Here is a 72089-nt window from a genome sequence, read left to right on the forward strand (position 1 = left end):
TCTGTGAAACATGGGACATTGAGTGAAACTTGCTTAAAAAACAAATTAAAGCAGTAAAGAAGCACATCGAACAATGTTCAATATTGACAAAAGCTGACAAAGCCCTAATGTTTATTAATGTAACACTCTCTTTATGAATCATTGACAACATTTATTCGCAACCACATTCCTGATTTTAAAGGGTGAAGTATGTCACAGATGCACACGTAGCAATATATCAGTGTGACCATTAACGCCTTTCTTAAGGAAATTGCTTAACAGTCAACTGAAATGAGAGTGTATTTCGAATCACTCGATGTTACCAGATGATGAATCTTTTAAATAATTATAAATGTCTGTTACGCATCATGCTCAAAATATGTAACTGCAGTCATGATTATCTTCTTGATGTGAGGGCGTTTATTAAGGAAATGTTTAATGCTCAACTGCACCGAGAGCGTATTTCGAGGCACTTAATTTCACCAGATGAGACCGATTTTAAATAATTAAAATGGCTGCTAACCATCATTCTCAGAAGCTGAAACAGCAGCCGCGATTATTCTACTGTCGTAGGCGCGTTTACATGAGCTGCACAGAAGCATACAGTCACTCATTTCCTGAATCCTCGACGGTGAAAGTGACAGTGATCTTGAATGAGATTTTCAGTCTGCAGCGGAGTGTGTGCTGATATGAAACTTCCTGGCAGATCAAAACTGTGTGCCGGACCGAGACTCGAATTCGGGACCTTTGCCTTTCGCGGGCAAGTGCTCTACCCAGGAGACGAGGTACTGCCAGAAGTAAAGCTGAGGACAGAGCGTGTGTCGCGCTTGGGTAGCTCAGACGGTAGAGCACTTGTCTGCGAAAAGAAAAAAATCCCCAGTTTGAGTCTCGGTCTAGTACACTGCTTTAATCTGTCAGGAAGTTTTCATAGCGATTTTCATAAAAAAACTTGTATAAACTGGGACACTATGTGGGCAACACATTTAACGTTTACCGTAAATGTGACAACGTAGATTTTCCCGGCGTATCAAATACTGATGATTTTCACGGGTTTGCAGCCGGGTTCCATCGTCCTGACGACAACATCGTCCTGACTGGAACATCTTACCTTCTACTGAGCTTTGATGTTGTTTCACTTTTTACTCAGGTACCTTGGGAGGAGTCTTTAATGCTAATTGGTCAGCTGTTGGATGACAGAACTAGTGAGCTATGTCGCCATGTATTGACATCGACGTATTTTTTATTTAATGAAGCAATTTTTAAACAAACTAACGGTGTGGCTATGGGGAGTTCCCTATTGTCGCCAATCTCTTTACGGAAGATTTTGAGCATATGGCACTTAGGACACCTTCTCTTAAACCAACATGTTTTTTGAGATACGTGGATGATATTTTCATCGTTAGGCCACATGGAATGGAATCTCTTCATCGATTTTTAGGTCATATTAACTGCCTTCATCCACGAATCAAATTTACGATGGAAATTGAAAAAGATGGCAAATTACCATTTTTGGATGACTTCGTACATAAGAAAGAAAATGGGACTTTGGGACACAGTGTATATCGAAAACCTACGCATCCGGACCGTTACCTCCATGCCACAAGTTGTCATTCACAACATCAACGCTAGGGAGTTTTACGCATACTGGTCAAGAGGGCTTATGCTGTTTCCGATTCCGATAACTTGAAACAGGAGTTGGATCACCCTACGGTTGTTTTCAGGCAGAATGGGTGTTCTGATCACCAAATTACTCGTGCTTTTTAATTTGGACCCCCACGAGAACCAAAGGTGAACACTTCCAAATCAGTTGCTTTTTTACCCTTCGTGGGAAGTATTTCTTCGAAAATTTCAAGAATCCTCAGGAAATAATTGTTAAAAGCGTCCTTAGGCCTTTGGCCAAAACTAGATCCCTTCTTGGATCGGTTAAAGATGATTTGGGACTGAGGAAGCCTGGGGTATACAAGATTCCCTGGCACTGCGGAAAGGCCTACATTGGACAGACTGTTCGTACAGTTCAAGATCGGTGTGTGGAACATCAACAGCATACACTTCTGCTTCAGCCGGAAAAATCAGCCATTGCTGAACACTGTCTTAATGAAGGGCACAATATGTCGTTCAAAGACACGCAATTTATTGCCTCGGCTTCCAGTTACTGGGATTGTGTATTGAAAGAATCAATTGAAATACGTCTGTCTGCTGATATTATTAACAGAGATAAAGGTTTTCCTTTATGTAAGACGTGGAATCCTATTTCATCACAGATAAAACAACAATGGTCCGGTTTCCGACCGACTGCATTTTAATTTTTCGATTCCTCGCTTTTGACGGTTTTCACCACTGGCGCCACTGCAATTCTTCGCCTGACAGAGGGCAGCTCTTCTTGTGCTCACACACGCGCAACTGCCAGTACCCGTGGTATAAAGGAGCCGCCGAATCTGAGGTCTCTTCCTCTCCCAAGGTGGCTTCCGCCAGCTCCCCATCCCTGATGATGCCTCCTCCCCTCCATCTACGCCTCCTTCCAACTTTGATCCTCCCTTCCTCTTCCTTTGTTTGCTCCTTTGGGCATCCTCCCTCCCTCCTCTCCCCCATCCCTCCCTTCTCCATTTCTCCCCAGTCCTCCCCCGGGCTTCCCCTCCTCTGTCCCTCTACTCCTCCTACCATCCCCTCATCCATTGGCATCTTTGTTCTCCCCTCACCCCCCGTCACCCTTCGTCACTTCTTGGCAGGTACCCGTACTCGCACACACTACGTGGACATTCACGCGCCGGAGATCATCGCCATTAGTGTCTCGTGTGTGCCGTCGGGTTTAGTGTTCAGTGTTCACCGTCACACTCCATCGTTTACCTGTGGCATCGACATCTTCAGTGTTAATGCATCGTGTCAACAGTTTGTAGTGTGGATTGTCATCGAGTGTGAACGTCTTCATGTTTTTTATGTCTATGTGTGTACTGTTTTTTCCACACCGTTTTGTTCCAACTCATGTTTTCTCTGTTTTACAATTGTAATAGCCTGCATCTCGTGGTCGTGCGGTAGCGTTCTCGCTTCCCACGCCCGGGTTCCCGGGTTCGATTCCCAGTGGGGTCAGGGATTTTCTCTGCCTCGTGATGGCTGGGTGTTGTGTGATGTCCTTAGGTTAGTTAGGTTTAAGTAGTTCTAAGTTCTAGGGGACTGATGACCATAGATGTTAAGTCCCATAGTGCTCAGAGCCATTTGAACCATCTGAACAATTGTATTATCTTGGGCTGAAGAGCGGCGTATTGTGCTGCTGCCAGCCTACCTGTTTTTATATGGGTATTAAAATCACAATAAAGAAAATAAATGAGGTCTCTTTAGTTCCGGCGTGATTGTGCACTCAATCTCACCTGAAGATGGCGACCAGATGGTCCGCTGAAATATCGTGTTGTTGTCAGGACGATAGAACCCGGCTGCAAACCCGTGAAAATCATCAGTATTTACCGTAAATGTTGGTAATAACATTGCTTTTGTTGAGACCAGACGAAAATACTTTCTTCTCGGACAAATATGGGTTATAAGGTAAAGTAATAAAGGATTTACTAAACTCTGACACACTTGTTTGGCACAGGAGTACTACCACTGACTAGAAAGCATTACTTGACGCATGAGTTAACAAAGTATTCTCTTGCACACCATGTTTCAGATTTAAATAAACAACTCCATCAGAAACTTTAACTATCAGGTTGGTCCTGTACTACGATGTTGACTCAGATGAGTTCGCGAACTGGGGCAGAGCTGTTGCTAACTGTACGCTATATTGACCTCAGTGTGAGGGCGCTGCTACACTTGGTCTTCCTCCCATACATCGCTGCGGATGTCAGTGCGTCCTCGCTGATGTTTTTGGTATCGATTTGTATTGCCAACTTCGCTATGTCAACACGATCTCTCTACAATACCACAACTTTGATGCCATGACACTAGTATAATTACGTTTCTGTACTTTGGAAGTTATGCATCGAGCGTAAGTCCTGAGATGGCTAACTCTCAAACAACAATCTGGTAGTGAGAAATCTTTAACAGTCTTTCTTTTGTTCTATGATCAAATCATCTCTCCTTCGAAACTTCCTGGCAGATTAAAACAGTTTACCGGACGAATCGAGCACAGATCTCCTGAGTTTTTGAGAACATTGTCAACGCTAATACCTAGAAAATGGTAGCAGAACGTGAACCGGAAAATGTTTCAAATTGAGACTCGCCAGCTAAATCAAAAAGTGAGATACCTCCAGGTGAAAGCACAAAACTACACATCAAATAAAGATATCAACTGAATAAAACATAGCTGCAGACACAGCGTTACCCGAACAAAACTCGAAGATCGTTCACACAAAAGAAACCACGAACTCTCGGATATGGACTAACACCAACAGACTGTGAAGGATGACAAACTGCGAAGACCGCAAGAAAAGATTCACAGGAAGAAATATGAGAGCTAGCACAGAAACAAATGCGAACTCGAAAACTACCAAAAAAGGTGGTTCAAGAGATAAAAAACTAATAGAATCAAAGAAAGGCGACGTAAGACTGAAGCATGGGGAGCTAGACATGGCTCTGCATTAACCACTTCCTATTAAACAATGGAAATAGCTTATCTTCAATTGTCGTACTCACAGTTTTTGTGGTCCGAATTTTAGGGGATTAATTATTCAAATAACACAATCATATTACTTATTATAAGAAAAATGTGAGATTATAAAACAGCAACACTTGACATAAGTAACATCTAGTCCACACCCAAATTAATGGCTTTGCAAAATTATTTACGCGAAGGAGACAAGACACCATTCTTTTGCAAGAAATCACGACCGCAGACATAAAAGAAATACCAAACGGGTTCGAAGCAGGAATTAACATAGAACAAAAGAAAGCAACAGACCAACTTTTTAACGAAGGAATTACATTCTAAACGACAGTCACGCTGATAAAAGGGGAATGAATAGCAGTACCAGAATTGAAGTTTCCAATAACGGTACGTTTACAAGAGGTGGTGTTGATAACATCTGAGCACCGTCAGCACCGATAATACCAGACAGGGAGGACACTTTCTCCTAGAAGACGTAGTTCCACTTTTATTATTCCCACGGGGACAAAAGATTTCAGCGGGGTGCTACAGTAAGACAAATTTCAAACGATATGTGGCACTATACCTAGAACATCAGCCAGTGAACCTAGGAAAAACAAAAGCACGAACTGTACAAAGTAATAGCAACACCTACGTTAACATACGGAAATGAGACCTGTACAGTAATTAAGAGAGAGGAAAGAAGGATACAGTCAACTGAAATGAAATTTTTAAGAAAAGTTAACGGATATAATCTGAGAGATCCAAGTAAAGAATTCCAAAATAAGGAAAGAATTAAATACGTTCTGCATGAATGAAAGAATAGAAAATGGGGTAACGAAATGGAAGAAATGCATTGAAAGAATGTAGGCAGACTTGTAATAAACTATACTCTTAGACCTGTAGGAAAGAGAGATACAGGAGAACAAAGGAAAAGGTTGCTTTTGTGAAGACGGAACAGGCTGTAAGCCTATTCCTTGAAGTGAAGATTAAGTAGAAGAATTTCATATAATTATTGAGCGAATATAAAAATTTAAAATTCTGTAATAATTCACTTATAAAGAGGTATACACTTATGTTAAAGATTTAACGCAATAAGTGAAGTATTAAAAATGGAAACCATGTTTATGTTATGAAGCAGCCTAACTCATAGCACCCACGTTACCTAGACCGTACTCGTCCAGTATTTGAGAATGAGTCCACTTAGCGTTTTCCAACACAAATTTTGGAGATAATTTCAAACGTTCTAAGAACTTCTTCCCTACCTGACACGCTTCTTCCCTCCCCCCCCCCCCTCCTCCCCCTTTCCCACACACATACACGAAATTACCAAAGACAACGATTTATCGCGTACTGAATTTTTGCTTTTTTATACAGTAAATTTCAGCGTGAGGCATGACGTTTCAACTTATTACTTCCTTGTTAGTAAACTCTATTAGCAACACAATTTGCTGACGGTATTAACATTTACCTACTGAATGCACAAACAAAATTACCTTTGTACAACACATAGTCCAGCAAATACAACGGCATAAACATTGATCTATGACTGAATAATCCTGTAATAGAAATTATATCCATGGGTAATTAGAAGAATGTAATATAATGAAAGCTGTGTCACATTAAATTTTCTTTTATTCTCTATAGTTGTGCATGTAATATAAGCATATGTATGTCTCCTTTTCGCTAATTTCTGTACAATAGAATATGTGTAAAAAGAGTGTTTGAGTCGGAATGTAATGTTTATAAATTTGTCTTAGTACAAATGTAAAGGAAATATAATATATACACATGTATTCTCGGTTACCAAATTTCTGTATAATATATGTGTAAAAAAAGAGTGTTTGAGTCACATTGGAGAAATGTATTGTTTATAAATTTCTCTTGAGGCAGAAGCTACAGATGAAAACGGATTGCTGAAGCTGAAACTGAGACGTTGGAGCGTGAAGTTGGACATACGGATATACAGCTTTATTGGTGCAAATGAGGCAGTTTTCTTTTGTGGTGATAGTCGTAAGGTGTAACGTGGAGAAGGGAACTATAGTATGGAAGCAGTGGAAGCAATTTGGGAGCGCAAAAGAATACTCGGGCAATGCCGGGTTTGTGAGCTATTAGCTATATAAATTTTTTTGTGATTTTACATGTATACCTATTTCATACATTTTAAATATTAATGAGTGTATGCGTGTACGGAATTAAGAACCCATCGTAGACAACAGCTGCCTATAGATTTCGCGGAGGCTATTTTGTTTAGTATTGATCTGTTTGGACAGAACAACAGCTGGCCTGGGGATAGCATTTTGGATGTTGATCATTCACAGCGACAGCCAGCAGTCCATCAGGCACTCCTTCGTATCTGTGTTAGTGAAAAAGCAGTTCTAAGGAGCACTTGAGAGGCATTCAAGCACACTATAACAATAATCCAGTGATATTCGAGAAGTCAGTCGTCCACATTCCCATTATAACCATGTTAATTAGAAACCAATAAACCAATATAAATAACTCTGCTGTTGTGTTCAGTTCCATATGGCCCGAAATGGTTATAAATTTCGTTCCTTATTGACAAACTCCCTATTGGCTTCTGTCTCGGATTCTTCGTCCGACGTTCATCTAATGATTTTACTGACGTTTCTCCAGCACGAGTGGCTGGCATTGTCAAAGCTTCACCCTCTTTGTCATTGGAGAATTGGAGCCGAGCTCGCGGCCGTAGACTATGTGTACCTGGCGCGCCAACGTCTGGGGGCATCTCCGCGGTCATTTCCGGTGCGGTTCCCCTCTTGCTACCTGCGACGGTCGTTCGCTGCAGTTTAGGAAGCCAGGATCCGTTTGCCTTAAGGCTTTCCTCTTTCTTGTTGAAACTGTTCGCGTGTTTTTGTATTCCTACAGCTTCTCTGAACAAGCGCGTGTGATAGTGCTTCTCTACAGCCAGAAACTCCGTGTCGGCGAATTTTATCACTTGGTCGGTCTCAGTCAGTGCGTGCTCTGCCACGGCCAATTTCTACACCTGCCCAAACCTGTAATGTCGCATATGTTCTTTGATCCTAGTGTTGACTGATCGTCCAGTCATTCCGACAAACTTTTCCGCATGTGCATGGTATAGGCTATATTCCCGACATTGCAAATGGGCCCCTTTTCTCCTTTGCCGATCTAAGACACTCTTTGATCTTCCTTGTCGGTTTGAAAATCGTCTTTACGCCGATTCGGTCCGTCACTCTGGGAATGTATGGCAGAATGGCCGTACCCGACATTTCTTTTTCTGATTCCTTACTTAGTCGATTGTTTGGCTCTGTTAAACCCCTAATATAATTTATGGAGTACTCATTGCTCCTCAGAACACTTTCCAGGTGTTGCGTTTCGTGTCTGAGGTGCTGCTGCTCACATATTCGTACTGCTCGCGTTACGAGCGTATTAATAATGCCTCATTTCTGGCTCGGGTGGTGGTTTGATAGTTTATGCAGGCATCGGTCCGTGTGTGTCGGTTTTCTATACACGCTGTGTCCCAGGTTTTCGCCATTCCTTCTGACCAGCACATCTTGAAATGGCAGTTTTTTGTCCTTTTCTATTTCCATGGTAAATTTTATGTTTGTATGGAAACTGTACAAGTGTCTTAGGAAGTCAGCGAGCTGTTCTTCACCATGGCTCCAGTTGACCACCGACATTGGAGGGTGAAGCTTAGACAATGCCAGCCACTTGTGCTGGCGAAACGTCAGTAAAATCATTAGATGAACGTCGGCCGAAGAACCCGAGACAGAAGCCAATAGGCAGTTTGTCAACAAGCGGCAACGAAAGCCTTAACAATTTCGTTCCTTATTATCTGAATATTAAAATAACTTCATCAAATTTAATGACTTTGTCTGAAAATGCAAGGACATTATGTGATTAAAAAAGTTTTAAAATATTTTAAGTCATCTGGTCACAAACCAAGAGTGACATACGTAATGGTCGGGCCAGACATTAATATGATCACTCGAAAGTCAGATACCTTCTGGTTGTACCATTCTGTACTGTAGTAATGATTTCATTGTTCATACTTACTCTCAACATTCAACAAGTCAACAAAGGTGCTGCGTTTTCAACAATCCACTTGTCATTACGACTTGTCAACTGTTCGAATTATCCATTGTTTCAGCTCAGTTTTTGTTCTCTAGGTATGTCATCAATCTGAATTGCGACATCATGGCGATTGCATCATTGACTGACGCTGAGTTTGAAAAATTAGTAAATAGCTCGACAGATTAAAGATTAAAGATGATGTCACTAATGCACCTCAAAGCGAGTGTTCTGCTGACATTATCGACAGTCCACAGCCTGTTGAAAGTGGTGTACAAACTTCTATTTGTGAAAACAGGAACACAGAATGGCGGTTGGAACCACCAACACAACACGGCCGCCTACCTGCTTCGAACGTCACCAGGAGTAAACCGGGAGTTACCAGCAATGCAAGCAGCAGAATAAGTGATGTACACTTCAGAATGAAGTAACAGAGATGTCATATAGAAAGGGGCAACGAGTTCATGATAAACAATGGACAAACACTGATGATTCACTTTTTCACGCATACTTAGGACTCCTATTCCTTGCGAGTGCATATCAATCACATCGGGAATCTACAAAACGTGTGTTGGATAAGAATACTGGGTGGTACATAATTCGAGCAGTCTTACATCTAGAAACATTGTGTAAAATATCGCGCATCTTGCGACTTGATAAGAAATACAGAAAAGAGAAAAGATGACGTACTGATAAACTCGTCGCAATCCGCAGTAGGCCTATCTGGGAGAAGTGCTTAGAAGTCGTTCGTAAACTGTTTACCTCAGGGATAATGTGACCATCGACGAGCAGCTGGTAGCATTTAGAGGCCCTTGTCCATTTAAGCAGTACGTCCCAAGCATACTAGCAAAATATTGCATCAACATATTGACTCTGACAGGAAATCTGAATACGTACTGAAAGCCCAAATTTATACAGGAGACGAGAGTGGAGTGACATCAGAAAAACAAACCAGGGAATGAGAGTACCTCAGCTTTACGAAGTCAGGACGTAACATGTGACAATTTTTTTACGTCATACAATTTGTGACAGCTGCTACAGAATAGGAAATTGCCAAAGCTAGGAACCATACGTGAAAGTAAGTCATAGATTACACAAAATATGATCAACAAGAAGGATATTGGCTCTTCATTTTACGTCACAAATGTCACTGCAATGGTCAATTACATTCGTAAGAGAAAGAATGTTGTACTAATGAGCACTCTCCACCATGGTGCGGTAATAAGTGACACGGCTACTAAGAAGCAAAAAATAATTTTTTATTATAATTCAACCAAAATGGCAGTAGACACACTCTGTCAGCTGAAAGGTTGCAACACCACAATCCGTAGGTACAGTGCAACTTTATTTAAGAAGTGTTTACTCGTTACTAGTTAAGTTCTTTGGATGCGCTTAAATACTGGAATTTTATTAAATATGTTTGTTTGTGGATGAGGAACTGCAATGTAATAACTGGTTCATACTTATGGATTTTGTATTGTGTAATATAAAAGACATAGTGATTCCCCCTGCTACAGAAGTGGTTTGGCGCGCAAAGAAAAGGTGGAAGTGGCGGTCGGGCTGCGCGGGAAGTGACAGAGCACAATAGGTAAACAGCGGGCAGCAGTTGTGGAGTCAACACTGCAGGTGCCGAGGAAGGAGTTCGGTATCCTCATCTATGATGGAACGGCCTCGGATGTGGTTACTGCTATAAAAGAATGCTCTCGCATTGGGAATGGCTCTAAAATTAATATTTACGTCGCCAAGAAGAAATGAAATAGAGCAATGGTCCGCCAGATGAGAGAGCAGGTAGCCGCCACGTGATCGCCACCGCTATTGTGCCACTACTCCAACAACTTCAGGACGTTAGAACTGTATATCATCATTAACCAGTGTGTTTTTGTGTGTTGAATTTTGCAGTAATAATCCAAGTGTTGCAAAAGCTGGTATTTGAAGCGCGAAATTTTCTCCTTCAATTAACCAAACAGGGTCCAATCTTCAAAGTATTGAAGTCAGAGTATCCTGTTTGTGAAAGAATAATATTAATCTATTTTATTTTACGCTGAATTTACGAAAAGCTCCAATTTACGTTGAATAGCTTCACGAGTAATATAAGGGGCACATAATATTTATCAGATGAAACGTTTCTAATTTACCATGAAATATTTGTTTAGAGAAGTGCAAAATGGTTAGTACTAATGAATCTATAAGTGATTGGTTAAAATCACTTGCTTCACAAGCGATTAAAGAGATAGAAAAATTTGAAACTTTTTGAATATTTGCTTTAATTTGAACTTACTTACCAATCCAGATAAAAATATTGCTAGTGTATATTGTTTTCAAGCTTTGAGAGCTAAATGGTCATAAGTAGGGTCGTAGTTAAGGATTCTTTATAATGCGAGGATTTTCGGTGAATGTGCTTATTTGTGGATAAAGGAGTGCTGAGTTAGTAGGATTCCACTATAATATTTAATAATCTGAAACATTGGAAAAGCGAAGTGCAAAAGAAATGCGAGAATCGTGAATTTTATTGCATTTGTGATATGTATAAGTGTGTTAATCTAAATTGAACTCTGGTCAGATTCTAGTCAGTCTCCTTTTAGTCTCTGAGAACATTTTGTGTGCAAAATTATTTAAAAACTGAAGTGGTGATTGTATTCAGCAGGGATAAAGTTTCTATATTGTTTATGTGAATGCTAGTCTTCGCAAATAAGTTCTTCTGCTACCCACTGTGTAGTCTCGTCTGGTTATTGTAGTTGTTCATTGCACTTTTCTGAGAAAGAATCTATGAAAGTCACTTTTGCAAGAGTATATGCAAAACCTTTGAAAATAAAGTTTTCACAGTATTATGCCTAGTTACGCTGGCGACCATTTAATTAGTTCAATAATATTAAACCAGTTACTGTAATTTCTTATCAAATTTTAGTCTTTCTGTTGTCTACCAACTGCCACCATTTCCAATTTCATGTTCGATACCTTCTTTCTGTTAGGTAACACATGGACAAATCCAAAAATCCTCCCATAGGGTAACACTATACTGTGCTAATTTAAACCACTTTTGGTAATTATTAATCCTCAGTAGTCTTATAAGGTACATATACATGCAAACAAAAAAATCAATAAATGGCTGCATATGTACACTCCTGGAAATGGAAAAAAGAACACATTGACACCGGTGTGTCAGACCCACCATACTTGCTCCGGACACTGCGAGAGGGCCGTACAAGCAATGATCACACGCACGGCACAGCGGACACACCAGGAACCGCGGTGTTGGCCGTCGAATGGCGCTAGCTGCGCAGCATTTGTGCACCGCCGCCGTCAGTGTCAGCCAGTTTGCCGTGGCATACGGAGCTCCATCGCAGTCTTTAACACTGGTAGCATGCCGCGACAGCGTGGACGTGAACCGAAATATGTGCAGTTGACGGACTTTGAGCGAGGGCGTATAGTGGGCATGCGGGAGGCCGGGTGGACGTACCGCCGAATTGCTCAACACTTGGGGCGTGAGGTCTCCACAGTACATAGATGTTGTCGCCAGTGGTCGGCGGAAGGTGCACGTGCCCGTCGACCTGGGACCGGATCGCTGCGACGCACGGATGCACGCCAAGACCGTAGGATCCTACGCAGTGCCGTAGGGGACCGCACCGCCACTTCCCAGCAAATTAGGGACACTGTTGCTCCTGGGGTATCGGCGAGGACCATTCGCAACCGTCTCCATGAAGCTGGGCTACGGTCCTGCACACCGTTAGGCCGTCTTCCGCTCACGCCCCAACATCGTGCAGCCCGCCTCCAGTGGTGTCGCGACAGGCGTGAATGGAGGGACGAATGGAGACGTGTCGTCTTCAGCGATGAGAGTCGCTTCTGCCTTGGTGCCAATGAGGGTTGTATGCGTGTTTGGCGCCGTGCAGGTGAGCGCCACAATCAGGACTGCATACGACCGAGGCACACAGGGCCAACACCCGGCATCATGGTGTGGGGAGCGATCTCCTACACTGGCCATACACCTCTGGTGATCGTCGAGGGGACACTGAATAGTGCACGGTACATCCAAACCGTCATCGAACACATCGTTCTACCATTCCTAGACCGGCAATGGAACTTGCTGTTCCAACAGGACAATGCGCGTCCGCATGTATCCCGTGCCACCCAACGTGCTCTAGAAGGTGTAAGTCAACTACCCTGGCCAGCAAGATCTCCGGATCTGTCCCCCATTGAGCATGTTTGGGACTGGATGAAGCGTCGTCTCACGCGGTCTGCACGTACAGCACGAACGTTGGTCCAACTGAGGCGCCAGGTGTAAATGGCATGGCAAGACGTTCCACAGGACTACATCCAACATCTCTACGATCGTCTCCATGGGAGAATAGCAGCCTGCATTGGTGCGAAAGGTGGATATACACTGTACTAGTGCCGACATTGTGCATGCTCTGTTGCCCGTGCCTATGTGCCTGTGGTTCTGTCAGTGTGATCATGTGATGTATCTGACCCCAGGAATGTATCAATAAAGTTTCCCCTTCCTGGGACAATGAATTCACGGTGTTCATATTTCAATTTCCAGGAGTGTATTTTATACCTCGACTGTCCCTAACTGGAAAGGAAGAAAATTGACTACAAGGAGAATAATTCTGGAGGAACAACAAACATGTGGTCACGTGGTATGGAAGGTGTAATATATTTGTAGGCAAAACACGGACCTGCTTGTGACAAACCGTGGTGAGTAAGAAGGAATGAAAGTGTTATGGGCAGAAGGACAGATGGCTGCTGAGAGTGACTTTTTGATGGAAATGGCTCTTGTACCTAATCTACCCTGCATGAATGTTAAACTAGTAAATTTTCTTTGGTGATGCTGTGTGTATTATCATCATTATCATTATCGCTATGATGCCACCTTTCACGAACACCCAGTGCTCGGCAGGGGACGGCATATGTATGTCTCCTTTTATTTAATTTCTGTACAATATAAAAGATATTGTAATGTCGATGGCTTACAACTGTACGAAGAATACGTGTGAATAGGAGTTTCTTTCGGCATTTTATTGTGCCGGGTCATATTGACCCATACAGTACATCTGCATAGTAACAGTGAACAGAACCGCAGAGTTAACGTTTTAGATGTTTTGCGGTAAGATTTTACACTTTAAAGTCAAATATTTAACACATTAACCAATTTTTAACGAACCAGACGTTCGAAGCTATTTCATAGATGATAGTTTGGCAGTTTAATAAATGGATTATGGGTTACTAATTGAGTACTACCCCTCGCATACCCACTGGATGGCCACGTAGAAACTTCCTCCTCATGAATCAGTACCACCCAGGATTGGAAAAACTGAATCATGTTCTCTGCCAGGATTGTGACTACTGTTCTTCGTGCCCTGAAATGAGGAATATCCTCCCCACTGGCCTCCCTACTCATCCCATAGTGACAATCGACCAGTCACAGAACCTACACATCATCCTACAAGTAATAGAACCCAGTAAGTTGTCCCCGATGGTGAGTGTTCATCGGAGGTGACGGTATCATCTGGAGTTCCACAGGGAAGTGTGGTAGGTCCGCTGTTGTTTTCTATCTACATAAATGATCTTTTGGATAGGGTGGATAGCAATGTGGCGCTGTTTGCTGATGATGCTGTGTTGTACGGGAGGGTGTCGTCGTTGAGTGACTGTAGGAGGATATAAGATGAGTTGGACAGGATTTGTGATTGGTGTAAAGAATGGCAGCTAACTCTAAATATAGATAAATGTAAATTAATGCAGATGAAAAGGAAAAAGAATCCTGTAATGTTTGAATACTCCATTAGTAGTGTAGCGCTTGACACAGTCACGTCGATTAAATATTCGGGCGTAATATGGCAGAGCGATATGAAGTGGGACAAGCACGTAATGGCAGTTTGTGGGAGAGGCGGATAGTCGTCTTCGGTTCATTGGTAGAATTTTGGGAAGATGTGGTTCATCTGTAAAGGAGACCGCTTATAAAACACTAATACGACCTATTATTGAGTACTGGTCGAGCGTTTGGGATCCCTATCAGGTCGGATTGAGGGAGGACATAGAAGCAATTCAGAGGCGGGCTGCTAGAATTGTTACTGGTAGGTTTGATCATCACGCGAGTGTTATGGAAATGCTTCTGGAACTCGGGTGGGAGTCTGTAGAGGAAAGGAGGTGATCTTTTCGTGAATCACTACTGAGGAAATTTAGAGAAACAGCATTTTAGGCTGACGGCAGTGCAGTTTTAATGCCGCCGAGTTATATTTCGCGGAAAGACCACAAAGATAAGATGAGAGAGATTATGGCTCGTACAGAGCCATATAGGAAGTAATTTTTTCCTCGTTCTGTTTTGGAGTGGAACAGGGAGAGAAGATGCTAGTTGTGGTACGAGGTACCCTCCGCCACGCACCGTATGGTGGATTGCGGAGTGTGTATGTAGATGTAGATGTAGAAGGTTGTATAATGAGCACTCTCCACCAGGGTGCGGAAATAAGTGACAGGTCTGATAAGAAGCCAAAAAATAATTTTCTGTTATAGTTCAACCAAAATGCCTGTAGACACACTCTAGCAGTTAACAAGTACATATACATGGGAACGAAAATTCAATAAATGTGTCCATGATAGTTTTTAAAACTATTCCTGATTTTGCTGCTTATAATGCATATGTATTTTATACTTCCACTGAACCTAACTGGAATGGAAGAAAATTGACTAGAAGGAGAATATCTCTGGAGCAACAACAAACATGTTGTTCGGAAAGTGTAATATACATGTAGGCAAAACAGGCACCTACTTGTGTCCTAACTGTGGTGAGTAAGAAGGAAAGAAAGTGACAGGGACAGAGAGACAGATGGTTGTTGAGAGTGACTTTTTGATGGAAACGTCTCTTGCTCCTAATCTACCCTGCGTTAATATTAAACTAATAACTTCTCTGTAAATAAGTTATACACAAATCCTACCAGTCACTTTTTTGAATAATAATGCTTTATTCCATAAACCGGTTTTCTAACTTTTTCAGGTTCATCTTCAGATGGTTTCGGGAGCGTCCGGGAAGTTACATCATTACTGGTAGTAGCATAATGCTGGGTGCTGGTTTGTGACAGTATAGGCGGGTTTTTTCAGATTCTAAAATATCCGTAATGGATAAGCATAATCTAATAACTTTTCTTTGGAGAAGTTGTGTGTATTATTGTTATTATCGCTATGATCATTAAAAACTTCCTGTAATATAACAATAATGTCGATGGCTTATAACTGTACGAAAAATACGTGTGAATAGAAGTTTCTTTCGGCATTTTATTATGCCGGGTCATATAGATCCGAACAGTAGATTTGCATAGTTAAAGTGAACAGAATAGCAGGGATAAGGTGTCACATCTACTACGGTAAGATTTTTAATTCTAAAGTCAAATATTTAATGAATTTTATCCGCAGTGGATGCTGTCGAACTCCGTGACTGTTCCTTTATGGAGTTGTAGGAAAATATCCGCTACCAGTCACAATAAAAGATTGTTTATTCGTCACACGACCGGTTTCGGGCTTGCGCCCATCTTATGGTGTTTATACATTCATGTACATGTTTGTCCTGTTGGAGATCACTGAATAAATACAAAAAAATTATTTGCTGGTGACTACACAAATACAAATGGGACAATTGTAGGTGGTAAGGCAGCATCTGACGAAAATATGACTGTACTTACAAAAAGAAGAAGCACCATTATTACAGCTATGCTGTGGTGATAGTTTTGCCACTTAGTTGCACACTTATGGTCATTTTCACGTCCACATATCAGTTTTAACAAGTATAGCTCCATATTACACTATTACGACGTGCACTCGTAAAATACACTATGTTTACATACAAACATGTGGGCTGTGGTCAAAGAACTTAGATGTAGCAGATGTAAGTGAGATATTGACACAGAAACTTGTAGGTTCCGGTCAAAGAACTTAGCCACAGGAAGTGGAAAGGTGTTGCATATTTAGAAATTTAAAAAGCCAATATAGATTGCGACGTTTCTTGACACACTTTATGAAATTTTTTTGATTCACATTTTTGACGGAAAACTTAGATCTAGTAAGTACAATTTTGTTATATATATGAAATTACTTAAATCTATTACAAATTAAAAAACTGACAGGTAGAACTGTTTTGAGCCACACTATTGTCAGAGAACTCAGATCTAGGAGGTACAATAATGTTACACACATGAAATTTTTGAAAGCTATTACACGTTATAGAACGTTTCTGCGTGAGTTAAAAAAATGGCTCTGAGCACTATGGGACTTAACATCTATGGTCATCAGTCCCCTAGAACTTAGAACTACTTAAACCTACCTAACCTAAGGACATCACACAACACCCAGCCATCACGAGGCAGAGGAATTCCCTGACCCCGCCTGGAATCGAACCCGGGAACCCCGGGCGGGGGAAGCGAGAACGCTACCGCACGACCACGAGATGCGGGCACTGCGTGAGTAACAACTGTGCATCCGCTACATCTAAGTTCTTTGACCACAGCCCACATGTTTGTATGTAAACATAGTGTATTTTACGAGTGCACATCGTAATAGTTTAATATGTAGCTATACTTATTAAAACTGATATGTGGACGTGAAAATGACCATAAGTGTGTAACTAAGTGGCAAAACTTTCACCACAGCATAACTGTAATAATGGTGCTTCATCTTTTTGTAAGTACAGATATATTTTTGTCAAATGCTACCTTACCACTTACAATTGTCCCACTTGTATTTGTGTAGTCACCAGAAAACAATTTTTTTGTATTTATTCAGTGGTCACCAACAGTACAAACATGCACATGAATGTATAAACACCATGAGATGGGCGCAAGCCCGAAACCGGTCGTGTGACGAATAAACAACCTTTTATTGTGACTGGTAGCGGATATTTTTCTACAACTCCTCAAATATTTAACACCTAACTCATTTATTAACGAACCAGATGCTCGAAGCAGCTTCATAGATGAGAGTTTGACAGTTTAATAAATGGGGTTACGGGTTACTACCTGAGTACTAAATTGGTAGTGTAAGCTTTGCAATAGTACGTAGCTAAGGAACACCTCCTCGAATGTACAGCTGGGAGTCGGCGATTATATTCCACGACATTACGACGAATGTTGTAACAGTCCCCGTCAGAAAAAAATGACAAGATTTTGCGGACATCATCCAGTTTGAACGCTGTGGAACGGCCGAGCCCTCTGCCTGTGGGTGCGAGTTCTGGACACCGTGGGGATCGATGATGGGTGGGGCTGCGTGGCCTGCTCTCATGGGCTGCGGGATGAAGGGTGGGGTGGGGGTGGGGGGGGGGGGGAGAGGACTGGGAGAGCCGCTCTCGAGTCCCTGGACGGGCATTCCTGGCTCGGTCTGCGTGCCGTCTCCTGCCGCGCACGCTGTGTTCGTGCAGGAGTGGCCGCATACCAGGATGTCGAGCCGAGAGAGGGCCACACATACCGAGACACGATATCGGAGGTGCAAACAGTCGCCTGACCATCCAAATTTAGGTTCTTGGTCGCTTCCCTAAGTCCTCTGAGTCAAATGATGGGACAATTCTTTGAAAGGACGCTGCGGTCAGCGATAAACACTCACGAATGCGAGTTTAACCTCTGACTCTGTTTACGTTGGTTTCGATGAGAGGTTAACCGTACTCTTGCCTCCTATGTTTTCGATAGTCTGTAACATTAAAAAGGGGTATCACGGTAGTGAAGTCTCGATTCGTCAAAGAATCGAACCCCAATGTAAGAAGCAGCTTGAAACGTCTTATGAGGTAATGTGATAAATACTTGACGTAAGCACGTAACCGAGAGAAAATTTAGAAAAACTTTGAAATTGTGCTTAAAATTTGTTGGGTGTCTAGAAATATAGGATGAGTATCCCCTGGGTAACGTCCACACTATTTTAAGGAGAAAAGTTTCTCTTGCATCTCGATGTTTATCACGTCAGGTTTCCTAAGCTATGCGCCGTACAATGATATTGTCACGTAGAAGAAGGTGTAATTAGATGAATGACGAACACCAACTTCTCTTAACGAGGTTTATTCAGCACTTGCACATACAAGAACGCGGAGCAAACTGCCTCCGGCCAGAACACATACAGTATATATACAGTTACATAACATTACAGTACAATGATTCTTGACATTTGTGGATATTTCTAGAATGAACTTGAACCGAATATAGAAACTAAAATTATACAGTCCAAGTTAGTTGTGAACTCACGACCCTCCGTACAACAGTTTAGTATCATAACCACTACGCCGCAGTGCTACTCGTCTTCTTCTGTGACAATATAATTTTACAAGTACATTCAGTCAAATCTGTAGATACTGTCTGCAAAGTGTCTTGTGAGTTTATTTATTAGTAGAGAAGTAATAAATTAAAAGATCATGTGTAATGCTGAAGTTTTATTGCATAAAGATCGAAAATCTAGTGACCAATAAGCTTTTAGGAGAGGTGTCTGCAACAAAAAGTTTCGTAAAGTTTTTAAATCGTGTGTAAGGTTCTCAGTCTCAAATACTGGGTTACTAAATTCGGGTTACGCTTCCTCACGATAAACACACAGTTTCTGACCCTAATACTTCTCTCATTCCGCAAAACATTTAACGTAAATTTGTACCTCTTAATCATTAGATCAGACAGTAAAGTTCGGCTAATAATTATGCGAAATATTGATCATCAGTTTTTTATTGCCCCTGGTAGCCTGCAACCTGCAACTGGTATTGGGTTTCAGATTCTGGAAAGGTCGCTTAGTCGTGTAGATATGCACTAAACACAAAAGACATATTTGTCAACATTGTCAATAATTGTAATTTTTACCGCATATGTAAAAATTACGGAGTGAATTGTAATTCTCTTATGTCTCGATTATACGGTAACGTTGTTTTGACTTAAATAAATCGGAAAGCACTAAATGAGACCGGAGCGAGAGAACGTTGTAGTATCGCTCATGTTATTCAGTCGGTATGTAGAGCGAGCTGTAATAATGGTAATATTTGGAAACGAAGTGTTGGGTGAAGAAAACTTCAGGATTTCCTGAAGACCTTGTGCTTCCGTGAAATAGGTGAAAGTGTTTAGAAGATCAGTTGAGCGGATTTGATAGTGTCTTGAAAAGAGGTTGTAGGACGAACCTGAACAAAGGCAAAAGAAAGGAAACAGAATATAACTGAATTACATCAGGTGATGCCGAGAGATTTAGATTAAGGAAAGAGACACAATGTAGTTGATGAGTTTTGCCCAAGCAAAATAACTGACGCTGGGCATCGTAGGAAGCATATGAAATGCATATTGCACTTGTAAGAAAGATATTTGAGAAAACGATAAATTTCGTAGCACTGGATGTAAATTTAAGTATCAGAAGACATTTATCAATTTACTTCTCTGCGGTGTAACATTGTACGGAAGTGAAAGTAGGACGATATGCAGTTCAGCCAAGTCAATAACAAAACCTTTTGAAATGTACTGCTGAAGATTAGATGTGTAAATCGGATAACGAATGATAAGTTATTGAACAGAACTGTAGAGAAAAGAAATTTATGATACAAATTGACTAAAAGATGGGATTGCTGATAGGATATATCCAGAAATATCAAAGAATTGTCAGTGTTGTAATGGAAGGAAGTGTCGTTGGTAAAAATAGTGAAAGAGGATGTAGGATGCAGAAGTTACGCACTCACAAGAAAGTTTACAATGTAACCCAATCTGAAGATCTGCATCAAATCAGTCTCTTGATCAAAAACCACAAGAGCGCTACAGAAGGATTAAAAATATGTTGTAAAATTAGTTGTCTAACAATTGTAAAAAATGACCGAAATTGAAAAACGAATGTAATGTTAGATTAAAAATACAAGGGCAGTTAGCCGGCCGGAGTGGCCGTGCAGTTGTAGGCGCTACAGTCTGGAACTGAGCGACCGCTACGGTCGCAGGTTCGAATCCTGCCTCAGCGGATGTGTGTAATGTCCTTAGGTTAGTTAGGTTTAAGTAGTTCTGAATTCTAGGGGACTAATGACCTCAGACGTTAAGTCCCATAGTGCTCATTTTTTTGAACAAGGGCTGTTACTGTGAAAAGGAAGGGTCCTGGGGCGCCTAAGGAAAATCTAGAAAGGGCGAGCAGTGAGCGCATAACTGAGAGCACCCTAAAGATTAGCGGACAGCGGGTAGATTATTTCATGCTTTCGTGGACACTGTTTAGTACACTGCAAGGTGTGAAATGTATAACTGTGGACGGTAGTCTTCATTTGTGTGTCAGAAACCTTGAATAGTGTGAAAGAAGGCTACATACCATGTTGGTGGACAGGGAGAAGGACGTAAATCTGCATAAGTTTGCTATGTGTAAACAGTGGCAATAGTGGGGCTGTATAGCCAACAGAACAAAGAACATCACATAGACATATTAGAGTTTTAAACATAGCTGTTATTCAGTAACCGTACACTAGTTTCAACATAGGATTACACAGCCAACAATTGCAACATAACTGCTAGGGGTGCCTTCATCAGAATGAAATTATGATACATCCTATGAAATAATACATAGAAAATTAGGTATGACAACACATTAAACAAAGATGAGAATTTTCGTGATGTACAATGATGACTTACGGAGTAAGCTTTGTACATCATGAAAATTGTCGTCTTGGTTAACGTGTTTTTTTTTCATACCTAATTATCTATGCATTATTTTATAGGATTTGTCACACTTTCATTCTAATGAAGACATCCCTAGCAGATGTCGAAACCTAACTCAGTGTATCTGCCGGTTATGTGCAACCGGTTCACTCTGTAATCATATGTTGCGACATCGACATAACTTCATTCGAGGCGTAATCAGTCACTCCAAAAAGTTTCAATACTGAGTTGATAAAAATAATAGAACAGTTAAGATGGTGATTTTAATGCTTCAGGTGTTCTACATAGTCTCACTCCACTTGAGTACAACGCTCAGAACGTTCGTACAATCATAGATAACAGCCTGAAAAGTCTATTTTTGGATGTATAAGTCGGGCGCCGCTGTGGCTTAAATGTTGGCCATATCGTCAAAGCGTTAACCGTTAGTGTGAATATATGCACTTTGTCGTTAAGTTGTAGGTTCGTGTTGATATAGTAAAATCTCGTCAACCGGGACGATATTTTTCGCAAAAGAATTTTCCGCATTTCACATTTCGAGCAAGTCGCGGAACGCGTCCATGTGCTGGTCAGTGGAGATCAGTTCGAAGCGTGACTATCACTGAAGACAACTAGACTCCAGTTACTGAGATTCCGGGCTGGAGATGTGTCCAGACACATCTCGGACAGTGGTGGTATCCAGCTTGGCTGTCACCCGCAATTCAGTCCGACAACCAGAAGTAACGGTCCCATTTCATTTCGTTGCATAGTTTGCCAGCGATATTCTACGCCAAGTTTTAGTGCCCTTCGTGACAAGCCATCTTAGGCTTAAGTTTCAGCAAGATAGTGCTCGATCCCGTAAAACGAAAGTTTCTACTGCTTCACTTCGTGCTTGCCAAACGCTACCTTGGTCACCAAGTTCGTCGGATCTATTCCTAATCGAGAACGTTATGGGCAGGGTCCTCCATATAGCTCAGGATTTTGATGACGTAACGCTGTGTTGGATAGAATATGGTACGACATTCGCCAAGAGGACATCCAATAACTATCAGTCAATACCAAGCCGATTAACTGCTTGCACAAGGGCCAGTCGTATACCAACAAGTTATTTTATGGTAGGAAATCAGTAACCACAACGCTGTTACAGCTTCAGCGTTTAAAAACTTAAAGGCAATGCTAAGAAAATATGAGAAAATAATTTTGCTTAGTCTTTTAGTGACACTAAAACTATTGCATACTGACTGAGCAGTCTACATTAATATACAGCTGTACGGACCAAGATGTGGAGCACAAATGCAGAAAATTGAATAGGTTTGGAAACAGTATGCCGAGCAAGGTTGAGAGAAATGGAAAAGACCCATTGAGGTTCATTAGCCGTATTACGAAGTTTCTACACGATCAAAAAGAGCTTTACCATAGATTTAAGCTCAGTCAAAACCTTGTGAACAAACAGAATGTGAACAAAGCAAAATTCAGTGCAAAAAGAGCAACCATTCCGTAAATTCAACAATCAATTTCTGCCTAATGGCACTATCAACTTTGAATCTACTTAATGTCAGTAAACAGATTAACAGCGTCTGTTGGGATGACGGACATAAGGCCGAAATACTGAATTCTTCCTTTAAGCATTATTTCACTGCGAAAGATCGCAATAAGGTTCCTTTCTGCAAACACCACACAAACCCCGAAATGACAAATATTGAGATAAATGTATGCGAAAAGGAAAATCACCTAAAATCTGGACTGATGAGATACCTGTACGACGGTGAACAGATTTTGGCAAAGAATTTGCTCGTCTTGTAGCAGCATTTTACGATAATTTGTTGGACCAACGAAGGGCGCCAAGCGATTCGAAAAAAGAGGGTCATTCCTGTTTTAATGTGATTCCCGTTTTTAGGAAGTGTCTTCGGACAGATGCATAAAATTAGGTCATATACCGCTGACGTCAATATAAAATTGTATTATTGCCTGTATAGAAAATGTAAATATATATCTTAAAAATCAACATGTATTACGCAAAAAACAGTTTCCTCTGTTCGTCCATGAGATACAGAGCGCTCTGGACAAGGGCGGTTAGGCTGTCGCAGTGTTTCTCGACCTCAAAGGAGCATGTAATACAGTCCCCCTGTGTAAATTATCGAACAAAGTGCAGGCATAGGAAGTGTCGATCCAGCACTGTTACCGTATTGAGGACTTTATACCGAATACAACCAAACATGAAAACTACAGATTTAAAAGAAACCTTGGGCGAACGGCAGAGGAGTGGCGTAGGGCCATTACTGTTTCAAATGATCTATTCAGTCGGAAACACCGCGAAGCTTTTCATGCCCGATTCTGTCGCCTACAGTAAAGATACAACGTCAGAAGAGACCTCATTGTAGGAAAAGCATATTCCGTTTTGAGATCCGAGGAATACAAAGGAAATTTAATTCAACAAGAAAGGCGTCAGTTACGAAACACTGGTTTGATAGATTCTTGACTACTGCTTGTCGGCTTGGGATCCTAAACCGGATTAACACAGCGTTCGGCAGAAGTCGTGTATGAGTTTCTGTAGTGTAGAGCATTGTTCTTTGGAAACGTATTTGAATATTCCTGTGGACGTTGTGAAGTACATGTCTGAGGAATTTCGAAGCACTAAGCTTGAAAAATTGTGTCTTTAAAATGAACGCCATTCACAGTCTCTCGAAAACCGGCACTTCTCATTACGTTGTTCATAAGTATGGGAACAGTTGGTGCCGAAAACTCCCGAATCTCGCTCTGTATATTGTTTTAGAGCTTTTCGACGATTGATGGTTGGTGACGTATACACTTTCCTTGAGTTTTTCCCAAAGGAAAATATGTTTCTGAGTTGTCATCAATGCTGTCGACCGTTGAATGGTTTCGTAAGCTGGAAACGGTCTTTGTCTACTTGCTCTTGGGCTGAATATCTTTGCAAAAAGCGCACTGCCATACGTGAAATCGTAATCAAATGACTATGAGTACTATGGGACTTAACATCTATGGTCATCAGTCCCCTAGAATTTAGAACTACTTAAACCTAACTAACCTAAGGACATCACACAACACCCAATCATCACGAAATCGTAATCACACGAGAACAGTTGCGTACAATGAAGCGCCGACTGTATACTCTCTGAGTGAGGATGATGGAACCTTAATTTTCGAAATAAAGTTCTATTATTTTCGTGTTTGTTTAGGACTCAGTGTCTCCGTGGTGTAACTCTCAAATGTACTTCACGGTCCTGAAAGAGAAAATATTAAATTAACATAGCACAAAATTAGTTATGGAGGTTTGCAACCTAGGTGCGACGTCTGCGCCACCTTGTAGAAGAGGTAGAGAAAAGCTGTGTGTTTCGTCGTAGAAACAAAAGGTACGAAACAACTCTGTGGGTATAACAAACGTCTTTTTTCAAAATTAGTCACCAGGAAACCTGAGCACAGGTATCACATTGTTTCACGAGCCAAAGGATTTTCTATTCCCAGAGTTCCTGTGGCTGTCACATGAGCCACTTCTCCATTGTGGCCTTCAGTTCGTCGTACGAGTTGAAGCGCGTTCCCTTTGAGATATTAGGTTTAGCGGACCAAACAAGTGGAAGTGGCAGGAGGACATGTCCGTGACAAAGAACAGGTGCTCAAGCTGCTCCCAACTGTACTTGGGCATGTAGTTTCTGTGACGTAAGATTTGTTTGGAAGAATACCTGCAACTGAGCCTCGTAGTGGAGTCAGATAATTAACCGCTCCCGCTGTAGATAGTTAACTATTTACAATTGAGGTGCTTGATTACTCTCTACTTTGGGTGACTGTGGAGACTTGTGGATGAGCGTTATCTTGGGTCAGAATCACTCCCTCCGCGAGCAGCCCTGGTCGTTTGCTCTTTATGGACTTGCGTAGGCTAAAGAATGTCTCACAGTACACGTCAGTGTTAATGGTTTTTTCATGCTCAAGGAGTTCGTTGAGTATCGGACCCCAGACGTCGAAATACACGATGGGCAACACCTTGCGAGCTGAGGCCACAGCTTTCTATTTTTTTGGAACAGATGACGACTCATGCTTCGCGTACCTAGATGTCTCACTACGTTATCCCAAAGCGGCATATCCAAATTTCAACTGGTTTGGTTGTTACGACGATTCCTACCTTTTAATTCGAACACTCCTTACAGATGCTTGTCGAACTCCAGCTGCAGACGGCACAAGAGAGACTTTCTTCAAGAAAGTGAAATTTACAGTTAATGTTTCGAGGGCGTACGTCCCAAGAGTAGAGGGAGCCAGCATATTGCTTCCATCCCAATACACCTCTCGTGACGATCATGAGGCGAAAATCAGAAAATCAGAGCTAATACGGAGGCTAATCGACAGCTGTTCTTCTCAAGCAATTTTTATGATCGTAATAGGAAAGGGTGCAGTAACAGTGGCTCCAGACGTTTCTCTCCACCACACTCCGTGGGCTGGCATCTGGAGCATAGCTTACACGTCGATAGAAAGTGACTGGAAAATGAAGTAATTAAATTCTCCTATCTCATCAGCCAATGTACATTTCGAACCACATTTCCAAGCTCAATGCTGCAGCTGGCTATTGCGGGACTTCATTATGGTGTTAACAGACATACTCATTTACGAGTCATTATAGTGCCCTGTGAGAGAACATGTCCAAAAAGGGTTAGGACATGGAGATATTTTTCAGTTTACTATGCTCATGATAGTGGTCTGCTTTCTTGGTTACTACATACTAGAGTAGTGAGCCAATTTGATACCTCCTCGAGCACGATAGAACGAATATGACCATCTCTGCACGTTCTGTCGGGTCAACATGCGTCGCAGAGTCTGCTTAGGTGTCGTGGCTGTGGCGGAACGAAGACATTACCATTCCATGTCGGTGGCAGCTGAAGTACTCTCGCAATCTCGGCAGTCAGTCAGATACTGAAGCCCAAGTGACGTAAGACTGATAATCTGAATGTCAGCGTGGGCATAGCGGTGGAGCAATTAATCTTATGTCTGTAAATCTCACAGTGACGACTTTCATTTGAGTCCCCACAAGCCTGTCAGATATGATGGTCAAGTTCTGCAGACTGCTACCTTCAGAGAGTTAGTCTGTGCAATCAATCTATCTGTTCTATTTGTCCGCGTATCCGCCATCGTTTGACGATTTGTGAGTTACGACAGGCGTCTGCTGGAGCGAAGCGAGTTCCAGCCTGTACGGGGTGTAGCCGGCACTCTGAGCAGCGATCTGACGACATTTACAGTCTGCAGCCTGCTGGTTTGGACAGATTTTGAAACTAAATTAAGCATGATCAAGAAGTCACCCGACTGCGCTCATAAAGATGATCGTCGCCTGTGTTCGATGCGTCGGCGTATTAAATGCATAACTAAAAGTTAATGCTTTAGCCGACCCAGATTCTAGTAGACAAAAATTGTAAGTTTTTAAAAGAAATGTTTACTTTTTTAAGATCATCAGTCAAATTATTGCAACTTCTTCAGTGTAAAGTATAGTTATTAGCCTTTACACCACTTGTTGCGCTCCCTGTTGTGCTAACTAAAGATTTATAAAACAGTTTGGTACAGTATGAGCTTTGGATGATCAGTTAAAGTTTAATATGTCTTTCTATAAACGCATTTAATGTTTCTGCTACAGAGCTACAATGGTTTTAATACCTCAATGTTTTGAGCTATTTGTTTGAAGAGTTACTGTTAGTCACGTGCTGACTGGAGAAGACAGCCTATATTAAACTGAAGGCTCTCTTCTGCTTGGGTGATCACTCTGCGGTCGGCATTATTAATTTAGTGTCAGTACTGTTCCATGTTCGCTTACTTTAACAAGCTGTTTCTTGTGACTGTTTCACATTGTAAACATATCTCTGTTCTGATTGTGTTGCCGGCTGCATCCAGTCATTTGAACAGTTTTGCCCATGGGCGATGGCGGAAGCTGAACTGACTTTCAGACTGCCAAGTTGAAAGTCTTTTACAACTGATAAGTTAACATTGTGCAAGGATTCATATTAACGTCGTGTAAATGATTAAATCTTAATTACTTTTGCTGTCACTTGTGAAAAATTGAAATAAAAGTTTGAGAATGATTTTAATAAAAAAATTTCTGTCGCTTAAGGCCTTCCGCTCAGCCAAGTCGTCGCCAGCAGTTTCTAGTACCTTGCTCATGCAAAAGAATTTTGTTGCTCACCCATTCCCTTCCTGCGATTTTCCATCCCCTCCCCTCTTCCTGTCCTTTTCCCATCTGATTTACCGGGAGATATGAGAAGGATTTCCACCTCTTAACGGTGAATGAATGGTGACCATATTACTATATAACTGAGATTAGCTCCAGATGCTACTTCCTGGTTCACTCTAGTAGCTACCCATACCTCATTTGCCGATGTTCCAGGCGTGTACGTGTTTAAGTTACTGGTCCTGCAAACCGAAGGTGATTAAACATCGTTCATATCTCTATAGGAGGTACATTTACATAAAATGTTGTTCTTCTACTGTACAGCAGGGAAACAAGTTTTATTCTTCTCCCCACGTAACTTTTAATGACTCTGTGAATTCTAGCCATTAACAACCAATTAAAATCTTTTTCTTTTTGTTCTCAGTATATTATGCAATTTGCTTTGAAGAATTTCAGTTATTCTTCAATATGTTGTGTAAGTAGGCTGTTTAGGTTTTCTTATTGGTAACGCCACATAGCGCTCGGTATGAAAAAATCACTGGCTGTGCCGTGTGCAGTCTGTGTTTAGTCTGCATTGTTGTCTGCCATTGTAGTGTTGGGCAGCGGCAGCTGGATGCTAACAGCGCGTAGCGTTGCGCAGTTGGAGGTGAGCCGCCAGCAGTGGTTGACGTGGGGAGAGAGATGGCGGAGATTTGAAATTTGTAAGAATTGGTGTCATGAACTGATATATATATTATGACTATTAAGGTAAATACATTGTTAGTTCTCTATTAAAATCTTTCATTTGCTAACTGTGCCTATCAGTAGTTAGTGCCTACCGTAGTTTGAATCTTTTATTTAGTTGGCAGTAGTGGCGCTCGCTGTATTGTAGTAGTTCGAGTAACGAAGATTTTTGGTGAGGTAAGTGATTTGTGAAAGGTATAGGTCAATGTTAGTCAGGGCCATTCTTTTGTAGGGATTTTTAAAAGTCAGATTGGGTTGCGCTAAAAAATATTGTGTGTCAGTTTAAGCACAGTCTTGTACAATTTTTCTAAGGGGACGTTTCATATGTCGACCCTTAGCCAAGGATACCTCACTGGAATCTTCTGATTTTTTCCTTGTAGTTTGTGTAATTAGTGTAGCTTTTGTTTATTGCTAGCGCGTAATCTTAGAGTGAATTTCCTTTGTAGTTGTAGTCTTTCATTGTTGTACAGTACAACAGTTGTGGCATGCATGTAGAGTTGCACCAAGTATTTCGCAGCTGCGCTTGCAATTAACTAGATATTATTTTCAGTGCTATGTTAATGTGTTCTCTTATTTTTGCTCTTCAAATTGTGCTTTTCTGTGTTATCGTGTGAAATATTGTGACAATAATGGCGTGTGAAAAACGTAATACTAGGCTACAAAGTAAACTGAGAAATGACAGTGAAGACGGAAGCAATGTGTTAGCGCCACCATGTAATGAATTCACAAATGTTCAAAGTAGTAATTTGGTAATAGTGCATAGGGAAATGGAGCGGGCTGCAAATAATGGTGTAGGAAGTGAAACAGTTAGTGAACAGGGAAGCATTATCGATCGATTGGTCGGCAACAGCTCGCGTCAGGAATCCGATATGACAGGACACAATCTTGCAAATACTGTACATTCAGGTTTTGCGTCGTCATCGTTTTCTCAAATAAGCCGAGACACATTTTCTGCTTGTCAAACTGTGAATGTTGCCGGTGCAAATGCACTGCCGAAAAGCATAGATGATCAGATTCCATACACTAATACATTATTATTGCAATTAATGCAACAAATGAAACAAAACCAGAGACAAACACAGCAACAGTTAGACACAATGGAACAAAATCTTCAAAAGTTAGACACAATGGAACATAATCTTCAAACGTTAGACACAATGGAACAAAATCAGAGACAAACACAGCAACAGTTGGACACAATGGAACATAATCTTCAAAAGTTAGACACAATGGAACAAAATCAGAGACAAACACAGCAACAGTTGGACACAATGGAACATAGTCTTCAGAAGTTAGACACAATAGAACAAAATCAGAGACAAACACAGCAACAGTTGGACACAATGGAACATAATCTTCGGAAGTTAGACACCACACTTGAACAAACACGTGAAGATTTAACTACTGAGTTACATAATATTGAGTCGAAATGTCAAAAAATCTGTAATGACGTAAAAACACAAATTTGTGAGCATTTTCAACCTATTTTTTCGCGGCATGAAAACTCATTACAGAATCACGAAGCAGCCATAAAAGAATTGCAAACTGTTGTTCGTGAAAATCACGACACCTTGCAAGCTAAAATGGACTCAGTTGCATCCACCGATTCGGTTACGCAACTTGCAAGAACTCAGGAAAACTTAAAGGACACAGTAGATTCGATTTCAACACAAATGGACACTCTGAAATTTGGTTCAGAAAAACACACTGAGGAAATGTGTTCACTATCGGAGAAAGTAGCCGAACTTTCGGATCAGTTCACTAATTTATCTACGAAGGTAGATGATAATTTGAATGACACAAAACCGGTAGTCTTTAATGACACAGAAGAGTGCGAACAAATTAGGAAATTCAAACAAAGTCTGAATCAAATTAGTACGCAACACCAAAGAGAAATCCGGGAAGTACAAGATCAGCTGACACAGGTAATACAACAATTACGTGTTTCAGAGGACACTCGCGCTCCAATACGGAAAGAGGGACATAGAAATACGGAACAGCCACAAAATAACAACACAGGGCACTTCGGAAATTATGAAAGAAATTGGCAAGGTACACCGAATTCTGAGATGGAACCGCCGACACGACGTAACAATGACCGATATGCTACCCGCCGAGACGATGATTTTGACTATAAGCTGTTCATTACTGCACGTAAATTCAAAACATTTAAGAATTCTGGCAACGACATTCATCCACAAGCGTGGCTCCATCAATTCTCTCATTGTTTTCCTCCCAACTGGTCACTAGAGCACAGATTAGAATTTATGTGTGGCTACTTAGAGAATGAACCAGCTGTAAGAATGCGATCGGTCATTCACGATTGTCACAGTGAAGGAGAATTTTACCATGCCTTACTCTCAGCATATTGGTCCCAAGCCACACAAGACCGAGTAAAACATGGCATCATGATGATGAAACATTTCGAACAATCTGAATTTTCCAGTCTTGTGAAATATTTTGAAGACAGTACCTGTCAAACCCATACAGCCCGTCAGAACTCATCCGCATTTGCTTAATCAAATTGCCTGAACATTTACGGCATATTATTTTGGCAGGCCGTTGCAAAGACGACATTGAAGCTTTTCAGGGACTCTTACAAGAATTAGAAATTGACACTGACAATCGCGGAACGCGAAAACAGGAACACAACAATTACAGGTCACATCCGTCACAATTCCGCGATGAAAGAAATAATAACTGGACACGACAAGGCTATTCTCACAATACAAATCGTGACCAAAACAGACACCACCCGTATGACAACCGTTGGCAGAGTAGTAATAATCACAGGGAAAGGTCACCTCTCCGCGGTAATGACTATCACAGAGACAATCAGAGAAACAGACAATATGGGAACCAAAATAATTACTATCAAGGGAGACAGAATAACTTTAGACGCAACGGTCCAGCGCGCAGTTACGATTCAGAGAGAAATTCTCCACCACGTGACCGACAAGAAAGAAACTACAGGAACTACCGACATGATGACAGACGATATGATCGTAAAGACAGACCGGAATTTCATCAGAACTGGCGGGATTCAAACAGAGCTGGGCCCTCTCGGCAAGGTGAATTTGTAGAAGTTAGGTCTCCTAATCCCAATAACGGCGCGCGCCAACAAAGAAACCGACAGTGACTCGCACCGCAGGCAGCCACCTGCGCCGGCGGGCTCAGAGAAAAATAACAAGAGACACTAACCTTGAGAAAAGATTTAGCATTCCTTACAGACGTATAAAACTAGATAATTGCTTTTCAGTTGACAGTCTGCGTACTAGGAAGAGTAAAGGATTGTACTACATTTCACATGTAAAACCGTTTATTGAAATATAATCTGCTTTTTAACTTTGTCTTTGCCATAAAACATTTCACTTCACATTTCTAGTATGCTTTGTCACACTGAGAAACTGTTAACATGCAACAATGTTTGAAGTTTACTATCCAGTCTAGAACCTACGGAACATATTTAAACAGAAATTACGAATGCATTGTTATAGTGAACAGACGTCACAGTGTTATTGTGCGTGTACATTCTTGCTTGTTAGTTGCACGATTACGTAACGACCATAAGGTTCACATACTTAGAACATTTACCAGTATTGCTAATGGGATTTCAATGCAACATTTTGGTTTACTTGAAAATACATTCTGGATTTAAAGTACTTTCTGTGAGATACCAGATGATACAGTGGTTAGTTTATGTGACACCTAAACGATTTTATCACGACGCTACTAATGAGTGACAATTTACAACGTTGCTTTTGCAGTTTATCTGTTTTATATCTGCACAGTTTTTCTGAATTTTTCTGGAAAGTAAAACATGTTTTAGTAGTAACGTTTGTGGTATAGCTACAATGAGACAGCCTTTTCTGTAGCACAACAATACGTACAGTACAGTACTTACTTCATCACGGCAATAAGCGTAATAACTAAGATATCTATACGCAAAGCATTTCAATTTCGTTTATCATGAGGTAAGTACATTGACTTCTGCAGAACTTAGCTTTCGGAGGACAACAACTGCGACACTTCCACAGAGATTGTCTTACAGCAAGACGCACATTTAGCGCTACAGGACACGCATTAAACTATTTATTTTTCAACATATTTGAATTACAAAGAAAGTTTTCCGTGATACATTTCATTCCATTGCTGTAAACTGTAACACCTGAGGATATAATTACATTATCCTCAGGGGGGTACACACTTACTTTGTGTACCATGTGTTTGGAAAGCACAAGGAGCCCTAGCTAATATGGTATTTGCTTATACAACTTTACACATCGATACCATATTTCTCTAACACATTAATTACACAGCTATCTGATTATTTAACAGGGAGAGACAAACATTCATTTTACTACATCAGTGAGAGATGTTTACGTAATTACACAGTTGGATAACTTCACACTTATGAAATTGTATTTTGTTTGTACTTTGTGAACTGTTCAAACTTTTTCGGAACCATTGTGATACTATGAGAGCTTTGAATGACGTATTTGGTATGGGGTCATGATTTTTAAAGTACGTTTGAGGCAGATGACACTTTTGACATGAGCAGAGAATTTTTTTTAGGTTTTGAAATTATTGGAGGAAGCTACGACGATTTTGAGAATTTGAGGTGTTATGATGTTATTATTACGACGACGATGTGAATTATGCTGCTGAGGTATGTTTAAGCTGATGCTATATGAGTTATTTGATTATGCTACGTATCTGTTATGATGAAAAATTGAAGAAGTGTCTACGAATATGTATATGTCTAATAAGGTAAGGAATAATGAGTAGTGGTTAGGGACTCTGGTTTGTGAAAAAGGATGTTGGAAACCAAGAATCGTACTTTAAAGAGTTATGAAATGTATGTAAATGCTTGAATGTATTACAATGCCGACTAACATTTTTTGGACACTGTTATATCAATAGGATTTTGTTTCTACAGATGAATAACGCAAATTCTTGACCTGTGAAATTATTTATATGAGACTGCCACTGTAGCGGAAACTGCTGTCGTAAATATTTCGTTAAGAAAGTTAAGTGACCACCTGTACGTAATGCGTCGTGGGCACCCAGCTGCGCGACAACCACCTGACAAAAGAAAGTCATTAGTGTGTGCCTTTCAGAGGCACAGGTGAAAAAAAAGGAGGCCATTATCCTCGCTATTGACATTCCTTTGTAGAAAGCACCGCAAATACGACACTCTCATTACTTGGAAACATTCTTACATCTGCACACCTGACAATGACAAGCGTCTTTCTACGAGAGTTGAGAGAATTTGTACTAACTTATGAAATGTCACATGACTATTGAATGATATTTTTATGCTTTGCCTTTCATTGCTTGTTTCATTTGATATCTGTTTTCCAGCTGTGTTACAACATTGGTTTTATAAAATAAAATTAAATGCATTTGCTAATGTGAAAACTTTCTGTCAACAGATAAGTTAAATAATAATTTTATGATCCACATTCTTCAAAAAAAAAAAAAAAAAAAAAAAAAAAAAAAAAAAAAAAAAAAAAAAAAAAAAAAAAAAAAAAAGGAGCACTTGGAAAGGAAAGAGCAATAAGAAGCGACTAATAACAGTAATTGTATATATATTTTTCTTTTCAAATACTTGGTAATTTGTTGTAGCATTAGTTTTTGTGATGCACCACTTTAATTATATAGACATTAAGATGTGAATCGACATCTCCCTTTTCTGCATTGTTGTCTTTACTGTAATATTTTTTCTGCTTGAGCTTTGTCATGTTTAGTTATAAGCTGTTGCATTTGCTTCTACTGTGTGCCAGGCATAGTGCTACTGAATTTCACTTTGTATTACTCTGTTAAGCTAGTTTTATTACTGATTTATTTTTCTTGTTTGCTGCGCATTGCCTTATATTAGTTGTAATATTGCTGCCTTTTTTTGCCAATTTCCATTTTTTTTATCATTGCTATTTGTATTAATTGTTTTGTGCTGCTGCATTGCCTCGTCCCTTAGTTAAGCATCTGAGCTCAGTAGATTTAAGTTAGCTTAAGAGGGGGTAGACTATATAAGAAACTAACTATGATGAATTGGAAGAAAAGCATTGAGAAGCTTTAAGAAAATGGTTTGGCCAAAAAAGTAGTGTACAGTGGAGAAAAACTATTTTTGAAAGAGGATGTGAACAGAATACAGAAAGCAGGTTTAGATAGGACTTTTTGGGAATAATGATGTACTAAGGGAGATCTCTATGCAAAATACTGCAGTAAAACAAACCCTGTCCTTTCCTTTCCTATTATCCCTCTATGTGTTTATGTACCCTTGTGTATTTGTCTTTTTCCTGTCTTTATGTGTTTAGCTAATAAGATTTACGTTGTAGAATTTTTCAAATACAATGTTATTTTCTTTGTAAATATGTTCAGATATTATTTATTGTGTTTTGTTTTAATGCTCATGTGTGAAGTTGATGTTTCAAAAGTTATTCTGATCTTTTATGTATGTACTTATGTCATAATTTTTGCAACACTGATGAATTTGTTATTTCGATTCTTTTGTAAAGCCTGTAATACTCCAAATGTTCTCTGTATTGTTATGTTCTTTAAAGATGTATTTTGTACCTTTGTTATTGCATTCTTATGTTATAAAAATTGTAACTGACACCAGTTCATCAAATTAAGTAACTTGTAAATTACATTTCACTGCACACGTTTCTGTTGGTCATAGTATATGGACAATATGTGAGAAGTAGGGACTGATAGTGTTTGCACATGTGTTAATAACTCAGCAAGGGACTGGTTAACAGCATTGCTGGTTCTAAGGACAATTCCAAAAACTTTGTGAGTGGACAAGTGGTGGGTTATGGACTTGCTATGTTATCCACAAGACTCTTCAATGGTGATTGTGCACCTGCACAGTCAAACAGATGGCTGCTGGTATCTCTACAAGGACTACAGTGGGTCTACACCTTGGACGACCCACCGGTACCATTATTTCTACAAGGACTGCAATGGGTCTGCACCTCTGGTGGCCCACCAATACCGTAATCTCTACCAGGACTACAAGGGGTCTACTCTGTGTTGACCTACCTACCAATATTCTTCAAAACTTCGACTGACTCTGCCATGGGTTTGCTCTGTTGTGGCCCATTACCTGTCTGCATGTCAAGAGTCAGCACTGTCTTTGCGTTGGAAGGACAACGCTACTTCTTCAAGACTGCATGGAAATCCACTACTTCCAAGTGCAATTTCTTTTATTGCTCAGACTTTGAGAAAAACACTGCAATTTTACTGTGATGAACGATCAGGACTGTCTTTATGGACTGTGAGAAAATTTTAGCTTCTGACCAACATTGTATCAATAAGTGTGTGTATTTGATATCTTTGTTATAGTAATTATGAAAAATTTTATCAAATCATTATTGGCCACTGCCCAAAACAATTTGTAAAAATTTTTTGTGGGGAGCAGGGGGGCTATGTAAGTAGGCTGTTTAGGTTTTCTTATTGGTAACGCCGCTTAGCGCTTGGTATGAAAAATCACTGGCTGTGCTGTGCGCAGTGTGTGTTTAGTTTGCATTGTTGTCCGCCATTGTAGTGTCGGGCAGCGGCAGCTGGATGCTAACAGCGCGTAGCTTTGCGCAGTTGGAGGTGAGCCGCCAGCAGTGGTGGACGTGGGGAGAGAGATGGCGGAGATTTGAAATTTGTAAGAATTGGTGTCATGAACTGATATATATATTATGACTATTAAGGTAAATACATTGTTAGTTCTCTATTAAAATCTTTCATTTGCTAACTGTGCCTATCAGTAGTTAGTGCCTTCCCTATTTTGAATCTTTTATTTAGTTGGCAGTAGTGGCGCTCGCTGTATTGTAGTAGTTCGAGTAACGAAGATTTTTGGTGAGGTAAGTGATTTGTGAAAGGTATAGGTTAATGTTAGTCAGGGCCATTCTTTTGTAGGGATTTTTAAAAGTCAGATTGGGTTGCGCTAAAAAATATTGTGTGTCAGTTTAAGCACAGTCTTGTATAATTGTTCTAAGGGGACGTTTCAGTTGCAAAAGTGACAACCTTTGCAACCTGTTAATGGCGTGTGAAACTAATTTCAGTTGTTTATTAGGTATGCAAAACTGCAATTTTATTTATTTACTTATTTAGCGTTTTTCATTAAATCATTTACAGTTGTTTATTTGAAGATTCAAATAACGTGGAACACAGGGTGGTGCAAAATAGATGTTAGAAAGATTTTGTTTATTGCAACGTAAGGTGGGGTGACAGAATCTTGCTCTCATATGTATGCTATAGCAGATAACTCGAAATTTAAAAGAGAAGGATTTCAAAGTGGCTTCCTTCTGCAGTAATGATTGAATAGTGTCTGGAATGGAATTCCTCGATGACTTTCTGAAGAACGTTGTTTTACACTGGATGAATATCTATGGAAATTGCAGTACCAACGTCGTGCAGTGTTGCAGATGCATCTATGAAGACTTTGTTCTTCAGATAGTCCCATTGTCAGTAATGACATAGGTAGAGATCAGGACCATAAGGGGGACACTACACCACCTACAGCTGAGGGGTCCAGGGCAAGGATCTGATCTTCGAACGTCTCGCGACAAAGATCGAAGACATACGTAGTGCGTTGTGGGCGTGCGCCACTGTGCATGAACCAGCAATTTCGTAGCATTCGTCCGTATCGTGTAGCCGGTACAAATTGATACTATAGTACCTGTCCGTATTTGTATGTTGCTACAGGTCCGTCAATACAACCGGGCCCAATAACGCTTTGTGCACTGATTGCGAACCAAACAGTGACCATTGGTTGATGACGTGGATCTGCAACCAGGATGTGTGGATTACCAGCAGCCTAGTGGCCCCTGTTCTTTCCGTTGACGTACTCATGAAAATGAAACTGAGCGACATCACCAAACCAGACCTTGTCGGTATCAACTGTTCCACTTTCAGAGGCCTCAGGACCACCTTTCCAAAAGAGTGCTGCCGCTCCACACCCATACCCTTCAAAGGCTGGCACTGTCGAATTTAGTGAGGGAAAAGGTTGAGTTTCTCTTTCATCATCCTCTGGAGAGGCATTCCTGAGCTGTTGTGCTGCATGTTTCTTTAGTATGGCGGGCTCCTCCCTGAATAAGTTACGCACTCGTTCCACGTTATTCAGGGTTACTGCTGAGGCTGATCTTCCTGAGTGGCCTTTCGTTGAGTCATGGTAGTGATCCGGTTTTTTCAGAATGAGTAAACCTGTTCCATAATAACACGGGAGAACTGCCGTAAGTCAGTAACGTCCTGCCACGATATTTCGGCACAAAGTCTTTTGGCCATCTTCAGGTGAGCACCGCTGTAGTAGTACTGGCGAGTACGTGCTGAACTCTGCTATTTAAAGCCCTATGAAAGTGGCATTGCGCATGCGCGACACAGTGTACGCATACACAACGACTCCGTGCGCTGCGCCTAGCGCCCTCCGCGGTGAAAGCTTGGCGTTTCGATATCAGATCGATCTTCATCTTTATGCAGATAACTGCGTCGGGTACGGAGTTTCTCTATTAGCGGATTCCAAGCGGCGTTTAACTGAAAACCACTATCTCGGTTAATAAGAGTGTCTCTGTCAGACAATCTTATTTCCACCGATTCATTAATAATCGAACTCCAAAAGTTTAATGTATGAGCCACAATTTTTGTATCATTGTAATTCATGGAGTGGCCTGTGGAGATACAATGTTCGGCGATTGCAGACTTGGTGGGTTGAAGAAGGCGAGTATGCCGCTGGTGTTCCACAATGCGTTCCTGCACAGTTCGTATTGTTTGCCCTATGTACGATTTGCCGCAATCACATGGAATCTTATAAACACCTGATTTACGCAGACCCAGGTCATCCTTAACGGATCCCATCACTGATGATATTTTGAGAGGAGGGCGAAAGATGACTCTTACTTGATACTTCTTCAATATTCTGCCTATCTGCGAAGAAATATTACCAATAAATGGTAGATAAGCCGTCGACCTGAAGACCTCTACTTCTTCCTTGTTCCTTCGTTTATAGGTCTGCATTGCTCTATTCACTTGCTTAGATGAAAAGCCATTCATCAGGAATACTTTTTTCAGGTGTTCCAATTCAGTGTGAAGACTGTCGGCATCAGAGATGGTATCGGCACGATGAATTAAAGTTTTAAGAACGCCCACTGTTTGTGCTGGATGGTGGCAACTACTGGCTTGTAGATACAGATCTGTATGCGTAGGTTTTCTGTACACGGAATGACCAAGTGTACAATCATTCTTACGCCGCACCAAGACATCTAAAAATGGCAAACAACCATCTTTTTTCAATCTCCTTAGTAAACTTTATATTTTCTTGTATGGAGTTCATGTGATGTAAAAATTCTTGGAGACGGTCCAGACCGTGAGGCCACACTATAAAAGTGTCGTCAACGTAACGCCAAAACACTGTCGGTTTGAAAGTGGCAGAATCGAGTGCTCTCTCCTCAAAATCTTCCATGAAAAGATTGGTCACCAGGGGAGACAATGGGCTCCCCGTGGTTTCTCTTTTTACTAAGGTGCCTCTTGTAGACTCATTACACCTTATCGGCAATATGTTCGATGCAGAAATTACAACGTTGTTTGAGCATACTCTCTCCTCTACATATTTTATGTTTAACAATGAATTTTATGAACAATCTGACGGTGTCGCCATGGGGAGCCCATTGTCTCCCCTGGTGGCCAATCTTTTCATGGAAGATTTTGAGGAGAGAGCACTCGATTCTGCCACTTTCAAACCGACAGTGTTTTGGCGTTACGTTGACGACACTTTTATAGTGTGGCCTCACGGTCTGGACCGTCTCCAAGAATTTTTACATCACATGAACTCCATACAAGAAAATATAAAGTTTACTAAGGAGATTGAAAAAAGATGGTTGTTTGCCATTTTTAGATGTCTTGGTGCGGCGTAAGAATGATTGTACACTTGGTCATTCCGTGTACAGAAAACCTACGCATACAGATCTGTATCTACAAGCCAGTAGTTGCCACCATCCAGCACAAACAGTGGGCGTTCTTAAAACTTTAATTCATCGTGCCCATACCATCTCTGATGCCGACAGTCTTCACACTGAATTGGAACACCTGAAAAAAGTATTCCTGATGAGTGGCTTTTCATCTAAGCAAGTGAATAGAGCAATGCAGACCTATAAACGAAGGAACGAGGAAGAAGTAGAGGTCTTCAGGTCGACGGCTTATCTACCATTTATTGGTAATATTTCTTCGCAGATAGGCAGAATATTGAAGAAGTATCAAGTAAGAGTCATCTTTCGCCCTCCTCTCAAAATATCATCACTGATGGGATCCGTTAAGGATGACCTAGGTCTGCGTAAATCAGGTGTTTATACGATTCCATGTGATTGCGGCAAATCGTACATAGGGCAAACAATACGAACTGTGCAGGAACGCATTGTGGAACACCAGCGGCATACTCGCCTTCTTCAACCCACCAAGTCTGCAATCACCGAACATTGTATCTCCACTGGCCACTCCATGAATTACAATGATACAAAAATTGTGGCTCATACATTAAACTTTTGGAGTTCGATTATTAATGAATCGGTGGAAATAAGATTGTCTGACAGAGACACTCTTATTAATCGAGATAGTGGTTTTCAGTTAAACGCCGCTTGGAATCCGCTAATAGAGAAACTCCGTACCCGACGCAGTTATCTGCATAAAGATGAAGATCGATCTGATATCGAAACGCCAAGCTTTCACCGCGGAGGGCGCTAGGCGCAGCGCACGGAGTCGTTGTGTATGCGTACACTGTGTCGCGCATGCGCAATGCCACTTTCATAGGGCTTTAAATAGCAGAGTTCAGCACGTACTCGCCAGTACTACTACAGCGGTGCTCACCTGAAGATGGCCAAAAGACTTTGTGCTGAAATATCGTGACAGGACGTTACTGACTTACGGCAGTTCTCCCGTGTTATTATGGAAGAATCAGTACGCCGGGAAAGTTTTAAACATCACATGAGTATACCTGTTAAAAACAGGTAAAACATTACATACAACCTGTGTCACAGGATGCTAAAATTTTTGTCATCGGAGTTTGACCTAAGTTCTGAACAGTAGTCTCACCTTTCTTTTAGTGTTCAACCCTGAGGTTGGTTTGCAGCAGAGCGCCATTCCTCTCTTCTGTCTGCTTTCCTCTTCATTTCCACATATGTGTTACATCCAACGTCATTCATGATCTGTTGCATGTATGATATCCTTGGTCGCCCCCGCCGATTCCTTCCCTCAATAACTCCTTCTGCTATTGTTCCAATGATATTGTTGTGTCGTAGGATGTGCCCTACAAGTTTGTAGTCTCACCGAGATACTGTTATTGGACCAATGTGTTATTGTATGCACGACTCACCACAACGACATGTCCAGAATTTGTGTCAAATGTCTCAACGAACAACAGAAGCTGTTCCAGTGTGAGTTCTTCCATTATGAAACTTAAACTGAGTTAGCTACAGAATTTTCAGAGCTACAATACAGCAATACCAAAGGAGAACCATTTGCGGCATGCAGTTAAACCACAGCAGACGGATTGGAACCTCCCCATTCCTAATCGACCTGCTGGAACGCGATATATCTGACCGTGATCGCGTATGCATAATGACACCGAAGGAATATAACACCGGTTAGTTGGAGGAAAGTGTAGCACAGACTCTTCTAAGGAAGAATCTATTCTAAATTTAAGCTAAGTAATGAAGATAATTTTGAAATGGTGGAGTATAGTGTAATCGCTCAGGAGCCGCACAGGGGGGAAATAGGGGTAACGCGTAATATTTACTATAAAATCAGTGAGAACACAAAGAAAACACCGTTTAGCTAAAACGAACGGATAATTAAACGGTCGCCAGCCTGCTAGGGCAATGAATCTCCAGAATCTTGAGGAAGGTAAAAGCAAAGAAATTTAAGCAAGTAATCACTGGCGTGGCGACAGAAGGTTGTCATGCTTTTTCCACAGCACAACGGTTCACGAGAAAATCAGTCAATCATAAAGCACTTACTTACTTTGAAATACTAACTTTTGAAAGTAACGTTAAGTGAAATTACTGGTTAAATAAACGACTGGTCCAACTTTAACTTCGTTGGGTAAAAATTATAATCTTTCAGTAACCTCAGTCAGACGTAATGCAAATTTTAGAAAAAGACAAGCAATTTACATTTGATTATTGAAAGATTGAACTGAATTTACTTGAAGCAAATGAGCAATTAGTTTTAGTTTTAAAATAACAATAAAATGCATACCAAGTCAGCAGAAATCACTCGCTAAGGTAAATACAGAATAAATGAAATTGCGCACTCTTAATTTGTGCACTATCTTTAGTTATTAGTTTTGGCAGTGAAATTTTACTTTACTATAGCTGGCGTCTGTTACGCAATACAAGTATGAACAGCTTCTGTGGCAGTAAGTTTAGCCTCAAATTGTTCTTTAGAAAGACACAAACTGGCAGTAAACAGTTAATCACTTTTCATATTCCTACCACACTCGGTGGTTGCATGGAAAGTAAAGGGACCCTGCTTGGCAATTATGTCTGGGGGCAGCGACAACACAGGTAGCCTACAAATTTTAACTGTTGCATGTTATTATTCAATTAATTCATACTTTACGAAAGAAAATCAACTGCGTAAAGCCTCTACCGTACTATGTTTGTCGGTTAACACTCTTACGATGTTGTAGCTGTACGAACGACGAAGAACGTAGCCGACGACAATGCTGATCTTCCGTTGTTGCCGCTGCTGTTGTTCGATGGGAACCCTAAGTCGTCTCCAGAGCCAGGGATAATTAGGGGATATGCAGTTCTTAGAACTGCAGCTTCCTACGCCTATCCACTCCTACCATGCTCTCAATACTCGCGGATCAACAAATCAGGCGCGTCTACACTGGTGCGAGAATTGGCTGCACACCGCGCAGGAGCGCCCAACAAAATACTACCGCACTGTTTCATCACTCAAGCTACTCTGCTTTCTCTCTGCTCGCAACGCGATAGAGACTATCCATACGCAAATATAAACGACGGCTCAGCTCCTATCCCTTTTTGTCGTTGCTATCTATACATTTCATTAAAGTTCCCTTGGCTACTAACCAGCAATTTACAACATTTTCGTTATAATTACAATCAATTATGTACAGTCAAAATTAAATACACTAGTACATCGATTACGTATTAAATATAGTTTCTATAATACAGCTTAAAGGTTCATAATCAACAGTACAGTACAAGTTATCAATCCCCTCCCAAAAGTTCCCTGTGGGGACGACATCGGCCGAAGACGGATGAATCTTCCAAAATCAGTACGCCACTACCTCTGCCGGCCACAATACAGCCGATGTCATCCCTGGACGTACAAAATTCGGAACAAAATCGGTGAAATCTGGATCTGTTTTCTTCGGTCGACTTTCTCACAGACGATTTATGGACTGGGAGAAACAGAAAAGTTCAAAAAAGAAGGAGTTTGTGGTGTCCTGAGGATGAAAAATATCGTAATCAGCATGTGCCTCGAAATCTCACAGCTTTATTGGAAACCACAAGCAGGCAAAGTCCTTATCGGAAAAATGGGTCTAAGCATTATGGGACTTAACATCTGAGGTCATCTATCCCCTAGGCGTAGAACTACCTAAACCTAACTAACCTAAGGACATCACACACATCCATTCCCGAGGCAGGATTCGAACCTGCGACTGTAGCAGCAACGCTGTGCCAGATTGAAGCGCCTAGAACCGTTCGGCCACATCGGCAGCCCTTATGGGAAATTTTAGGGACAAATTACGTCCTCAAAAATTATTTGTTCAGTTATATTTCAAACTTACTGTAGTGGCTCTTTGTTGGGTTTTGGTAGCTGGGCATTAACACTCTACAAATTGTTGTTACAGCCTAGTGGTATTTTTAAACCACCACGGTGGTGATTCTGTTATACGAGGTAGTTTTCAAATGTGATGCATATGTTTCGACTTTTCAGCATTTTAGGTGCTCTGTGTATCTTATTCTAAACTTTATGCCTGTATTTCGCACATACGCTGAATGACAGGCGTTGCAGTTTAATTGACATACGTCCGTTTTGCAGATTTTTTTTTTTTTTTTGTGCAGAGTGTTTGTAGTCTTGCTGTGCACTGTCACCGCGAATCATCTTGAGAACGTACTAGAACATTTCTCTCTTCATTTCATACGAGGGCTTGCAGAAAACTAGTGCCTCTAAATATTTTATGCGAAAACTCAAAGCTTTTTAAATGAAAGAAACGTAATTAACATTTCTGTGCTCTCTTCTTTCTGCGAGTTTTATACGCTGTGCAACGTCTCCTGCATTCACGTTTCCATTTGCTTCTCTCTTGCCAGTCCTCTTCTTTCGTAGCTCTGCATCGCACGCTGCGCTCCACTGTTCTAACAAAGCCGGGGTCTTCCACTTTTCTGTGCCGTGCAGGTCTTGAGCGTGCATTATTTTAAAAGGCCATCTCTCCTCTAGCATTCCTCTAAGATAACCATACCACGGTACCTGTTTATTTTCAGTTGTGCGTACAATATCCTTGGTAACTTAGATCTTTTCCCGCGTCGCCTGATTTCTTATTTTGTCTGCAGTTGTTACTTCACAACTTGTCCCAAAAACTCTATTTCAGGTGCCTTTTTTTCTTCGCAATGGCCCTGAAGGCGTTCCATAGTTCAGCACCACACAGCGCAACATTCTCATTACTGTTTCGTACTTTCTCCTTTTCAATTTTTTTTGTCGTAGTTTCGTAGTTTTATTCCTGATAATGGAGTGCAACTGTTTACGTGCCACCTTTCTCTTTCCTGTTTTGTGCTTTATTTCCTCTTTGTTCCACATTTATCCGAAATGACTGTCCCTAAATATTTATATGAACGACTACACTTTCGTGACAAGACACCCTCCTTTACCTCCTACAACCAAGTATTCAAACTTTGTATAGTTAATTTTCATGCCCCACTGCTCATATATTTTTATAAGCTTTCTTAACATTTAAGATACTTCCTCTTCTTTCTCGGCGAAAATCACCTGATAGTCGACGAAATTTAGGAATAACTCCAATCCCAAGATTTTACACTTCTTTTTCTAATTTTTGAGTGCTTGTTGTAGAATATTTTAAAGGTGATAGGTGCTAAGCAGTATCGTGGCTCAGTCGTTCGGAAACCTGAAGCCTCGCTGAAGTAACTTCCCAACCTCAATACGACAAGTATTATCTGAATACAACTTTCTAAAAGCTTGTACATATCCCTTGCGAATGTTCTGATTATGCATTGATTGCCATATACTAGAAAGGGTACTGCAAGTGAACAAGAACCCTGTGTATCTCAGACCTGTGTTCCACTCTTGTCAGTCACCTGTCTAATGCTTCAGACCTTCCCACCCAGTAGCCAATCTGTTCTTATAATTTCTCAGTTTCTCTCTCAGTTCTAGTTTTAAAGATCTTGCCACATAGTCTCGGTACAGAACTGAGAACTGTGATGTCTTAATAATTTGCGCAGTCGTCGTGGTTTCTCTTTTTCAATATGTTTGCCATGAACTTTTCTTTAAACTCGACAGGGATTTCCTCTCCTCTAAGACAAAGGCTAAATAGCTTTGAGAGGTGTTCAAATAATGTTTCTCCCTGCGTTCATTTTCATACAAGTAGCTCAAGGTCCTGGTGCTTTGCCATTTTTGAATTGCTTAATTGTTTTCTGTACCTCCGCTATTGTATCCCCTGGATTTCTGTGTCATGTTCGTTGCCTGCAAAGGAGCATATATCCTGACACTCGGATCGGTCTTCTTGAAACAATTCTTCACAGTATGTCTCCCATCTCTCTAGGATTATCAACTGTAAGTTTACACTACATCTACCATTTGTTGTTAGCTATTTCATCACCTCCCGTGCTTCCCTGGACTTTGACTTTCTTACGTAGTTATTAATTTGTTTACATTTAAAGTCCCACATAGCTTTTTTGCTCTAAGTACTGCTTTGTTTGCGTCTTTGCCCACTTCTGTCATTTCTTGTTGCTCATAAGCCGTTTGTTTTTAGGCCTCGTTATCCCACTAATCACTATTAAACTTGTCAGATGTGTTCTCAACTACATACTTCGAGACTTTCAAAGCAAGCTTCATAAATAGCTATCACAACTGTCTTATACGCTACTTCCACTGACGTATCATTTGTCCGATATAGCTTGTATAAGAGGGCAATTGAAGGATAGTGCATTAAACTTAACTTATACTGCGGGTGGTCCAGTTTCTCGCCATTCTCACTGTAACTGTTTAACCACCGAATTTTTCTCAAATTAATACTAATTTAATTAGCATTTATTTTAGTTTATTTATTTTCACGTCTAATTCCGTAGGACCAAGTTGAGGAGCAAATCTAAGATCATGGAACGTGTCACAACACGAAATTACAACATAAAAGTAATAACAGACAAAATAAACGTTTAGTAATCCAGAAAATTCAAACCATAAGTTTAAGTAAACGGAATAAAAACAATACAACAAAGGGGTCACCTTAGTTTTTCAACAAACTCCTCGAAAGAACATAAGGAGTGACACATGAGGAAACTCATCACTTTCAATTTGAAAGCTCGTCGATTACTGATTTTTGAGTTCTGGTGGTAGTTTATTGAAAATGGATGAGGTAATATACAATATACTGCACACTTTCTTGTACAAGAGTTAAGGAATAACGATCGAAATGCAGATTGGATTTCTGCCAAGTATTAATTGAGTGAAAGCTGCTAACTTCTGGTTGCAAGACGATCCTGTTAAGAAGAAACGACAGTAAAGAATACATATATTGTGAGGCCAATGTCGGAATACTCGGACTAGTAAACAGGGGTCGACAAGAGGTTCGCGAACTTATCACCATTTATTGCCCGAACTGCCCATTTCTCAACCAAAAATAACCTTTGAGAATGGGAACAGTTACCCAAAAATTTAATGCCATATTATAAAAGCTAATGAGAATAAGCAAAGTAGATGAATTGTAGTGCCGAACGATCACTTGCTTCAGATACTGTTCGAATAATAAAAATGGCATCGTTAAGTCTCTGAACGAGATTCTGAACGTGGGCTTTCCAAGACTTGCTATCTATCTGAACACCTAGATATTTGAACTGTTCATTTTCACTGACTATATGCCCATTCTGTGAGATTAAAAAGTCGGCTTTTTATTGAATTGTGTGTTTGAAACTGTAAACAGTCAGTCGTACTGTGATTTAGCAATAGTTTATTTTTTACAAGCCATGAACTTATGTCATGAACTGCACTATTTGAAACGGAGTCAATGTTGCACACAACATATTTTATTACCAAGCTAGTGTCACCAGCAAACAGAAATATTTTAGAATTACCTGTGTGTGATCTTTATTCTTCATGTCTACATATTTGCAGCTCTCTAGCGATAGAAGGCTCAGAATTGTAGAGCGGTGTGTAACGTAACTATGTCGCTGAATCTGAATCAGCGTGTTGTAATCGAATTTAGGATCCTAAGGGTTTTCCACACATGGAGCACGATCTTCTAAAGCATGACAATGCAAGACCGCAACGAGCACTGCGACATCAGCTACAATGCGACGCCTATGGTTCAGTGTCATCGGTCATCCTCCATGCAATCCCGACTTGGTCCCGTCCAATTTTTATCTGTTTATCTGTTTCCAAACCCTAAAGAACTCCATCAAGGGTCTCATTTTGATACTGATGAACCGGTCCAGGCAGAGACTCCGTCAACAACCAGTTTCACGCAGGAAGGGAATGGGTTCGTCGCTAGGGTGATTATGTGGAGGCACGAAGTAGAAAGATGTAGAATGTCAATAAAGTCTGTTTTATTTAAAACGCTTTAATTCGATTCACACACGGAGGCATTACCTTTCAGCAAACCCTCGTATGTTCGTGAAATTTGTCTGGTTATTCCAGGAACGAGGAAAAAAGGGAACAGTACTCAAAAACGGTTCAAATGGCTCTGAGCACTGTGTGACTTAACTTATGAGGTCATTAGTCGCCTAGAACTTAGAAATAATTAAACCTAACTAAGCTAAGGACATCACACACACCCATGACCGAGGGAGGATTCGAACCTGCGACCGTAGCGGTCGCCCGGCTCCTGACTGCAGCGCCTAGAACCGCACGACTACTCCGGCCGGTCGAAACACTAATCACCGCGTTCATTTTGAGACAGTTGTAGCTCATTCACATGCATTCGAAGTTTTGTAAATATAATGGGCTATCAAAAAGTTTGTGTTCGAAGGCCGCAGAGTACACAATCGCTATGATAATCAGTCACAATCGCCGTGAGCTTTGAAGCAATCGTCGCATCGGCACACCAGGATTAAGACACGCATCGGAGTAACAGCCTACTGCACATCTTCATGCGACAGGAATCGTCGACCCTTCAAGACTTTATTTGAGGTGCTGAGGGCGTGATAATACTATGGGGAAATTATAGGCCAAGTAATCGAGTGTCTCCTATCTCTTGTTAGTAATGGATAATGCTCCCACATCGACCGGCGTTTATTGTCGAATCACGACTAGTACGTAACTGCCCGCATCTCGTGAACGTGCGGTAGCGTTCCCGGTTCCCCCGCCCGGGTTCCCGGGTTCGATTCCCGGCAGGGTCAGGGATTTTCTCTGCCTCGTGATGGCTGGGTGTTGTGTGCTGTCCTTAGGTTAGTTAAGTCTAATTAGTTCTAAGTTCTAGGGGACTGATGACCACAGATTTCAAGTCCCATAGTGCTCAGAACCATTTGAACCACCTTTTTAGTACGTAACTTGGTGCCGTGGTTTTCGACAGAGATGATGCCGCATACACATACTTCGTTCTCTGACGGATGTCTACCGGTGACAGTTCTTTGGCGGCCAAGAAAAGGATAGCTGCATTTGGTGATGTTTTGGAGCATTAGGTATTAACGTCGCCATTTTCAGGTTTCCACATTTACCGCACGCGCATTACGAAGACGTGAATACCACATTATACGAGTGTAAGACAATTACTATGCGCGATTTAGTTATATCTTTGTTTATTTTGGTGGTAGTGTCGTTTTACGTTGATGACGCATGCTTTGTTTATTTATTGATGTTGATGTTGTTGTTGTTGTGGTCTTCAGTCCTGAGTCTGGTTTGATGCAGCTCTCCATGCTACTCTAACCTTTGCAAGCTTCTTCATATCCCAGTACCTACTGCAGCCTACATCTTTCTGAATATGCTTAGTGTATTCATCTCTTGGTCTTCCTCTACAATTTGTACCCTCCACGCTGCCCCCAATACTAAATTGGTGATCCCTTGATGTCTCAGAACATGTCCTACCAAACGATCCCTTCTTCTAGTCATATTGTGCCACAAACTCCTCTTCTGCCCAATTCTGTTCAGTACCTCCTCATTAGTTATGTGATCTACCCATCTAATCTTCAGCATCTTCACATTTCGAAAGCTTCTATTCTCTTCTTGTCTAAACTATTTATCGTCCACGTTTCACTTCCATACATCGCTACACTCCATACAAATACTTTCAGAAATGACTTCCCGACACATAAATCTAAACTCGATGTTAACAAATTTTTCTTCTTCAGAAACGTTTTCCTTGCCATTGCCAGTCTACATTTTATATCCTCTCTACTCCGACCATCATCAGTTATTTTGCTCCCCAAATACCAAAACTCCTTTACTACTTTAAGTGTCTCATTTCCTAATCTAATTCCCTCAGTGTCACCCGACTTAATTCGACTACATTCCATTATCCTCGTTTTGCTTTTGTTGATGTTCATCTTATACCCTCCTTTAAAGACACTGTCCATTCCTTTCAACTGCTCTTCCAAGTCTTTTGCTATCTGTGACAAAATTACAATGTCATCGGCGAACCTCACAGTTTTCATTTCTTCTCCATGGACTTTAATACCTACTCCGAACTTTTCTTTTGTTCCCTTTATTGCTTGCTCAATTTACAGATTGAATAACATCGGGGAAAGGCTACAAACCTGCCTCACTCCCTTCGCAACCAATGCTTGCCTTTCATACCCCTCGTCTCTTATAACTGCCATCTGGTTTCTGTACAAATTGTAAATACCCTTTCTATCCCTGTATTTTACCCCTGCCACCTTCAGAATTTGAAGGAGAGTATTCCAGTCAACATTGTCAAAAGCTTGACCTAAGTCTACAAATGCTAGAAACGTAGGTTTGCCTTTCCTTAATCTATTTTCTAATAGAGTCAGTAAAGTCGTAGAGTCAGTATTGCCTCACGTGTTCCAACATATCTACGGAATCAGGACTGATCTGCCCCTGAGGTCGCCTTCTACCAGTTTTTCGATTCGTCTGTAAGGAATTCGTGTTAGTATTTTGCAGCCGAGAATTATGAAACTTGTACTTCTGTAATTTTCACATATGTCATCACCTGCTTTCTTTGGAATTGGAATTATTATATTTTTCTTGAAGTCTTAGGGTATTTCGCCGGTCTTATACATCTTGCTCACCAGATGGTAGAGTTTTGTCTGGGTTGGCTCTCCCAAGGCTGTCAGTAGTTCTAATGGAATGTTGTCTACTCCGAGGGCCTTGTTTCGACTCAGGTCTTTCAGTGGTCTATCAAACTGTTCACGCAGTATCATATCTCCCATTTCATCTTCATCTACATTCTCTTCCATTTCCATAATATTGTCCTCAAGTACATCGCCCTTGTATAGACCCTTTATATACTCCTTCCACCTTTCTGCTTTCCCTTCTTTGCTTAGAAGTGGGTTTCCACCTGAGCACTTGATGTTCATACAAGTGGTTCTCTTATCTCCAAGGGTCTCTTTAATTTTCCTGTACGCAGTATCTATCTTACTCCTTGTGAGATAAGCATCTACATCCTTACATTTGTCCTCTAGCCATCCCTGCTTAGCTATTTTGCACTTCCTGTCGATATCATTTTTGAGGCGTTTATATTCCTTTCTGCCTGCTTCATTTACTGCATTTTTATATTTTCTCTTTTCATCAATCACATTCAATATTTCATCTGTTACCCAAGGGTTTCTACTAGCCCTCATCTTTTTACCTATTTGATTCTCTGCTGCCTTCACTATTTTATCCCTCAAAGTTACCCATTCTTCTTATACTGCATTTCTTTCCTCAATTCCTGTCATTTGTTCCCTTATGCTCTCCCTGAAACTCTATACAACTTCTGGTTCTTTCAGTTTATCCACGTCCCATCTCCTTAAATTCCCACCTTTTTGCAGTTTCTTCAGTTTTAATCTACAGTTCATAACCAATAGATTGTGGTCAGAGTCCACATCTGCCCCTGGAAATGTCTTACAATTTAAAACATGGTTCCTAAATCTTTGTCTTACCATTATATAATCTATCTGATACCTTTTAATATCTCCAGGGTTCTTCCACGTAAACAACCTTGTTTCATAATTCTTAATCCAAGTGTTAGCTATGATTAAGTTATGCTCTGCGCAAAGTTCTACCAGACGGCTTCCTCTTTCATTTCTGACCCCCAATCCATATTCACCTACTATGTTTCCTTCTCTCCCTGTTCCTCAGCTTGAATTCCAGTCACCCATGACTACTAAATTTTTGTCTCCCTTCACTACCTGAATAATTTCTTTTATCTCGTCACACATTTCATCAATATCTTCGTCATCTGCAGAGCAAGTTGGCATATAAAGTTGTACTACTGTAGTAGGCGTGGTCTTCATGTCTATCTTGGCCACAATAATGCGTTCACTATGCTGTTTGTAGTAGCTTACCCGTACTCCTATTTTTTATTCATTATCAAACCTACTCCGGCATTACCCCTATTTGATTTTGTTACTATAACCCTGTATTCACCTGTCCAAAAGTCTTGCTCCTCCTGCCACCGAACTTCACTAATTCCCATTATATCTAACTTTAACCTATCCATTTCCCTTTTTAAATTTTCTAACCTACCTGCTCGATTAAGGGATCTGACATTCCACGCTCTGATCCGTAGAACGCCAGTTTTCTGTCTCCTGATAACGACGTCCTCCTGAGTAGTCCCCACCCGGAGATCCGAATGGGGGACTATTGTACCTCCGGAATATTTTACCCAAGAGGACGCCAACATCATTTAATCATACAGTAAAGCTGCATGCCCTCGGGAAAAATTACGGCCGTAGTTTCCCCTTGCCTTAAGCCGTTCGCAGTACCAGCACAGCCAGGCCGTTTTGGTTATTGTTGGCTCTGATAACTATGGGACTTAACATCTTAGGTCATCAGTCCCCCTGGAACTTAGAACTACATAAACCTAACTAACCTAAGGACATCGCACAATACCCAGCCATAACGAGGCAGAGACAATCCCTGGCCCCTCCGGGAATCGAACCCGGGAACCTGCGCGTGGCAAGCGAGAACGCTACCGCACGACCACGAGATGCGGGCTTTAGTTATTGTTAGAAGGCCAGATCAGTCATTCATCCAGACTGTTGCCCTTGCAACTACTGAAAAGGCTGCTGCCCCTCTTCAGGAACCACGCTTTTGTTGGCCTCTCAACAGATACCCCTCCGTTTTGGTTGCACCTATGGTACGGCTATCTGTATCGTTGAGGGACGCAAGGTTCCCCACCAACGCCAAGGTCCGTGGTTTATGGGGGGAGGTTATATCTTTGCAATTTTCGAGTTGTTAGGTTAGGTTCGTTAACGCTGCTGTACTGTTAATCATGGCTCCTCGTTGTCTATTTGCAACGTTAAGTGATCCGTTTTTGTGGTCGGAAAGCGTATCATGGGCCGTAATTCATCGAAGACTTCCGGTACAGTACGGGACAGTGTTACCACAACGGAGTGTGTACGAATGGATTGAAAAATTCCAAAATGGTCTCACAAGTGTTACGCACGATGGATTAGCCGGACGACCGTTTACCGCCACAAATGAAGAAACCATTCAGCGTTCACGTGAAATGATTCTCTTAGACAGAGCTGCCTCGTCGTCTGCAAATTAATCACCTGCCTACGAAATTGTCCATAACGGGCTTGGGTTTCATAAAGTTTGTGCAAGATGCGTCCCGAAACAACTCACACAGTTGCATAAACAAACACGCTAGGACATCTGCAAAAAACATTTGGATCGCTATGGTAACGAACAGGACAATTTCTTAGACAGAAATCAGAGCTCAAACAGAAAGATTTAGGTGTACCTTTTTCCCACGAGCCATTCGAGAGTGGAATGGTAGAGAAGTAGTATGAAAATGTTTCGATGAACCCTCCGGCAGGCACTGAAGTGTGAATTGCAGAGTAACCATGTAGATGTAGGTAGATGAAGATTACTGGTGACGAAACATGGATACACCATTATAAGTCGGTATGGAATGGAAATATCCAAATTTCCCGAGAAAGAAAAAGTTCAAGACCCAACCGACCACAGGAAAACTGTTGCTTTCGGTTTTTTGGGACGCAGAAGTTCCAGTACTGGAACATTATGGGGAGAGGGGCACAACAATAAACAGTGTAAGTCACAGTGAGATACTTAGTGCCTGGCTAAACCCTGAAATTCGAAGCAAACTCTGTGGATTGCTGTCAAAAGGTGTAGTGTTGTTGCACGACAACGCTCGTCCACATGTTGCTGCCCACACAGCTGAAACGCTCCAGAAACTCAAATTTGAAGTACTGGACAATCCTCCATATAGTACCGATCTTGCCCCTTCTGACTATCACTTGTTTGGTCCACTCAAAAAGGTATTAAGGGGCCGTCGATTTGCCTCGGACGAAGCAGAGATAGAAGCGGTGCATTCCTGGCTAGCTGCTCAACCGGGAACCTTCTTTCCTGAGGGCACCAGGAAGCTTGTACAACGATGGACCAAGTGCGTTAAAACGCAAGGAGACTGTCGAAAAATGATGTTCTTGTGACTTACCCTAGTAGCATTGACTGCAATTCGGTGCTTATATACCCAAATCAGAGAGGCTCTACGTTGCATATACGCTACAGCAACCCCGTCAAACGGGAACCTTCTGATAGCCCTTAATGGTAAACACTCCAAAGTAGCATTCATCTTCAACCACAGAAGCGTCGTGGCATCCTTTGCAGCGAAGGAGATAAAAGCCAAACCTCCTTAGTAGAGATGATTCTAACTTAACCACCTTCATCCAGCCAGACACTGACAAAGATGGTTCAAATGGCTCTGAGCACTATGGGACACTGACAAAGATGGTTCAAATGGCTCTGAGCACTATGGGACACTGACAAAGATGGTTCAAATGGATCTGAGCACTATGTGACTTAACATCTATGGTCATCAGTCCCCTAGCACTTAGAACTACTTAAACCTAACTAACCTAAGGACATCACACACAGCCATGCCCGATGCAGGATTCGAACCTGCGACCGTAGCAGTCGCGCCGCTCCGGACGGAGCTCCTCGACCACCGCGGCCGGCCACTGACAAAGAGATCGGACGGCCTGTCCCCAGGCTGTCAGCTGATATCGTTCGACGACCTCTAGTGACGGCGTCTGGCGACGGTTGTTGACGCCACTATGAAGGCAGACTTAAGTCAGCGTGTAGAAGAATGATCGTAACGACTCACCGACGCAGAATTGCACCAAAACGGCGGTGAACTGCTTCACCGCCAGACATCCAAACTAACGCGTATTATTTACCCTACACGCGCCGACCGAACCACCAGGCATGTCAAATCCGGCGAGAGTAACGAGGCGGTGGCCGTGCCGTGCCTCTGGAGCCTTCAGCGCCCGCTGGACAGCCTCGTTGTCATCAGTTCAATGCTTCTTCGCTGCAGTATGGAGTTCGCGTCTCCCTCCTCCCCCCTCCCGCCCACCCCTCACCGCGCCCTCCCACACCCTCAATAGTCCTGGAGACGAGTCATTAGTACTGACAGCTCTGCAGAGTCGTTTCGTTGCCTACCGACCTCAGGCAGCTGGCCAATGACGGGCCGCACTTGTCTACCCTGAACTCCTTAGTTTATCTCGTTTCTGGTTTTGTTAGTGTTTATTCACTTCTATTTTACTTTAAATCATGTACCATGTGGCGTATGCTGCAAACCCAACACGTGAAGTGAAACAAAGTGTGCTACATATACTAGCGCGGAAACGCGTGTTTCCGGTGAGTATTTTGAGAAAGAAAACGGACAAAGTGAGCAGTTATTTTATATTGCTCATGTCGGAAATAAGAGTGCAACAGGTTTGAATGTAAGCAATAAAACTGTTGGGATCCTGAACGCCTTAGTTTATCTCATTTCTGGTTTTGTTAGTGTTTATTCACTTCTATTTTATTTTAAATCATGTGCAATGTGGCGCATGCTGCAAACCCAACACGTGAAGTGAAACAAAGTGTACTACATACACGAGCCAGCGAATTCATGTTTTCGGTGAGTATTTTGAGAAAGAAAATGGACAAAGTGAGAAGTTATTTTACACTCCTGGAAATGGAAAAAAAAAACACTTTGACACCGGTGTGTCAGACCCACCATACTTGCTCCGGACACTGCGAGAGGGCTGTACAAGCAATGATCACACGCACGGCACAGCGGACACACCAGGAACAGCAGTGTTGGCCGTCGAATGGCGCTAGCTGCGCAGCGTTTGTGCACCGCCGCCGTCAGTGTCAGCCAGTTTGCCGTGGCATACGGAGCTCCATCGCAGTCTTTAACACTGGTAGCATGCCGCGACAGCGTGACCGTAAACCGTATGTGCAGTTGACGGACTTTGAGCGAGGGCGTATAGTGGGCATGCGGGAGGCCGGGTGGACGTACCGCCCAATTGCTCAACACGTGGGGCGTGAGGTCTCCACAGTACATCGATGTTGTCGCCAGTGGTCGGCGGAAGGTGCACGTGCCCGTCGACCTGGGACCGGACCGCAGCGACGCACGGATGCACGCCAAGACCGTAGGATCCTACGCAGTGCCGTAGGGGACTGCACCGCCACTTCCCAGCAAATTAGGGACACTGTTGATCCTGGGGTATCGGCGAGGACCATTCGCAACCGTCTCCATGGAGCTGGGCTACGGTCCCGCACACCGTTAGGCCGTCTTCCGCTCACGCCCCAACATCGTGCAGCCCGCCTCCAGTGGTGTCGCGACAGGCGTGAATGGAGCGACGAATGGAGACGTGTCGTCTTCAGCGATGAGAGTCGCTTCTGCCTTGGTGCCAATGATGGTCGTATGCGTGTTTGGCGCCATGCAGGTGAGCGCCACAATCAGGACTGCATACGACCGAGGCACACAGGGCCAACACCCGGCATCATGGTGTGGGGAGCGATCTCCTACACTGGCCGTACACCTTTGGTGATCGTCGAGGGGACACTGAATAGTGCACGGTACATCCAAACCGTCATCGAACCCATCGTTCTACCTTTCCTAGACCGGCAAGGGAACTTGCTGTTCCAACAGGACAATGAACGTCCGCATGTATCCCGTGGCACCCAACGTGCTCTAGAAGGTGTAAGTCAACTACCCTGGACACCATGATCTCCGGATCTGTCCCCCATTGAGCATGTTTGGTACTGGATGAAGCGTCGTCTCACGCGGTCTGCACGTCCAGCACGAACGCTGGTCCAACTGAGGCGCCAGGTGGAAATGGCATGGAAAGTCGTTCCACAGGACTACATCCAGCATCTCTACGATCGTCTCCATGGGAGAATAGCAGCCTGCATTGCTGCGAAAGGTGGATATACACTGTACTACTGCCGACATTGTGCATGCTCTGTTGCCTGTGTCTATGTGCCTGTGGTTCTGTCAGTGTGATCATGTGATGTATCTGACTCCAGGAATGTGTCAATAAAGTTTCCCCTTCCTGGGACAATGAATTCAAGGTGTTTTTATTTCAATTTCCAGGAGTGTATATTGCTCGAGTCGGAAATAAGACTGCAACAGTTTTGAATGTAAACAAAAACACTATTGGGACCCTCAACGCCTTAGTTTATCTCATTTCTGGTTTTGTTAGTGTTTATTCACTTCTATTTTATTTTAAATCATGTACAATGTGGCATATGCTGCAAACCCAATACGTGAAGTGAAATAAAGGGTGCTGCATATACGAGCCCGCGAATTCGTATTTTCGCTGAGCATTTTGAGAAAGAATATGGACAAAGTTAGCAGTTATTTTATGTTGCTCAAGTCGGAAAGAAGTCTGCAACAGGTTTGAATGTAAACAAAAACACTGTTGTAATGGCAGCGAAAGAGAAATGTGATTGACTGGGACACCAAGGTTGCAGACTCCAGGAAAAGAACGGCTGATGAAGAAGCAAGGGAGTTTTAGCCAATTTTCTACTACCGCAGATGTTCGACACTGCCTGGGTCTTCATTTTGACAGTTTTCTATTAGAAACCAATAAAATAGACTTTCGTTGTACATAAAAAAATCATTTCCATCTAATCGTGAAAACAGCTTTGAAATTATGAAACAGTTGTAAAAGAAATATGCATAATATTTAAATGTGTAAGTACTGTACGCAAATTAAGAAACATAGCACGCACAATGTAAATTCTCTAATGATTTTGAACTCAGAAATAGACTATAAACAGTATTTCCAGTTACATGTCCAAACAGCTGGGCGCAGCTGTTTTGCAGGTTTACAACGCGTATCTGTGCAACACCTCCTCATAGCTCTATAGGGGGCTGTTTTCGCCTACACCGTTTACGCTTCGTAGATGAAAGCTGTCAAAAGCGCTGCAAGGTGTCAGGAATTTTCTTAGGTTGAGCAACTGTTGAGTGTGTTACTAGGAAAGGGTAAATGTATTAAAACTTCATAAAAGATGCAGCTGAAGTTTTTCACGTATCTCAGTGTTTATTACGTCTCCAGAACAATGATACGTAGGTGGCTATTAATCGCACGACGATTGTTGCCTTACAGTAAGGGATATGTCTACCAAGTTTGGTTGAAATCGGTCCATTAGTTTAGGAGGAAATGTGGAACACACACGCACACACACACACACACACACACAAACTCATAAATTCTTGTAATATACATAAATACGAGGACGTAACGGCCTACGATATCTAAATTACTAGTGTAACTTTTGAAAGATGACCTCCTTAATGCAATTAATATTATTGTATACAGTAGTCAAGGACATAGCCTTCAGCTAGTCAGCTATTAACGGTCGTAAAATATTAATGGAAAGGACATATATTTGAGGGGGGAGTAAGCTATATATCGATGATGGCATTGTGAATACTTTCTTCAGATTATAACTGTTAATTATTATTGTTATTTTCGATTATTCCCATTTATAGAGAGCGTTTTAACTTGAATTCTTTTATGATGATTGTCTATGTTTTTTCTGAGCCCAAATTTTCGTCTTGGGTTCACTGTGTTGTTTCTTTCTCTCCGCTGTCCATTTACATCCTGGTCTCTTCTGTGTTGTGGTGTCAAATTTATGTTTTTTTATGATGTTCCTGAATTCAGTTCTATTTTCTGTATCGTTTACTGTTATGTGTGCTTGTCTGAGGTCCTCTTCAACTGTTAATATATATATATATATATATATATATATATATATATATATATATATATATATATATATATATATATATATATATATATACTCCTGCAAATTGAAATAAGAACACCGTGAATTCATTGTCCCAGGAAGGGGAAACTTTATTGACACATTCCTGGGGTCAGATACTTCACATGATCACACTAACAGAACCACAGGCACATAGACACAGGCAACAGAGCATGCACAATGTCGGCACTAGTACAGTGTACATCCACCTTTCGCACCAATGCAGGCTGCTATTCTCCCATGGAGATGATCGTAGAGATGCTGGATGTAGTCCTGTGGAACGGCTTGCCATGCCATTTCCACCTGGCGCCTCAGTTGGACCAGCGTTCGTGCTGGACGTCCAGACCGCGTGAGACGACGCTTCATCCAGTCCCAAACATGCTCAATGGGGGACAGATCCGGAGATCTTGCTGGCCAGGGTAGTTGACTTACACCTTCTAGAGCACGTTGGGTGGCACGGGATTCATGCGGACGTGCATTGTCCTGTTGGAACAGCAAGTTCCCTTGCCGGTCTAGGAATGGTAGAACGATGGGTTCAATGACGGTTTGGATGTACCGTGCACTATTCAGTGTCCTCTCGACGATCACCAGAGGTGTACGGCCAGTGTAGGAGATCGCTCCCCACACCATGATGCCGGGTGTTGGCCCTGTTTGCCTCGGTCGTATGCAGTCCTGATTGTGGCGCTCAGCTGCATGGCGCCAAACATGCATACGACCATCATTGGCACCAAGGCAGAAGCGACTCTCATCGCTGAAGACGACACGTCTCCATTCGTCGCTCCATTCACGCCTGTCGCGACACCACTGGAGGCGGGCTGCACGATGTTGGGGCGTGAGCAAAAGACGGCCTAACGGTGTGCGGGACCGTAGCCCAGCTCCATGGAGACGGTTGCGAATGGTCCTCGCCGATACCCCAGGATCAACAGTGTCCCTAATTTGCTGGGAAATGGCGGTGCGGTCCCCTATGGCACTGCGTAGGATCCTACGGTCTTGGCGTGCATCCGTGCATCGCTGCGGTCCGGTCCCAGATCGACGGACACGTGCACATTCCGCCGACCACTGGCGACAACATCGATGCACTGTGGAGACCTCACGCCCCACGTGTTGAGCAATTGGGCGGTACGTCCACCCGGCCTCCCGCATGCCCACTATACGCCCTCGCTCAAAGTCCGTCAACTGCACATACGGTTCACGTCCACGCTGTCGCGGCATGCTACCAGTGTTAAAGACTGCGATGGAGCTCCGTATGCCACGGCAAACTGGCTGACACTGACGGTGGCGGTGCACAAATGCTGCGCAGCTAGAGCCATTCGATGGCCAACACCGCGGTTCCTGGTGTGTCCACTGTGCCGTGCGTGTGATCATTGCTTGTACAGCCCTCTCGCAGTGTCCGGAGCAAGTATGGTGGGTCTGACACACCGGTGTCAATGTGTTCTTTTTTCCATTTCCGGGAGTGTATATATCGGTAAATTATTCTACTGGTCATTGTAGAAAAGATAATAAATCAGATATTTAACAGCGAAAAAAGTGCGAATGTTCGACAGTGTTTCGAAAACATTTTGCACTCCTATTGTGAGGCTTAACCATTAGTTAAAGATATTTCAGAATACTAGGTACATCGTACCTTCGCTCAGTTTTTCTTGTTCATATATTTGAGTAAGATACTGTAAATAAATTTATGCCTGAAGATAGTTGTATATGTGAATGTTCTCGGCACTGTTTTATTTTTGGAGCTAGCGTACTTGAGTCGTAGCGACCAAAGCACGGCGCATCCGGCCAACCTGGCCACCTGGCCGCGTGAACTGTCAACACCAGTCACTGGTGTCACGGACTGAACTCCCGCAATACAGTCATCGCCAACGCACCGTCTGCTGTGCTACGTAGGGTCGACTCTGTCCGCAGGGCCTGGCCACTGGAGCTGCTCAACGCCCGGCCAGCACGCAAGCTCGTAGCAGAACGGGGAGAGTCGGTTACCGTTGACGTGGCACTCTGCGAGTTTTGTGACCTCACTTGCTGTTATTTCTCGTCGAACAACCGCTTCGTCACGTGAAACACAAAGTAAGCTCCGCAATATTACGGAAAGGCGCCACTTAAAAGTAGAACCTATAGGAAACAAGAACACTCCCTAGGTCATAACCAGAAAGCAAGACGCCGTACTCTATTTTTGTGTTCGGTACAATTTCATAATCGGTGAGTTTTATGAAACTTCCTGGCAGATTAAAACTGTGTGCCCGACCGAGACTCGAACTCGGGACCTTTGCCTTTCGCGGGCAAGTGCTCTACCAACTGAGCTACCGAAGCACGACTCACGTCCGGTACTCACAGCTTTACTTCTGCCAGTATCCGTCTCCTACCTTCCAAACTTTACAGAAGCTCTTCTGCGAACCTTGCAGAACTAGCACTCCTGAAAGAAAGGATATTGCGGAGACATGGCTTAGCCACAGGCTGGGGGATGTTTCCAGAATGAGATTTTCACTCTGCAGCGGAGTGTGCGCTGATATGAAACTTCCTGGCAGATTGAAACTGTGTGCCCGACCGAGACTCGAACACGGGACCTTTGCTTTTCGCGGGCAAGTGCTCTACCAACTGAGCTACCGAAGCACGACTCACGTCCGGTACTCACAGCTTTACTTCTGCCAGTATCCGTCTCCTACCTTCCAAACTTTACAGAAGCTCTTCTGCGAACCTTGCAGAACTAGCACTACTGAAAGAAAGGATATTGCGGAGACATGGCTTAGCCACAGCCTGGGGGATGTTTCCAGAATGAGATTTTCACTCTGCAGCGGAGTGTGCGCTGATATGAAACTTCCTGGCAGATTAAAACTGGAGTACCGGACGTGAGTCGTGCTTCGGTAGCTCAGTTGGTAGAGCACTTGCCCGCGAAAGGCAAAGGTCCCGAGTTCGAGTCTCGGTCGGGCACACAGTTTTAATCTGCCAGGAAGTTTCATATCAGCACACACTCCGCTGCAGAGTGAAAATCTCATTCTGGGTGAATTTTATGTTATACAGTGAGGTCGTAAATGGAAATGTGTGACTAGGGCCTGCCATCGGGCGACCGTTCGCTGGAAGAAGCCTTTCGCTTTGACGTCACTTCGGCGAATTGCGCGTCGGTGGTGATGAGATGATGGCGATTAGGACAACACAACACCCAGTCCCTGAGTGGAGAAAATCTCACACGCAGCCAGGAATCAAACCCGGGCCCTTAGGATTGACATTCTTCCGCGCTGACCACTTTTTCTTTTTAATCTCATTTTGCTCGTTTTCGTTCATTGTATCTACTCTGGGAGGACGTCGAAAGACACCCGTTTCAGTTCGTTGTTGATCCATTAACTCAGTTTTTTTTATTACAGAGGGCAGCTAACATTCTGACCAAATACGCTGAGCTACCGTCCCGGCGATACAACTCAGTGACGATACGCATTCCGCTGAGCCAACAACTAATCAGCTACCGGGGGCGGACAGTGAAGTCGTGGTATAGTGATATGAACATGAACTGACGACGATTGTATCACGTACACAGGGTGCAGAAGATCAGTGCAGTGGTGGAGCTGTCATTTCTACTCAGATGACTCGTGTGAAAAGCTGCCCCACTTGATAATCGCCGCTCGACCGTAATTACTTTCAGCGCGGAATGGTAGCTGGGGCGAGACGCGTTTCGGAAATCGTAGGGAATACAGTATTCCAAATTCCTAAGTATCAAGAGTGATCCGAGACTACCAAATTGCAGACATTACCTCTAACCACGGACAACGCAGTGACCGACGGCCTTCCCTTAACTAACGAGAGCAGCGACGTTTGCGTAGAGTTGTCAGTCCCATTGCGTGAGATAACCTCTGAAATCATTTTGGGGCATACGACGAACTTATGCATTTCGATATTGCGGCAAAATTTGGCATTGACGAGCTATGGCAGCAGATGACCGATGTGACTGCCCAGGCTAATAGCACGACATAGCCTGCAGCTCCCCTTCTGGGCTCTGAAGATTTCGGTTAGACTGTAAGTAGGCTGTTTAGGTTTTTTTTGTTGGTAACGCCGCCGCCATGTAGCGCTCTGTATGAAAATCACTGGCTGTGCCGTGTGCAGTCTGTGGCTGGTTTGCATTGTTGTCTGCCATTGTAGTGTTGGGCAGCGGCAGCTGGATGGTAACAGCGCGTAGCATTGCGCAGTTGGAGGTGAGCCGCCAGCAGTGGTGGATTCGGGGAGAGAGATGGCGGAGTTTTGAAATTTGTAAGAATGGATGTCATGAACTGCTATATATATAATGACTATTAAGGTAAATACATTGTTTGTTCTCTATTAAAATCTTTCATTTGCTAACTATACCTATCAGTAGTTAGTACCTTCCGTAGTTTGAATCTTTTAGTTAGCTGGCAGTAGTGGCGCTCGCTGTACTGCAGTAGTTCGAGTAACGAAGATTTTTGGTGAGGTAAGTGATTTGTGAAAGGTATAGGTTAATGTTAGTCAGGGCCATTCTTTTGTAGAGATTTTTGAAAGTCAGATTGCGTTGCGCTAAAAATATTGTGTGTCAGTTTAAGCACACTCATGTATAAGTCTTTCTAAGAGGACGTTTCAAGACCCTAGACGATTGGGAAACTGTGGCCTGGTCAGACGAGACTATTTCAGTTTCAGCTGGTAAGAGGTAATAGTAGCGTTCGTGCGTGGCGCAGCCCCCACGCAGCCATGCACGCAGGTTGTCAATAAGACACCGTGCAAACTCGTGGTAGCTCCATAATGGTTCAAAAATGGCTCTGAGCACTATGCGACTTTACATCTGAGGTCACCAGTCCCCTAGAACTGAGAACTACTTAAACCTAACTAACCTAAGGACATCACACACATCCATGCCCGAGGCAGGATACGAACCTGCGACCGTAGCGGTCACGCGGTTCCAGATTGAAGCGCCTGGAACCGCTCAGCCACAGCGGCCTGCTCCATAATGGTGTCGTCTGTGTTTATATGGACTGGAACCTGAAACGATTATTAACTGGAAATGGTTATGTTCGACTACTTGGAGACCATCTGCAACCATTCATGGACTTCATGTTCCCAAATCATGACGCAATTTTTATGGATGACAAAGCGCCATGTCACTGGGCTAAAGTTGTTGGCAACTGAGACGAAGAGAATTCTGGAAAACATGAATCCTATCGAATGCACGACATCCTGCATCGGCAACACTTTTGCAATTATGGATAGCTAAAGACAGCATGACTCAATATTTCTGCTGGGGCTTCCAACAAGCTTTCGAGTCCATACTACGCCGAGCTGTGGCTCTACGCCTGCAGAATGAGGTCCGACACGACATTAGGAGGTATCCCATAACATTTGTCACTTTAGCGTATGTTAATTCCTCTGAATATAAGCCATTTCTAAGCACAATGAATGTATTGAAAACGATTCATTATTGGTACGGTTTTTTGTTATCGAACGACAGGAACGTCATATTGGTGCTTAAAGAATTTTCGCCTTTAGGTATTACTGCTTTACTACTCGCATGTTATGAGAATAAGAAATTTCGAGCCAACGATCCATTGAATATTTATGAAAACTTCTCATTGTTCTTCGGAGAAATGTCAGATAGTAATTCGTCCATTAAAAACTTAAACAGAAAATGCGCCTTTCCAAATGTCGCAGACACTCTGCTGACTGGCGTGGGAAAATACCAGAGGCGATTTTATTTATGTGACTCGCAGTGTCAAAGTTACTTAAAATTCTGATTCATTCATCCCGAGTTTTAATTCCTTATCCTATTTTATACTGATTTAAGTTGCTGCTTTCTTTACGTACTAATTTAATAGTACTAGGAATATGTGGCGCAAGTGTGTCACTCTCTTCTCAACTACCGGCATTTCATATCCTTCGGCTCTTGTTACTGTGAGAAGCCTCGCTGAACCCGCAAGACGGGGCAGGTAGTTTAAATTGCGGAAATGGGCCAAAATAAGCGGCTATCAGTTACACTCGAACATTGAAAGGTGGCTACACTGAATCACAGCGACAGAGATTGCGCCAAAGAGTATTATTCAGCCGCCTCCACTGGCAGTTGCAGCTGAGAAGTTGCTGAGGGCAGTAGTAGTTCTGAGGTAGCCGTAGTTAGAGTACAAATTGTGACCATGTTGTGTGCAGTTGTTCTGTTGACACCAGATGGTGTTGGGTTGGGGATGTTGTAATGATCAGAGTGTATTTTTCGTCAATATATATGAAGGTACAGAATGTTTTTTATTTCCAATGTCTTATGCCTCTTGGTCACAGATTCAGTCAACAAAGCGTCTGGCTCGTGTTCTTGTGTTAGACTGTAATTCTGGTTTCTATATGCAATTATAGTATTTCTAGTTTTTTTTAATTACTTCAGTGTAAATCGTGTTTAAAATATCTTGTCTTATTGTGGTAGAACCGTGCCAGATGTGTACGTTGAATCACACTTCCACACACAGAACAGTTACATTTGTGCTTTGTTGTTTCGTAGCTTTTATAGTTGCTGGGGACTTAATTAATTAATTGTGTTAACGCAAATTTCCTTTCTTTCTTTGTTGTAATTCTATGCAGTCAGATTTCGTACTTATATTATTGAGGGCCAACCGGTTACTAGAGTGCGTAACCGGACAAACAGCGACAAAAATTAAAATTATTTCCAATGATATTTAATTAAGCCCCCATGCACGTGGCGACCGCTGCTTCGGATCGTCCCTTGGAATTCTTTTGATAGTAAAAATAGCAGACAGTAGGATTGTTGTAGTAATTTGTAGTTTAGTAATCGTAGTCTATATTGCATGTGTAGATTTGGTAATTGAACATTAATATTTGTCTTGTCATTTTTTTAATAGTATTTTGGCAGAATTTAATTTATGATGTCTTGTATACGGGTTTGACAATTTTGTGTAACTATGAAGATTTAAATTGTTCGTTAGGCGTGTTTGTCGGGAAGGATTTCGTGTGAATGGTGTTGTTGGTGATAAAGTGTATATTGTGAGTAATGTTTCGTATAGTGACGAGTTTTGTATGTTTTGTAAATGATTACGCGATCGATGAAAAAGCCAAAAACGATGAATAGTGAGAATGACAAAATTGTTAACATGGCGAACACGCCAATACAAGAGAATAGTTTGACGAATAATAAAGTAGAAAACAATTTTATAAGTCGGGAAAATAGCCCGGACAGACGTGAAGCTACTATCGTAACACTGCTTGACTTTAGCAAGGCTTTTGACACAGTTGACTTCGATATATTACTAATTAAAATGAAACAGCTGAATTTCTCAATCAGCGCAATACACTGGTTCGACAGCTACCTCAAAAACAGAAGTCAACAAGTCGTTTGTGGGTCGGAAAAGTCATCATGGAAAAGCGTGCACTCTGGAGTTCCCCAAGGCTCCGTCCTTGGTCCACTACTCTTCTCACTGTACATTAATGATATTTCTTCAGTGATTCACTCCTGCAGATATCATCTATATGCTGACGACATCCAACTGTACATAAGTGCAAGCCCCAAAAACATTGCTGGCGCAGTAGCGAGTATGAACGCAGATCTTTGCTCTGTTTCTCGATGGGCACAGAACCTAGGTCTGAAACTAAACCCCAAGAAATCCCAGGTCACACTTATATCTCATCCAAAGTTAATCAGCCGGTACTTTCGCGAAACGGTCCCTAAAATACTCCTCAATGGTACCCAACTACCATACCAAAAAACAGTAAAAGACCTTGGAATAATCTTGGATGAACACCTGAACTGGGAAGAACAGTCACAGCTTGCCGGAAATCGCTCTCCTCCCTACATGCAATTCAAAAATTTAGAAAAATATTTCCAACCCATGTTAAACAAAAATTAGTCCAAGCACTAGTCTTGCCTAATCTTTACTACTGCGATGTAGTTCAACACGGCACAAATAGTGAAAATTCTAGATGCCTCGAGCTAGTGATGAATGGTTGCGTTAGATACGTGTGTAATATTCGGTTGTATGATCATATCAGTCCTTCATACTCCTAGCTAGGTTGGATACGCCCACATAAGGCACGCAATCTCCACACGATGTGCTTACTTCATCGATTTCTTAGCCATTGGTGCCCCCAATACTTATCTTCTCACATTAAACACCTATCATCATTCCACAATCGCAATACCAGATCGGATACGTCTGTCATCTTGGCTGTACCTTCACATAACACAAAATCTTTCTCCGTGTCATTCTCCATCTCAGCCATGCGACTATGGAACGCGCTCCCCTGTGATCTGCGTCTTATCCAGAACTACTCAACATTCAAGAGGGAACTCAAAACTTACATATTAGGGACGGTATAGCCACCATTGTTGTGCCCCTCTCATCTCATTCTTTCTCCTCTCCATCACAGCTTCGAATTTTACCAATCTTTTTCTCTTCCTCTATCCTATCTACCTCTTATATATCTCTTTTACCCCATTCTATCGTCTTATGTCTCTGCTCGATGAGAATAACTCACAAGCAGCAAGAATATAACGAGAAAATTCCCAACTAACAATGGGACTGACATTCACAAAAGAAAAGTATGTTTACTTTCATATACATAGTCACTATTATTATTATTATTATTATCATTATTATTATCATTATCATTCTTGATTGTTATAATTATTTTTATTGTTATAATTATCATTGTACTACTGTTATAATCTCAATTTTTTTGTTTAACATCAATACTGCATAATACGTTAAATGTCCTTAATGTTATTTAGAAACTGTAACTCGTTCAATCTGAGTATGCCTGGTTAGGTGTAAGAGAGGGCCTGAAGGCCCTAATCTTGCCAGGTAAAATAAATGCATAAATAAATAAATAATATGGAGCAGTTGATGAGTGCAATATTAAATTTGGGATCACGGTTAGACTCACAAACAGGAACAATTAAAACTGAGATGGGAGCAATGGAAACACGGTTAGACTCACTGGGATCACAGTTATGATGTGAATTACAAACAGGGGGATCACAAATAGGAACAATTAACCCTTTCGCGACTACGGGCATACATGTATGCCCGGCAGTTAGAAGACCAGACGGCTACGGGCGTAGATGTATGCCCAGCCGGCGGGAAGTCCAGGCGGCTACGGGCATACATCTACGCCCGGCAGGCGGGAATACCAGACGGCTAATGGCATACATATACGCCCGGGCTCGGGAACAGGTAAACGTTCACAATAGAGCGGCTGCTGGCTGTTGTCCACTTTTCAGACAACACTTTCATTGTCTGGTCTTCTTTGTAAAGTGAGAAAGCACTTTAGTTTTCCCCTCCCCTGCACACTTTCTGCTTACGAGTCTAACAATCGGCCAGTCCGTTTTTCGCTTCTGGTGAGACGACAGCGTTCGCGTGTGTAGACTTTGCCATGTCGGGACACAGTTTATCGGACAAGGAAATCATGGATATCCTCATGAATAGCAGTGACGAAGATTGTAGTGATACTTCGGAGCTTTCTTCCGATGAAGAGTTGGATGCTCCTGGACTTATTGCTGAATCCTCGGTATCACGAACAGAAGATTCTTCCTCTGAAGACGGAAAAGAAGATAGAGTAAGTGAAACTTCGTCAGGAAAAAGAAAGTATGACTGGACGGAGAATCATCCTGTGACGAAACGACACCGTTTTGTGAACACATTTAGCGGGTTAAAGGTGGACTTCGAAGAGTCAGCAAGTCATTTAGATTTCTTTTTGTACTTCATGTCCATGGAATTTGTTTCTGCCATTTGTACACAGATCAATAATTATTATAAATTTATTACTGAAAAAATGACGACAGTGCCCAGTAGATTAGCACGCTGGAAGCATATAGAGCCATCAGAATTTTATTGTTTCCTAGCATGTTCTCTGCTTATGGCTAGAAGTAAAAAGTTAGAAGTGAATGAATATTGGTCGACAGATTCTTTGCTTCAGACACCAATATTTTCTAACATAATGGCCAGGGACCGGTACAAATTGATTCTGCGTTTATTGCACTTCTGTGACAATTCCACCGCGTCTCAAGATATTCTTGTAAAGATACGTCTCATTGTAGGTCACACAAGAAATAAATTCCGCGAGGCAGTAGTACCCTTTGAAAACCTAGTGATCGACGAAAGTTTGCTACTTTTCAAGGGAAGGCTCCGATTCAAGCAGTACATACCAAATAAACGTAGTCGTTTTGGCATTAAAATTTTCGTCCTTTGTGACGTAGAAACGAATTATATTCTGGATTATATTATCTACACTGGTGCTGCCACGGAAATAGAATCTGGAAATTCTGATTGGGGAAAATCAGGCGATGTTGTTGTGAGTTTGTTATTGCCATACCTCAACAAAGGTCATACCATTTATTTGGACAATTGGTACTCGAGCCCAGAATTATTTCTATGGCTCCACAAAAAATGTACAAACGCCGTCGGAACAGTACGAAAAAACAGGAAACATCTACCACCGTTACCAGACAAGCTGAAAAAAGGGGAAGTACAGTTCAAATCTTGTGGAACATTAATGGCACTAAAATGGATGGACAAGAAAGAAGTGTGGATGTTTTCGACCGTAAATGGACCAGAGTTTGTGGAGACACAGAAGAAAGAACATAGAACAGGCCAAAACAAATTGAAACCCACCTGTGTCGTCAGCTATAATAAGTCAATGGGTGCAGTGGATAAGACAGACATGCTATTATCTCCTGTACAGTGCATCCGAAAGACACTGAAGTGGTCCAAGAAAGTATTCTTTCATTTGACTGACTTGTGTGTGCTGAACGCAAAAACTGTTTTTGAAATACAAAAGCAACAGAAGATACCACTAGCGAAATACCACTTGGAGCTAATCCGTCAATTGCTTGACAGATTTCATAGTCAAACGTGTAAAAGTGCGATCCCACGGACAACCAAAGAAGAAAGCCCTTTCCGACTGCAGAATAAAGAGGGACATTATCCAGGGTTCCTCGTAGCAACGGAGAAAAAGGAGATTCCCCAGAGACGCTGTGTAGTATGCACTGCTCATTCACAACGAAAAATGACACGCATAAGATGCAAAAAGTGCGATGTGGCTCTCTGCATGGTGCCATGTTTCGAAAATTACCACACGCTAAAGAAATATTAGCACGTTTTAGTAACTTTGTACGTTTCAAATAGATAAAAGTAAAAAATAAAATAATAAAAATAAAAAGCAGATGATGATGATGAGTCCCATACTCCGTTTACCGAGCGTAGGGGAGCGACGCGGGAGACCCGCGCCGCCATACTAGGCAAGGTCCTAGTGGAGGTGGTTTGCCATTGCCTTCCTCCGACCGTAATGGGGATGATTGATGATGATGATGATGATGATGAAGACGACACAAACACCCAGTCATCACGAGGCAGGTGAAAAATCCCTGACCCCGCCGGGAATCGAACCCGGGACCCCGTGCTCGGGAAGCGAGAACGCTACCGCGAGACGACGAGCTGCGGACAAAAAAAAGCAGATAAAAGTAAAAAAAATGGTTTTTAACTCAGCCAGCGGCAGTCCAAAGCCTGCGTCGAAAATGAGGATGGGAAACCATTAAAGTAAACCGTACTGAACGTGACGGGCTGAAAAAGAAGACAGCGAGCTAGAAGAAGGTAGGCGTTTACTATCCAATTTCTTACTGTGGAGAATCGACTTTAGGTTTTAATTACAAACGAAGGCAAGGGCCTATCGCAAAATGAGTTATGCAGATATATTCCTTGTTTAACTTTTAGTCCGATTGCATGACAAAATTAGGTTTTAAATTTCTGTAATTATTATCTATTTAAGACCGTAGTAAGAATATTGTTCGAGATTTGGGCGTTTTCGCTACGCACAACTCTATTTAAAACTATATATCTTGAAATACATTCATGTGATGATAGTGGAATTTTAATATGTTTTAGGCACATACATCGACGGTGTAAATCTCTAGTTAGAGGATTTTGGAATTACTATTAAAAAAGTTCCTATCATTTTTCTAAACCAACCATTTTTCAGCCCATAATAAACATATAACTGAAAGTGTTGGCTATTTTCGAAGCTCTCTTTCGTTGTTATCAGAAACTATAACCAAAGTGACCATACAGAGTATAGTGTTTTTTTAAGGCGCTGCTGAACAGTGGTTCTGTGCACGCGGCAACACGCGGGAAGCCTGCGGCGGCCGTAGCCTGCAGCGGCCACAGGGCTGCGACAGCCGCCGCCGGCCAGGCGCGCAGTGCGCTCGTCCCTGTCACCCGGCCAGGCGGGCAGGACGCTCAGCCTTCCAGCCGCGAAAGGGTTAAAACCGAGATGGGAACATTGGCAACACGGCTAGAAACTGATATGGGAACAATGGAAACACGGTCAGACTCACGAATAGGGACATGTTTTAAAAACATGAAAGATAAATTAAAGAAAGAAATTAGAGAGGTAAAACCGATTTTGAATGCTCAGAATAATAGATTAATTTCAATAGAAATCAGACAAAAGGAACAGGATAAAAACAGGAAGAACGAGATCGCGTTATAGGACAAAAATTTTCAGACTTAAATTTACAACGCGCACACGATAAGAAAAATATTTGAAAGAATCGAGGAATCGGTACCAAATGACATAATAAATAACCTAACACAACAGTATGAAGAGTTAACTACTAAATGTGTCAATACTGAAACCCGAGTCGCGACACTTACGGAAGACGTAAATAAACAGAAAGAAAAAATAGGTGACTTACTGGAAAGAGTTGAGGAGATTTCAGATAAATTGACAAGTCTTAATTTAAATGGGGACAGAGATTCATATGATATAGCTCCATTGCCATTTGCACAAACAGAAGAAGGGAAAATTTAATAAACCTGTGAAAAGGGAATTTGAAGCGTTACGAAAGCAAGTCAAACAAATTGAAAGCGAAATCGTAGGAAAAGACAGCAGAAGAAATTTAGAATCACAGATAGCAGAGTGCCTTGAAGAAAATAATTTATTTCATTTACGAGAAGCCACAAGACAGCGCCAGGCGCGCGAACTTGGCAATAATCGTCTTTGGGACGGAGACAGTCGCGGTAGGTCTTTGTCGCCACGAGGCGAAAACTTTGACTATAAACACTTCTTAACTGTTCGGAAATTTAAGATCTTTCGCAATTCTAAGAATGACATATATCCAAGTTCATGGTTAAATCAATTTATGTACGCACTTCCACCAAATTAGCCACTAAGTCACAAACTGGAATTTATGTGCGGCTATTTAAGTCCTCAGGGGATCCGCTACACTAAGTGAGTATGTGCCGTAGCGTGCACAGGGCCCCGAGTTATAGTGGTGCTATTTCCCTTTTACTTTTCTGCACCACTGCCTACTCTTTTACTTTTCTTTGTATCTATCAAAACAATTCTTCAACTGTCAATCTACCTAGACAGTCGGTAAAGAATAATCGGATATGACTATTTTACCCAAAAGTGATTTCGGAAATTACCGTTTATACTTCAACAGCATTCATTCGTAGTTTAAACGAAATTTTACCTGTTTACCTTCGTGACAATATTACTTCATATGTTGACGATATTCTTATTGCTAAACGTTCTTGGAGTGAGCATAACAAAATTCTGGATTCATTATTACGTATTTTTTCAAGAGTTGGCATTACAGTGAACTTGGAAAAATCTGAATTTGGTCGTTCTCAGGTGAAATTTCTTGGTCATATTATTTCTACAGAAAATATTCTTCCTGATCCAGAGAAACTAGACGCTATTCGTAATTATGCTGTTCCTACTACAAAGCGTGATGTTCGCAGGTTCCTTGGTATCTGTAATTTTCTTAGACGCTTTGTTAGATTGGACGATTTGGCCACACCTCGTTTATGTGAACCATCTGGAAAGAATTCTAATTGGTGTTGGAATTTCAACAACTTCGTGATGCTTTAGTTGCTGCTCCACTTATTTCACATCCGGATTTATCTAAAGATATTTGTTTGGCGACGGACTCATCATACAAAGGCCTAGGTGCACACTTATTTCAAGAGATAGAAGAAAACGGCGTTGTAGTACAGAAAACTATTGCATTCGGAATACGTGTTCTCTCTAAATCAGAAAAGAATTATTCGATTATGGAACCAAAATATGTGTGTTTTACACCTTTACGCAAAGCAACAGCTCGTTCAGTATCTAATGCTTTCATCAAACATTTTCTTAAAGAATTGGGACATGTTGATAAGGTTATATCAGATAATGGATCACAGTTTCGCTCTAAAATTTGGCTTCGTACTCTACGGCGTCGTAAGATTAAACCAATTTTCATTTCACATTTTCACCCTCAATCTAACGCTTCAGAGAGATGGATGAAGGAAATCAATAAATTGTGTCGACGTATTTGTCATCAAAACCACAGAACGTGGGATCAGTATCTTCATATTTTTCAAAACATTCTGAATGAACTCCTTAATGATTCAACTTCTTTACCGCCTATATTGATATTAAAAAATCAAGCACCGGCAAATCGCATTTCTGAAATCGATTCCTTTTCCGTCTACACGGAACTGCGGCATTCTGAAGTTGTGAAACTGGCTCTACAAAATATTGCATCTGCGGCTGCTAGAAGAGAGAAATCAGCTAAACGCCCTGGTCGTTTAAAAACCTTGTCAGTTGGCCAAAAGGTGTTAATTAAGTCTCATCGTTTGTCTCACAAAGGAAAAGGCTT

This window comes from Schistocerca gregaria, chromosome 6, assembly GCF_023897955.1.
Source record: "Schistocerca gregaria isolate iqSchGreg1 chromosome 6, iqSchGreg1.2, whole genome shotgun sequence".
NCBI lineage: Eukaryota > Metazoa > Arthropoda > Insecta > Orthoptera > Acrididae > Schistocerca > Schistocerca gregaria.